General features: G+C 32.1%; 2 protein-coding genes across 2 annotated transcripts; both read right to left on the reverse strand.

The window, feature by feature from the left end:
- Positions 1 to 11,072: 11,072 nt before the first annotated feature.
- LOC139900539 (uncharacterized) lies at positions 11,073 to 39,128 on the reverse strand. The gene is made up of 3 exons (XM_071883305.1): positions 38,039 to 39,128; positions 37,483 to 37,843; positions 11,073 to 11,133 (listed from the first exon to the last, which is right to left on the reverse strand). The coding sequence occupies exons 1-3, from the start codon at positions 39,126 to 39,128 to the stop codon at positions 11,073 to 11,075; spliced, it is 1,512 nt and encodes a 503-aa protein (XP_071739406.1).
- A 7,614-nt stretch (positions 39,129 to 46,742) lies between these two features.
- On the reverse strand, positions 46,743 to 47,530 carry LOC139900540 (uncharacterized). Its single transcript, XM_071883306.1, has 2 exons — positions 47,269 to 47,530; positions 46,743 to 47,200 (listed from the first exon to the last, which is right to left on the reverse strand). The coding sequence occupies exons 1-2, from the start codon at positions 47,528 to 47,530 to the stop codon at positions 46,743 to 46,745; spliced, it is 720 nt and encodes a 239-aa protein (XP_071739407.1).
- Between the last annotated feature and the right edge of the window lie 24,559 nt (positions 47,531 to 72,089).

The raw sequence follows: 72,089 nt of genomic DNA on the forward strand, positions 1-72,089 counted from the left end.
TCTCTCGTACTCTTCACAAAAATCAATTTGATTTATCTATATTACTTGATGATAACAAAACTCTAAATTCCAACTCGTATACGTCATGAAAACATACTTATTGTCAGCCATGACCATCCCATTCAAATTTCGGGACGAAATTTCTTTAACGGGTAGGTACTGTGACAACCCGGAAATTTCCAACCAAATTTAAACTTTATCTTTATATTATTCCGACACGATAAGCAAAGTTTGTTAAGTTAAATCTCAAGAATTTTAAATTGTGTTCATACATTAATTATAACCTCGACCAAATTCCGAAGATTCACGAACCGTTATATATAAATAAATATGTATATATATGTATATATATATTATAACTTGAGAATATTAATAAAGTATTAAACGTATAATACTTTACATGAACGTATTTGTTTCAATATGTTTATCGATGGAATTAGAAGATAATATCAAATGATTGATTTATCAGATACATTATGATATGATTACAAGTCTATGTTATGAGGTCCACTGTGATTTAAGAAATCTATTCTTTTTGACAACATTCGAAAAATGGTAAAGTGATTTATAAGTAAGAAGTGTAAATAACTTAGATGTTGGATATCGACAAGTTATGTAACTCGACATTTTTCATTAAGATGATTTCATACGTTTATTTAACCTTTAAACTTTATCCCATGCTTCACCAACAAACTGTAATTTAAAAACTTGAAACCTATTTATGAATATATATGATTCTACTTTTCTAAAACATTTTATGATATAACGATTTCTATTATTTTAAACTTTAAACAAAATGATTCTTAAAAATATATTTGGTTTTGGAAAACAAAATTATCATATTTATTTGATTTAGTTTCAAACGTACAAAAACGTTTTCAGTTTAAAAAGAACTTTATTATTAAAACGTATATAACTTTTATAAATATCTAGAACCACTTTTGACAACTCATTACTTAACCAGTATGATAAAGATAACGATATTTATATTTTATTTTATTAAATATATATAACGATTTAAATTAATATTATATATATTTATATGTGTATTATACGTACATAGTTTTATACTTTTACTACACTTAAACTTTACCTTTACTTTATTTTTACTTTACTTTAACTTTAATAATTCACTTTAATAATTCACTTTAATAATTCATACTTTAATAATTCACTTTAATAATTCACTTTAATAATTCATACTTTAATAATTCACTTTAATAATTCATACTTTAATAATTCACTTTAATAATTCAAAAATCTATTATAAATAGAATTCAATAGGTTTCATTATTTCATAAGAAATTTGAAAATATTTTTCTCTAAACTCTCTCAATCGATTTACATATATATATTTACTCCGTATTATTTCAAGATATTATTAGTATACATAAATATTACGTCAGAGTGCTGTCCGAGTGATTTGGAAATTGTTTTTCGAGTGGGATTGGATTAAGGAAATTATGGGTTATAGCTATGAAGGTGATTGGGTATGGTTCATGGGTATGCTCGTGAGATCAATATAGTGTTTATCATCTCCGTTGCGTCTACGTACCTTTCCTGCAATATTGAATCTCAATATTGATACGTGAGTACTCATAATTTAACTTTTACATACTAATAGTGTATCCGTGACTAGTGCTCGAGTATATAGGATTATGCATATTTGTACTTTTGATATTGCCTTTAGTTAGGTTATGTTGAATCCTGAATTAGTTATATATGCAACTGAGATAAGGTATAAGATATGCATGTCGTTGGAAAGCTAGCGAAAAATTAAGAACTTTTCATTTAGATATCGAATGATTTCGATGAACGGATTTGAAGTTATAGTCTATCGAATTTTTGTATTATTATTAAAAATGATTATTATTATCGTCGTTATTATCGTCGTTCTAGTTTTATCTTATTATTATTATTATTATTTTCTTTATCAATAAAAGGATTTATCATTAAAAATTGTTATTTTTTTATTATTACTATCGTTATTATCGTTAAAGTTATAATTAGTATTATTATTATTATCCAATTATTATTATTATTATTATTATTGGTATTATTATTATTATCATTATTAATATATATATCATTATTTAAAAATGGTTATTGTTATTGTTATTATTATTATTACTATATTATCATTAAGATAATTATTAGTATTATCGTTAATAATGTTATAGTAACTATCATTATTAATATTAGTGTAATTAAAATAAATATTTGTAACACCTAATTATTTTGATTACTATTATTATCATTATTACGAACACGATATAAAAGACGATTAAAAGCTATTAAACGAAACGATTATGAAATAATGGGTAAGAGTATCATGATGAAATTAAAATATTATAAGATATTGATTTAGATAAAATTATCGTTCTTATTATTTTTATCATTACTATTATTATTAAAATTATCGTTAGTATTAAAACTATCATTTTAACAAAAATTATCATTTTAATAGAAATGTCATTGTTACTATAAAATATTATTATTATTATTATTATTATTTTAAATATAATTATTATTTTAAGGATAATATTAAAAATTATCGTAAATATTAAAGTTATCATAATTAGAATTATCGTTTTATCATAATGTCATCTTAGTAATTATAAATATTGATATTTTTATAATAATTATTATTATTACAAAATAATACAACTTTTACTTACTATCATTATAGATATTATTTTATCAAATAAATATTTGATACAAACATATTTTACTACGTGTAATAACTTACTTTAATAATACCTATCATATTATCTTTATAATATTAAATGAACCCTATAAATTTTATTACTTAATATATATAAAAGTATATTTTATTATATAAATATAATATAAAATTTTATTTATTAATAAATAAATTATATTATTTACTCTAATAAATCTTTTAAAAATATTTAAAAATATAAAACGACGATATTTAAACTATATATTAATCATGTATAGATTTTTGGAAATTATTTTGAGTCAAATTTACTTTTGTTGACTTTTGCATATTAGTCTCGAGCATTAGGATTGTGGTACACTATGACTTGACCTAATTTGTTAGACAAATATTGACCAACACATAAATATATATAATTAATTTAGGTTCGTGAATCCGAGGCCAACCTTGCACTTGTTCAATGACGTTATATGTATTTTTACTACAAAATACAGTATGGTGAGTTTCATTTGCCTTTTTACCCTTTATATTTTTGGGACTGAGAATACATGCGCTTTTATAAATGTTTGACGAAATAGACACAAGTAATTGAAACTACATTCTATGGTTGAATTATCAAAATCGAATATGCCCCTTTTTATTAAAGTCTGGTAATCTAAGAATTAGGGAACAGACACCCTAATTGACGCGAATCCTAAAGATAGATCTATTGGGCCTAACAAACCCCATCCAAAGTACCGTATGCTTTAGTACTTCGAAATTATATCATGTCCGAAGGAGGATCCCGGAATGATAGGGGATATTCTTATATGTATCTAGTTAATGTCGGTTACCAGGTGTTCACCATATGAATGATTATTTTTGTCTCTATGCATGGGACGTATATTTATGAGAACTGGAAATGAAATTCTTGTGGTCTATTAAAATGATGGAAATAAATGATTATGATAAACTAATGAACTCACCAACCTTTTGGTTGACACTTTAAAGCATGTTTATTCTCAGGTGTTAAAGAAATCTTCCGCTGTGCATTTGCTCATTTTAAAGATATTACTTGGAGTCTTTCATAGCATATTTTGAAGAACGTTGCATTCGAGTCATTGAGTTCATCAAAGATTATTATTAAATCAATTTATAGTTGGATAGTGGATATTATAAAATGGTATGCATGCCTGTCAATTTTTGATGTAAAGAAAGATTGTCTTTTAAAAACGAATGCAATGTTTGTAAAATGTATCATATAGAGGTCAAATACCTCGCAATGTAATCAACTATTACGAATCGTTTATAATGTATATGAACGGGTCCTTTCATTTGCAACAAGATCTGGAACCCTATCCGCCGCCTATGGGTATTGCAGAACCACTTCCACCTGAAACCTGCAATCGACGGTGGGAATGCAGTGGTGGAGGAAGATTCTGGAGTAATCGATTTTGATGAAGATCTACTCCGGGAGTTCGTGATCTGGTGGTGGAGGTCATTGACTTTCTCAAGATCTCATCTTCATATTTATGTGATATTTTTGTTGTTTATATTCTATGATTTTTCATCTTAAAAATTAACTACTGTTTCAAAGTGGGTTTTGAATTTTTTGATTTCAAATAGATTCTGGATTATGAGATGAAGGTGTGCTGAAATGGGTTGCGATGACGGAGGTGGTTGCGGGTTTAGATCTGAAATGGGTTGTGCTGACGACCTACAATCGCGACCAACACTGTAATCCACCACCATAATGCGAAATTGTTGCTTTTCGATTTGCTGCTGTTGCTTGAATGTGTTCTTGTTTCCCAAATGACACACACAAGTAGTATTTTTGGGTTTGATTTAATTGATTCGATTTGCTGTTGTTGCTTGTGTATGTATGTTTTGAGTAGAGATGAATTTGTATTGTTTTCAAGGAAGAAGAGCAAATAAAGATTATGTTTTTTAGTTTGATTTGTAGGAGGTCTCTGGGTGTATGTGGTTTTGGTAAAAATTCGTAAGTTAAAAAAATGGAATGCAGGTGGGTTTTGAGTTTGATTTGCAGGTGGGTTTGATTTAATTGTTGTTTGATATTATTAATTAATTTATTGATAATTTCAGAGAATAGATATATAGATATAAATAGATGGATATAAATGAAAATCCTTTTGGTTGGGTTTCTTCTTAAAGAAGATGAAGAAGAAAGGTTAAATACCGAAAATACACTCACATGATTGGCACATGATTCAATTTTAACGGAAAAGTTAACAGTGTTAGTGAACTGGGCTATCCTTGCTCCACTTTTAAGTCACAAGGACTATCCACACTCAAAACGGCAACTTTGTCTATCCATGCTGGCTGGTACAAACCACAGGGACTATCCGCGCAATTTTCTCTTTAAAAAAATAGATATAACAAATTAATTTTCTCAAAGGTTTTCATACAACCATGTACAACATACAACATCTATCTAATAAAAATATACTCCGTACTATGCATAACATATAATATATTATATATATAATTATATAATATAATATTATTATAAATTAACAATATAATATATAATTTAATATAATATATATATATTTTTTGGGTAAGTAAGAAAACCCTCCTATGAACGAGCACATTGACTCCCCCATAGAAGGTAAAACCTCGGGTAATCAAGCCCCCGAGCGCGAGGCCTGGTACCGGGTGAATTGCGCATTATTCGCACCCTCTTGTCACACTTTCTTTTTGAACAATTTGGCAGAGCCAATAATTGAACCCGGGTGGTGTGCTTCATTGGGCAACTCGGTATATATATATATATATATATATATATATATATATATATATATATATATATATATATATATATAGGTAACTTAGAAATATAAATATATAATAAATTATATATATATATATATATATAAATGTAATAATATTATAATATGTGGGCAACTGGGACATACTAGTACATACACTAATAATTTAACATACACGGAGATACAATTTAATATTCTAACTGCTCGTCTCCTTCGCTTTTAGATTCACATAAACACTTCATCTTCGTGAATCGATCTCGGACGGCGTACATCGCTCTGACGGCATAAATCGCTTATCAACTCCGACGGAATGAATTGCTTATCATCTCCGACGGCATAAATAGCCGGATTCTGGTAATTTCTCATTCGCTTCTTTTCTTTTGCCCTAATATTTTTCCGTTCACAATTAGGGCAAAAGTAAATCTCTGCTGTTACATAACAATTGTAATCATAAATAGCTGATTTAGTAGGTATTATGACTATTTTTCAGCTGTTGAAGCTTTCTCCGCCACTCAATCACCACGTTACTACCACAGCCTCTTGTGGAAGCTTACTCCGCCATTCTCTGTTTAAGCTGGTATATTCTATGGTGTCTCTGTATCAATTTCGTTTATATATATATATATATATATATATATATATATATATATATATATATATATATATATATATATATATATATATATATATATATATATATATATATATATATATATATATATATATATATATATTTTTTTTTTTTTTTCGTTTTTTGAAAAAACTTTGTTCACGAACATTATAGATTAGATGAAAATATGAACATTTAAAAAAGACACTTTGTGATTAATGTCATTATTTTGGCCGAAAAACGCTCGAATAAAAAAATTAAAACATTCAATGCATTGAATGTTTTGCTGCTGAGTTTATTTGCATCGTTTTGTTTTCATCTTGTGTGAAGTGTTTTTTTCGAATTTAGCCCGATTTAGGGTTTAGTGTTTAGGGTTTAGGGTTTTGGGTTTTCAGGTTTACTCCATAAACCCTCAACCCAAAACCTTAAACCCTAAACCCTAAACTCTAAACCGTTCGTGTTAAAATATTCAATCTAAATCCTAATTTCTAAATCCTAAACCCTAATTTCTAAATCTAAAACCCTAATTTCTAAACCCTAATAGCTAAACCCTAATTTATAACCCTCTAATTTCTAAACCCTAATTTCTAACCCCTTAAAAAAAACTCAGCAGCAAAACATTCAATGCATCGAATGTTTTTATTTTTTTCTTCGAGCGTTTTGCCGCCAAAATAATGACATTCATCACAAAGTGTCTTTTTTAAATGTTCATATTTTCATCTAATCTATAATATTCGTGAACAAAGTTTTTTCAAAAAACAAAAAAAATTACTTCCCCCCACTTCCCCCCGAAAAAGTGCTTCCCTCTCGATTAAATATCTCTCTCTCTCTCTCTCTCTCTCTCTCTCTATATATATATATATATATATATATATATATATATATATATATATATATATATATATATATATATATATATATATATATATATATATATATATATATATATAAAATAAGTTATTATGATTTTTTAGCTGTTCTTCTTCATTAGTGTTTTTGTAGTTTGTATTAATTTATCTGATTGTTTGACTACTTGATATATTTTCAATTAATTTCTACTTTAATCACTGAATATGGGATCTCCATTTTCATAAATACTTGTGTTTAATTGTTTGCATAGTGATTTTTCCAGGAAATTTTGTGTTAACTGATAGTATGGACAAGTCTTGGATGAACATAGTTCATAGGACAAAGTATCCACGATTTGAATCCGGTGTCAATGAATTTCTTAATTTTGCATATCGTGGAAAGAATAAGTCATCTAAAATTCCATGCCCATGCAAAATTTGCAATAATTTCCGCCATCGTAATAGGAGTAGTGTTTTTTCGCATTTGATGCAAAAAGGGATTACTCATGGTTATGATACATAGGTGTATCATGGTGAGTCTTGTGATGTATCTGACGATAGCGATAATGATATACCATTTGAGGAAGGTGATAGGGCTACTGATGATAGCGATAACGACCTTGATGAAATGTTAGAAAACATAGGTAACGGTATGTGGGGAAATAACTGCAAGAATAGTGATGGATCTTCATCCTCTGTTGAAAAAGATTTAGAAAATCTTCGTAAGTTATTCGATGAGTCACGTCAAGAACTCTATAGAGGTTGTAAAAATTATTCAAAATTTTCCTTCATTGTTGCTATTTTACATTTAAAGACAATGAGTGGTTGGTCTATTAAATCTGTTGATGCCTTGCTTGATATCTTTAGAAAAGTTTTGCCAACTCCATCATTAATTCCAAAGAATTTCTACGAAGCAAAAAAATATAGACGTGAGTTGGGATTTCATGGAGAAAAAATACGTGCATGTGTTAATGATTGCATTTTATATCGAAATGAGTATAAATATCATACTGTATGTCCTAATTCTGAGTGTAAAGAGCCTCGTTATAGTGGAAGTGATTCAAAGGTACCACGAAAAGTGCTCCGATACTTTCCACTTAAACCGAGGCTTCAAAGGTTGTTCATAGATAAAGAACTTGCTTGTGACACGAGATGGCATAAGGAGAAGAGAGTGAATGATAATAACATAGCTAGACATCCTGCAGATAGTGAGGTGTGGAAACACCTTGATAGAGTATATCCTTCATTTGCAGAAGATCCACGCAATATACGTCTAGGGTTGGCGACCGATGGATTCAGTCCATTTGGCAGCCTAAGTAATTCATATAGTATATGGCCTGTTTTTCTTGTTGTTTATAACCTGCCTCCATGGAAATGTATGAAAGAACCCTACATGTTGATGTCTATGTTGATTCCAGGTCCCAAATCACCTGGAATAAATATAGATGTTTACTTGCAACCTTTGATTGATGAACTAAATGAATTTTTGGGTTGGTGTCAATGCTTATGATGCATATAGAATGGAGAAGTTTTCATTACGTGCAGTCCTTTTGTGGACTATTAATGACTTTCTGGCATATGGTATGCTCTCTGGTTGGAGTGTTAAGGGCTACAAAGCTTGCCCAATATGCATGAGTGAGACCTCATCTCAATACTTGACTCATAGTAGAAAAGTAGTTTACATGGGTCATCGAAAGTGCTGTTGCATAACCATATAACATCAGGTTGACTCATAGTAGAATGGAGAAGTAGTTTACCTTATCATATAACATCAGGTTGCATAACCATTGAAGCTCAATTCAAGGTGCTGTTGGTGATTAATTGTAAATATTACTCATAGTCAATATGATGTCATAGTCTACTCCCTGATTGTATTATTTTCGATGTATGCTGTGTAGTTTTATGATGAATCAAACCCATATTTTTATCAGCTTTTTAATATTGTCTGCAGGGTACTAAACATAAGTGTGGGAAGCGTAGTAAAAGCTTAGCCAAGAAGAGATCTAGTGCAGCGTAGTCTTATATCTTTCTTCTTTATTATTGTCGATGGTTTTGTGATTTTGTAATTGAAGTTGAAAAACTATTCGATGTAGGGATTAGCAAGTACATGCTTAGTTTTATAACTAGTTGTATTAGTTGATAGTTTAAACTTGGTTATATAAATACTTATTAGTATAGAGTTTTATGTTTAAATGATTTATTATATATATTTGTTACCAGGCTGTAGAAAATAACTATCCTAGAGAGCAAATTTCAATTATTATGAGCATATTTGATCACAAATAGTGGTATGAGTGACCATTATTTAGTCAATTGATTAAAATCGGGGACCATGTTTTAGTCACAAACGGTCAAAAATGAGTGACCATTTTTTGGTCACAAACGTCCAATGTGAGTGACCACTTTTTGGTCATAAACGGTCAATATGAATGACAACTTTTTAGTCATAACGATCAAAATTAGTGACCACTTTTTAGTCACAAACGTTCAATGTGTGTGACCAATTTTTGGTCATAAATGTTCAATGTGAGTGACTATTTTTTGGTCACAAACCGTATGAGTGACCACTTTTTGGTCACAAACGGCCGAGGTGAGTGACCATATTTTAGTCACTAATAATAGTGACCATAAAAAGTGACCATGATATATTAGTCACTATAGTGACCAGTTTGAGATTTTGGTCTCTAATTAAATTTTGTGACGGACCTATAGTGACGAAGAGTGACCAAATAATTTTGGTCACTAATTTAACTTAATGACCATTTTTGTATGATTAGTGACCAAAAAGCCCTCGTCACTAAAACCCATTTTCTTGTAGTGTATTTTTAACTAATTTTGCCCGCCCCCCCCCCCAACCCCACATGAGATTTTCTTCTCATACGGCTTATTCCGTATGTTCATAATGATAAAATGCTAAAGAAGTTGAAAATCATCTCATTATGAACTGAGTAGGGCTAGTTTTTTTACAAAAAAATCTCTAGTCAACCTTCTTGCAAGAGATCTTGTCTTAACAGAATTTTCAGAATTAGAAGTTTTTGCTCAATTTGCTTCTGATCTCGATAAAGCTACTCAGAATCAATTGGCAAGAGGTCAACGATTACGTGAATTGTAGCGGAACCGAAAAAAGTATACAGAAAAGACAGTTCTTTTCTATTCTATTTTCTTAGTTCGTATTAAGTATTTGATTAGTCTTAGTTAGTGATCCCCGCTTAGTGAGTCCTTTATTCTCCATCATTTTCCTTTGGCTGAGTGGCATGTATTTCCACGGTGCTCGTTATGGCTAAGCGATTCCTTAATATAGGCGTGACAATCAGTTGGACCTTTGATTAATTCACATCTCTTTTTTATTGACCTCTTTCTTTCTTTAATATTCAGGAGGGATGAACCTTGTGAAGGTACCCTTAGGTTTTTGGCCCCAAACTTAGTGATATTAAACATAGATACTTCAAGGTAATGTTGCGAATCTATCAAACTGATACTCCTCTATCCCAAGTTTACTATCCAGTATTTTATTTTGGTATGTCCCAAATTAATTTTTCATTTTCATAAATAGAAGAGAATACGAAGATTAAGTTCTATTATGTTCTTAATGTATGTGGATATGATTAATGAAGAAAGAAAAAAGTAAGGGTAAAACTGGAAAGTAAAAACAGAAAATGCAGTCTTTTTATAATATTTTCTTAAACTGCGTGAATTTTGTCTGGGACAATTAATATGAGACGGAAGGAATATATATATGGTCATAATCAAGAGGGAAGCACTTTTTTTGTGGGGGGGAGGGGGAAGCAAATTTTTTTTTTTCATTTTTTGAAAAAACTTTGTTCACGAACATTATAGATTAGATGAAAATATGAATATTTAAAAAAGATACTTTGTGATGAATGTCATTATTTTTGCGGGAAAATGCTCGAATAAAAAAATTAAAACATTCAATGCATTGAATGTTTTGCTGCTGAGTTTATTTGCATCGTTTTGTTTTCATCTTGTGTGAAGTGTTTTTTTTTGAATTTAGCCCGATTTAGAGTTTAGGGTTTAGGGTTTTGGGTTTTCGGGTTTACTCCGTAAACCCTCAACCCTAAACTCTAAACCGTTCGTGTTAAAATATTCAATCTAAACCCTAATTTCTAAACCCTAAACCCTAATTTCTAAACCCAAAACCCTAATTTCTAAACCCTAATAGGAAGTGCCTCAATTGTTAAGGGGAGAGTTCCAGACGCTCGACGGTACCTAAAAAGAAGATTGCCAAAGAGGCTAAATTCCTTTTACCGATTGACTCTTCAATTCTGAACTCTGTACTTTTATATCCACTTCTTTACTAGAGAGAACTCGATTTGAAGCTTTCATTCCGGTTTGGTTTATCTTTATTTAGCTATTGAGCAAAAAGAGAAAGATGAAGGGCTTCGCTCCGGATCAAGAAATGAATGAAAGGTTGGAAGATCCTGCCCGGGATGCATTTGTAGAGAGATGCCGCTGCCCTAATTTATAACCCCCTAATTTCTAAACCCTAATTTCTAACCCCTTAAAAAAAACTTAGCAGCAAAACATTCAATGCATTGAATGTTTTTATTTTTTTCTTGGAGCGTTTTCCAGCCAAAATAATGACATTCATCACAAAGTGTCTTTTTTAAATGTTCATATTTTCATCTAATATATAATGTTCGTGAACAAAGTTTTTTCAAAAAATGAAAAAAATTACGTCCCCCCAAAAAAGTGCTTCCTTCTTGATTATATATATATATATATATATATATATATATATATATATATATATATATATATATATATATATATATATATATATATATATATATATATATATATATATATATATATATATATATATATAAACCATTCAGGCTTGCCTGAATGGTCACCGAGTTGCCCAATGAAGCACATCACCCGGATTCAATTCCTGGCTATGCCAAATTGTTCAAAAAGGGAGTGTGACTAGAGGGTGCGCATAATGCGCAATTCACCCGGTACCAGGTCTCGCGCTCGGGGGGCTTGATTACCCGAGGTTTTACCTTCTATGGAGGAGCCAATGTGCTCGTTCATAGGAGGGTTTCCTCGCTTACCCAATATATATATATATATATATATATATATAGGGGCAAGATCAATGGGGAAGTAACCAATCGGGGGGAAGCGGGGGGAAGCAAAAAAAAAAATTCGTTTTTTGAAAAAACTTTGTTCACGAACATTATAGATTGGATGAAAATATGAACATTTAGAAAAGACACTTCGTGATGAATGTTATTATTTTGGCGGGAAAACGATCGACAAAAATAACATTCAAGATAATATTGTTTGTGAAGAATGTTAACATTTTTTTTCTTCATGTTTTGTGAAGTAAAATTTAGCCCGATTTAGGGTTTAGGGTTTAGGGTTTGGTGTTTTGGGTTTATTCCATAAACCCAAAACACCAAAGCCTAAACCCTAAACCCTAAACTCTAAACCCGTTCGTGTTAAAAACTCAATCTAAATCCTAAATCTAAACCCTAAATCTAAACCCAAAACCCTAAATTTCTAAACCCTAATATCTAAACCCTATAAACCCTAATATCTAAACCCTAATATCCAAAGTCTCAAAATACGCTCGAAAAACACTATAATTGTTATATATTACTTCTTCGAGCGTTTTCCTGCCAAAATAAAATCATTTATCACAAAGTGTCTCTACTAAATGTTCATATTTTCATCCAATCTATAATGTTCGTGAACAAAGTTTTTTCAAAAAATGAAAAAAAAAAAAATTTGCTTCCCCCCGCTTTCCCCCGAATGGTTACTTCTCTCTTGATCCTACCACTATATATATATATATATATATATATATATATATATATATATATATATATATATATATATATCAAACATTGAGTTGTAGCTCAACTGGTAGTTGACTGCCTCTCTTAGCGAGAGGTTAAGAGTTCGACTTCGATGGACTGCAACATTGCACTCAATGTTATCCCTGACCCGAATCCACTCCACGCCTTTCGCTTAGTGCGGGGGCAGCGGGGAGGGAGGGTTGAAATGTCCCGTTCATATTGATTATAAACGTTCCATATTAATTGATTTCGTTGCGAGGTTTTGACCTCTATATGAGACGTTTTTCAAAGACTGCATTCATTTTTAAAACAACCATAACCTTTATTTTATCAATAAAGGTTTTAAAAACATTACGTAGATTATCAAATAATGATAATCTAAAATATACGGTTTACACACGACCATTATATAATGGTTTACAATAGAAATATATTACATCGACATATGTTTCTTGAATGCAGTTTTTACACAATATCATACAAACATGGACTCCAAATCTTGTCCTTATTTTAGTATGCAACAGCGGAAGCTCTTAGTATTCACCTGAGAATAAACATGCTTTAAACGTCAACAAAAATGTTGGTGAGTTATAGGTTTAACCTATATATATCAAATCGTAATAATAGACCACAAGATTTCATATTTCAGTACACATCCCATACATAGAGATAAAAATCATTCATATGGTGAACACCTGGTAACCGACATTAACAAGATGCATATATAAAAATATCCCCATCATTCCGGGACACCCTTCGGATATGATATAAATTTCGAAGTACTAAAGCATCCTGTACTTTGGATGGGGTTTGTTAGGCCCAATAGATCTATCTTTAGGATTCGCGTCAATTAGGGTGTCTGTTCCCTAATTCTTAGATTACCAGACTTAATAAAAAGGGGCATATTCGATTTCGATAATTCAACCATAGAATGTAGTTTCACGTACTTATGTCTATTTTGTAAATCATTTATAAAACCTGCATGAATTCTCATCCCAAAAATATTAGATTTTAAAAGTGGGACTATAACTCACTTTCACAGATATTTCATTCCTTGGAAATAAGACTTGGCCACGGATCGATTCACGAACCTATACAAATATGTACATATATATCAAAGTATGATCAAAATATAATTACAACCATTTTTATTATGTTTTAAAGATTTGAGTGTATTAAGTTAGCTGTCCTCGTTAGTAACCTACAACTAGTTGTCCACAGTTAGATGTACAGAAATAAATCGATATATATTATCTTGAATCAATCCACGACCCAGTGTATACACGTCTCAGGCTAGATCACAACTCAAAGTATATATATTTTTGGAATCAACCTCAACCCTGTATAGCTAACTCCAACATTACTGCATATAGAGTGTCTATGGTTGTTCCAAATAATATATATACATGGGTCGATATGATATGTCAAAACATTTGCATACGTGTCTATGGTATCCCAAGATTACATAATATATTAGAATACATGTATAATACAATATAAGTTAGCTAGGATATGATTTGTATAGATTTGTTAAACATTTCCCGTAGCTAAAAAGATCAAAAAATATCCAATCTTGTTTTACTCATAACTTCTTCATTTTAAATCCATTTTGAGTGAATCAAATTGCTATGGTTTCATATTGAACTCTAATTTAAGAATCCAAACAGAAAAAGTATAGGTTTATAGTCGGAAATTTAAGTTACATGTCAATTACTAAAGAGGTAGTCATTTTCGTCGAAAGAACGACATCTTGATGACCATTTTGAAAAACATACTTTCACTTTGAGTTTAACCAAGATTTTTGGATATAGTTTCATGTTCATATGAAAAATAATTTTCCCAGAAGAACAACTTTTAAATCAAAGTTTATCATTGTTTTTAATTATCCAAACCAAAACAGCCCCCGGTTTCACTACGACAGCGTATATCCGATTTTATGGTGTTCATCGTGTTTCCAGGTTTTAAATCATTAAGCATATCATATAGATATAGAACATGTGTTTAGTTGATTTTAAAAGTCAAGTTAGAAGGATTAACTTTTGTTTGCGAACAAGTTTAGAATTAACTAAACTATGTTCTAGTGATTACAAGTTTAAACCTTCGAATAAGATAGCTTTATATTTATGAATCGAATGATGTTATGAACATCATTAATACCTCAAGTTTTCTGGATAAAACCACTGGAAATGAGAAAAATGGATCTAGCTTCAAAGGATCCTTGGATGGCTTGAAAGTTCTTGAAACAGAATCATGACACGAAAATAGTTCAAGTAAAATTTTCACTCGAAATAAGATTGTTATAGTTGTAGAAATTGAATCAAAGTTTGAATATGAATATTACCTTGAATTAGAAAGATAACCTACTGTAAATAACAAAGGTTCCTTGATCTTAGATGATTACTTAGAATGGATTAGAAAGCTTGGAAGTAGACTTGCAAACTTGAAAGTATTCTTGATTTTTATGAAACTATACTTATGGAATCTATGAAGAACACTTAGAACTTGAAGATGGAACTTGAGAAAGATCAATTAGATGAAGAAAATTGAAGAATGAAAGTGTTTGTAGGTGTTTTTGGTCGTTGGTATATGGATTAGATATAAAGGATATGTAATTTTGTTTTCATGTAAATAAGTCATGAATGATTACTAATATTTTTGTAATTTTATGAGATATTTCATGCTAGTTGCCAAATGATGGTTCCCACATGTGTTAGGTGACTCACATGGGCTGCTAAGAGCTGATCATTGGAGTGTATATACCAATAGTACATACATCTAAAAGCTGTGTATTGTACGAGTACGAATACGGGTGCATACGAGTAGAATTGTTGATGAAACTGAACGAGGATGTATTTGTAAGCATTTTTGTTAAGTAGAAGTATTTTGATAAGTGTCTTGAAGTCTTTCAAAAGTGTATGAATACATATCAAAACACAACATGTATATACATTCTAATGGAGTCGTTAAGTCTTCGTTAGTCGTTACATGTAAGTGTTGTTTTGAAACCTTTAGGTTAACGATTTCAATTAATGTTGTTAACCCAATGTTTATTATATCAAATGAGATGTTAAATTATTATATTATCATGATATTATGATGTATGAATATCTCTTATTATGATATATACATTAAAATATCGTTACAACGATAATCGTTACATATAAGTCTCGTTTCGTAATTCTTGGGTTAGTAGTCTTGTTTTTACATATGTAGTTCATTGTTAACACACTTAGTGATATATTTAAATATCATTTTATCATGTTAAATATAGTGTATCAATATCTTAATATGATACATATGTATTTAGTAGACGTTATCATAATGATAATCGTTATATATATCATTTCGAGTTTCTTAACTTAGTAATCTCATTTCTTATGTATATCACACATTGTTAATATACTTAGTGCGATACTTACTCATCATAATCTCATGTCAACCATATATATATGTCTATATATACCACAACATGTAGTTTTTACAAATTTGTAACGTTCGTGAATCGCCGGTCAACTTGGGTGATCAATTGTCTATATGAAACTTATTTCATTTAATCAAGTCTTAACAAGTTTGATTGCTTAACACATTGGAAACATTTAGTCATGTAAATATCAATCTCAATTAATATATATATAAACATGGAAAAGTTCGGGTCAGTACAGTACCTACCCGTTAAATAAATTTTGTCCCGAAATTTTAAGCTGTTGAAGGTGTTGACGAATCTTCTGGAAATAGATGCTGGTATTTCTTATTCATCTGATCTTCACGCTCCTAGGTGAACTCGGGTCCTCTACGAGCATTCCATCGAACCTTAACAATCGGTATCTTGTTTTGCTTAAGTCTCTTAACCTCACGATCCATTATTTCGACGGGTTCTTCAATGAATTGAAGTTTTTTATTGATTTGAATTTCGTCCAACGGAATAGTGAGATCTTCTTTAGCAAAACATTTCTTCAAATTCAAGACGTGGAAAGTGTTATGTACAGCCGCGAGTTGTTGAGGTAGCTCCAGTTGGTAAGCTACTGGTCCGACACGATCGATAATCTTGAATGGTCCAATGTACCTTGGATTTAGTTTCCCTCGTTTACCAAATCGAACAACGCCTTTCCAAGGTGAAACCTTAAGCATGACCATTTCTCCAATTTCAAACTCTATATCTTTTCTTTTACTGTCCGCGTAGCTCTTTTGTCGACTCTGGGCGGTTTTCAATCGTTGTTGAATTTGGATGATTTTCTCGGTAGTTTCTTGTATTATCTCCGGACCCGTAATCTGTCTATCCCCCACTTCATTCCAACAAATCGGAGACCTGCACTTTCTACCATAAAGTGCCTCAAACGGCATCATCTCAATACTAGAATGATAACTTTGTTGTAGGAAAATTCTGCTAACGGTAGGTGTCGATCCCAACTGTTTCTGAAATCAATAACACATGCTCGTAGCATGTCTTCAAGCGTTTGTATCGTCCTTTCGCTCTGCCCATCAGTTTGTGGATGATATGCAGTACTCATGTCTAGACGAGTCCCCAATGCTTGTTGCAAAGTCTGCCAGAACCTTGAAATAAATCTACCATCCATATCAGAGATAAAAGAGACGGGTATTCCATGTCTGGAGACAACCTCCTTCAAATACAGTCACGCCAACTTCTCCATTTTGTCATCGTCTCTCATTGGCAGGAAGTGTGCTGATTTGGTGAGACGATCAACTATTACCCAAATAGTATCAAAACCACTTGCAGTCCTTGGCAATTTAGTGATGAAATCCATGGTAATGTTTTCCCATTTCCATTCCGGGATTTCGGGTTGTTGAAGTAGACCTGATGGTTTCTGATGTTCCACTTTGACCTTAGAACACGTCAAACATTCTCCTACGTATTTAGCAACATCGGCTTTCATACCTGGCCACCAAAAATATTTCTTTAGATCCTTGTACATCTTCCCCGTTCCAGGATGTATTGAGTATCTAGTTTTATGAGCTTCTCTAAGTACCATTTCTCTCATATCTCCAAATTTTGGTACCCAAATTCTTTCAGCCCTATGCCGGGTTCCGTCTTCCCGAATATTAAGATGTTTCTCCGATCCTTTGGGTATTTCATCCTTTAAGTTTTTCTCTTTTAAAACTCGTTGTTGCGCCTCCTTTATTTAAGTAGTAAGGTTAGTGTGAATCATTATATTCATAGATTTTACACGAATGGGTTCTCTGACCTTTCTGCTCAAGGCGTCGGCTACCACATTTGCCTTCCCCGGGTGGTAACGAATCTCAAAGTCATAATCATTCAATAATTCAATCCACCTACGCTGCCTCATATTCAGTTGTTTCTGATTAAATATGTGTTGAAGACTTTTGTGGTCGGTATATATAATACTTTTGACCCCATATAAGTAGTGCCTCCAAGTCTTTAATGTAAAAACAACCGCGCCTAATTCCAAATCATGCGTCGTATAATTCTGTTCGTGAATCTTCAATTGTCTAGACGCATAAGCAATTACTTTCGTTCGTTGCATTAATACACAACCGAGACCTTGCTTTGAGGCGTCACAATATATCACAAAATCATCATTCCCTTCAGGCAATGACAATATAGGTACCGTAGTTAGCTTTTTCTTTAATAACTGAAACGCCTTCTCTTGTTCATCCTTCCATTCAAATTTCTTCCCTTTATGCGTTAATGCAGTCAAGGGTTTTGCTATTTTGGAGAAATCTTGGATGAATCTTCTGTAGTAACCAGTCAATCCTAAAAATTAACGTATATGCTTCGGAGTTTTTGGGGTTTCCCACTTTTCAACGGTTTCGATCTTTGCCGGGTCCACCTGGATACCTTCTTTGTTCACTATGTGGCCGAGGAATTGAACTTCTTCCAACCAAAATGCACACTTTGAAAACTTAGCGTACAGTTTTTCTTTCCTCAATACTTCTAGCACTTTTCTCAAATGTTCTTCGTGCTCTTGATCATTCTTTGAGTAAATAAGTATGTCATCGATGAAAACAATGACAAACTTGTCAAGATATGGCCCACACACTCGGTTCATAAGGTCCATGAACACAGCTGGTGCGTTAGTCAATCCAAACGGCATAACCATAAACTCGTAATGACCATAACGCGTCCTAAAAGCAGTTTTTTGGAATATCATCCTCCTTTACTCGCATTTGATGATATCCAGAACGTAAATCGATTTTCGAATAAACCGACGAGCCTTGTAGTTGATCAAATTAGTCGTCAATTCTTGGCAGTGAATAACGGTTTTTGATGGTAAGTTTATTCAACTCTCTGTAGTCAATACACAACCTAAATGTACCATCCTTCTTCTTGACAAACAAAACAGGAGCTCCCCATGGTGATGTGCTTGGTCAAATGAAACCACATTCTAATAGTTCTTGCAGTTGGCTTTGTAGTTATTTCATCTCGCTGGGTGCGAGTCTGTAAGGAGCACGAGCTATTGGTGCAGCTCCTGGTACAAGATCTATTTGAAATTCAACAGATCGATGTGGAGGTAGTCCCGGTAATTCTTTCAGAAATACATCGGGAAATTCTTTTGCGACGGGAACATCATTGATGCTCTTTTTTTCAGTTTGTACTTTCTCGACGTGTGCTAGAACAGCATAGCAACCTTTTCTTATTAGTTTTTGTGCCTTCAAATTACTAATAAGATGTAGCTTCGTGTTGCCCTTTTCTCCGTACACCATTAAGGGTTCTCCTTCTTCTCGTACAATGCGAATTGTATTTTTGTAACATACGATCTCTGCTTTCATCTCCTTCAGCCAGTCCATGCCAACTATTACATCAAAACTCCCTAACTCTACTGGTATCAAATCAATCTCAAATATTTCGCTACCCAGTTTAATTTCTCGATTCCGGCATATATAATCTGCTGAAATTAATTTACCGTTTGCTAATTCGAGTAAAAATTTACTATCCAACGGCGTCAATGGACAACTTAATTTAGCACAAAAATCTCTACTCATATAGCTTCTATCCGTACCCGAATCAAATAAAACGTAAGTAGATTTATCGTCAATAAGAAACGTACCCGTAACAAGTTCCGGGTCTTCCTATGCCTCTGCCGCATTAATATTGAAAACCCTTCCGCGGCCTTATCCATTCGTGTTCTCCTGGTTCGGGCAATTTTTAATAATGTGACCCGGTTTTTCACATTTATAACAAACTACATTGGCATAACTTGTGATAGTGCACCAAATGAACATATATTTAGTATCAATATCCTTCTAATATGTAAAGTTTTTAGTTGTAATTATTCTATTTTTAAGTTGTAATCGTTTATATTAAATAAGTGCGAAGACAAAAGGCGAAAACGACGATTTGCAGACGCAAATGACCAAAAAGCTCAAAATGTACAAGATACAATCCAAGTGGTTCAAATTATTGATGAGAAACATCTAAAAATAACAAGAGTACAAGTTGCGGAACGCAAAGTACAAGATATTAAATTATACGAAAGGTCGTTCGAAAATTCGGAACCGGTACCCGAGCCAACTATCAACGCCCGACGCAATGGACCAAAAATTACAAGTCTACTATGCACAAGAATATAATATAATTATATAAATAATTATATTAATTATTTATATTTTATATTTATATATTTATTATGTCGACAAGCTAGGAGCCAAAAGTTTGTGAGCTGGATTTTCAAACTCCACGACTCGCGGAGTTTGAAGGCCAAAAACTCCACGACTCGCGGAGCTGTCAGAAATCAAAACGCCTATAAAAGGCCATGCATTCTGCCGAGTAAAAATATAAAAATAAATAATAAATAATAATAATACTCTGTAATAAATAAATAAATAAATATAATATATATATAGTATAGGGTAGTTTTATATTAGATTAGTTCGGGTTATGTAAAGGTTATTTTACGGGTTTTTGAAGTAGAAATTCTGTCCTTGTAACACTACGCGATAAATACTCAATGTAAGTTATGTTCTCCTTTTTAAATTAATGTCTCGTAGCTAAGTTATTATTATGCTTATTTGAGCCAAAGTAATCATGATGTTGGATTAAATATTAAAGACGAGGTAATTGGGCTTTGTACCATAATTGAGGTTTGGACAAAAGAACGACACTTGTGGAAATTAGACTATGGGCTATTAATGGTCTTTATATTTGTTTAACTAAATGATAGTTTGTTAATTTTAATATAAAGATTTACAATTGGACGTCCCTATAAATAACCATATACACTCGATCGGACACGATGGGCGGGGAATTTATATGTACGAATAATCGTTCATTTAACCGGACACGGGAATGGATTAATAGTCACTAGAATTATTAAAACAGGGGTGAAATTATGTACAAGGACACTTGGCATAATTGATAACAAAGTATTAAAACCTTGGGTTACACGCAGTCGACATCGTGGTGTAATTATTAAACAAAGTATTAAAACCTTGTTACAGTTTAAGTCCCCAATTAGTTGGAATATTTGACTTCGGGTATAAGGATAATTTGACGAGGACACTCGCATTTTAAATTTATGACAGATGGACTGTTATGGACAAAAACCAGACGGACATATTAAATAATCCAGGACAAAGGACAATTAACCCATGGGCATAAAACTAAAATCAACACGTCAAATAGCATGATTACGGAAGTTTAAATAAGCATAATATATTTTATTTCATATTTCCTCGTACTTTTATTTATTGTCATTTTAATTATTGTTATTTATTTTATCGTTATTTAAATATCGTCATTTACTATACGCTTCGCTTAAAATATAAAATCGACAAACCGTTCATTAAACGGTAAACCCCCCTTTTATATATTATTATATATATATATATATTTATATTTTTGTACAAATGTAATTATATAAAAATATAGTGTAACCGTCTCCCTGTGGAACGAACCGGACTTACTAAAAACTATACTACTCTACGATTAGGTACACTGTCTATAGTGTTGTAGCAAGGTTTAGGTATATCCATTTTGTAAACAAATAATTAAAACTTGTGTAATTTGTAACGCTTTTCGTATCAAAAATATATAGTATTTCACGTACCCCACGCTACGACATCAAGTTTTTGGCGCCGCTGCCGGGGACTCGGCAAAACGCTATATTTTTAATTTATTTTTGTATAAATATATTTATATATCATTTTAGAAAAACAATATAAAATTTAAAAAAAAAACACGTTTTTCAATCTCCGCGATTTGCGGAGGTTTTCTGGTACGGATCACCTCGACTCGCGGAGCCACCCTGACACGCCTGCAGAAACCCTAAATTTGCATTTATTACGGAGTTTTAATTATTATTATTAATTAATTAGTATTTAGGGTTAATTAATTTATTATTTAATTTAAGTTTTAATTAATTTGTAATAATTAATTTTAATTAGTTTTATTTAAATTGTAAAATTAATAGTTTTATAAAATAAAAATATAAAAATAATATTTTTATAAAAATTGTACTTTTTACAACTTTAAGTTTATTTTTATATTTTGTATTTTTTTAGTGTAATATTTGTATCTTTATTGTTCGTAGCTAGTTTTAAGTTCTAGTATTTTGCCGTAGCTTATTTTTATTTTTAGATTTTTAGGCTTTGCCGTTAAATCCCTTAAGTGCTATTTCTTTAGACTAAGATTTAGGTGCTTTAGAATTTTGCGACGATTTTAAAATTTTAGTGCCTGTTAAGTCACGAATCGCTACTTTCTTATTTTTATTTTTCGACGTTTTTCGACGCGCATTCTTTTTCTTTCTTATTTCTCGACGCTTTAGTTTTTAGGACTTAGAAATTTTCTCTATTTCTTATCTAATATCTCAAACGGAAAGAAAAATTATTTTAAGCGGTTAAATTGATAGACATCCAAATTTTCTGCTTCGTAGTAATAGTTGGATTTGTTAGTGGCTGAGTTGTGAGCTTCCGATTTAAAGGGTTCTGGCTCCCTGCTGCATCTTTTGGCTATTCGAAACGTGGGCAAAAGCAGAAAAGTCTATTAATTGAACAACTTATATAAGTTTTTCTATTTTTATAACTAATAGGATAATTAGTAAATGCACCACATTGTAGCTAAAATTTGGCCATTGCAATAAAATGGAAAATTTTGAAAACAAGGCTATGGAAACTCTTTTTGATATCCAAAATCAATTAAATCAATACTCTCAAACGGGTGTTGATGACAATTCGTTCGGTCAATCTTGGATCACGAATGACGAATCAATAACTGGTTGTGAAATCTGTGGAGATTATCACTCAACATGGGAATGTTATTATTACGTTCCTATGAAAAATTACGTACTCACGGAACCTGAATGGAATGATTATGAAGAATACAATTCAAATTGGGATTATTCCCAAGAATATTTCCAAACTCAACAACCAGTAGACGAGGAAAATTACGTGTCTGAAAATTTATTAGACAATATGAAAATCAAACTCGAAGAACTTGATGCTCAAAATGAACAAATGAGAGAGTTTGTAAATAGGCAAGCTGAAACTCTATCAGATTACACACCTGTTGATCTGAGGAGTCGTGTGCAAGAAAATCTCATATCATCGAATTTTGATGAATTCGAGAGCTCCGAAATCACCAACTATCCCGATGATACTTTTTATTCAGTTTTACCAATTTCACAACATATCGACACATTAGCCTCTACCGGAAAAAATCATCGATCCATCAATGAATGAAGAAGAAGTAAGGGTGACAAATTGGTACTCTTGGGAAAACGATAACGTTGAAAATTTTACCCCCGAGACCAAAATGGTGAGACCAATAAGTGCCATTAATGAAGAAGAATTTGCTTCGATCCCGAAATTCACCATTCCACAACCTTCCAACCCAATATTCTCAATAGACGAGTCATCCACCGGAAATGAACTACGAGCTGTAATAGATAATGACACCTCGAATTTCACCTAATTGGGTAATAGAGGTGAAACCTTTGATCCCGAGAATGAACGGAAGGAAATGTTAGGAATTGTCCGCCCTATAGTATGTATGTCGGTGTATATCGATCCATTTGACCAAGAACCAGAAAAGAGACATATCCATTTACTAAAAGCTACACTTAAAAAAGAATTAAGTAGTGACGATCGGGAGAGTCTAAACTTTAAACCCATTGATATATTATACACCACCCGAGATGTAAATAACTGGCTCACTATTCTAATTCGTGGAACTTATTCTACCGACTTCACATGTCGTCAGCTAAGTGTGGGGAAGTCTAACCCCACTTAACGTTAAATTAGGGGTTCGGGTTTGTGCATAACTCGTTAAATAAACATGCATAATAAGTAAGGGTAAAAGACGCATTTTCAAAAATTAGCAAACAGTCCAGAAAAGCAACCGTTTTTGAAGAAAAACACGTGTGATAAAACAAGAAGGAATGAACGATGAGGCACGCCATCTATCATTCGACGAGCTTTGAAATTACAAACTGGGTATTTTTAATCACTTTTCTACACTTATCACCCTCGTGAATTTATAATTATAGTCTGATTTCATGCAAATGAGGGCATTGCATGATCTCAAGTGTGGGGAAGGGTTATAAATTCTCTCGGGTTTGCACTTATTTTATTTGCCAAATTTTGTGAAAATTTTAAAAATTTTCAACTAAATGAATTCAAAATCATGTTTATACATATTTATGAACGATAAAACTAGGTGTTAATGCCGAAATTATCGTTACCTCGGAAAGGACATAAATTGAGAAACACCCTAAAACGATTGAATTCATTTAAAATGGAATAAAGGAGAATAAAAAGGCAAAGAAAGAAACTAAGTGTGGGGAGAATGTACCAAGTTATTCAATTAAAAACTATCTATCACATGTTTCTGTAAAGTTATTGCAGGTGCTTTTTGGACTAAATTAACTGTCTTGCCCGATTTACTATAAAGAGAGATGGATCTACACGATGAATCAATTCCATCATTAAAAGGAAGTAAAGTCTTCCGAAAAAGACACGCGCTTCTTGATTTAGGTCAAGAAGTTGTCGTCCAGACCAGCTGTAGGTTGACGAAAAATCTAGAAAAGTCATCACTAAAATCAGCAGGAAATCCACGGACCTCAGCATCAAACAGGGTCGCCAAGTGGTCAGACTTATCCTAACCATGAGAGGATCTGTCTTGTAAAATGGGGAGGACGCCGTGCAAATTAGCTTGATAAGACTAATGAACCAGATGCCCAGAAAGGATAATCTCCTTAAAGATTAAAAATCAGCTTTTAAGACTGATATTACTCAATCCTTGAGATTGACCTTAAAGATTGAGAATTCAAACTCATGGAATTCAATGATATCTAAACTCGAGCTTGAACGAGAAAATATTTTGATCAAATTATAAACCGATTTGTTTTCTGAAAACCCATTTTTAATGCGTTCATTACCATTGAACGTAAAATCCTAGGAATTCACCTGGAATTCATTAGGTCACCTGAACCAAATCGGGTGTCAACCGTAAGAACGGTGGTTGCATAGCATGGTCGGAGACAGGACCTTGTGCCAGATCGAAAAATCATAGGATGATCTTTACTATTGCTCATACAAAGGATAGTACTAGCATCTGACATGTTTATAGACCATAATCAAAAGCATGTCATTAGACATTGCCTTAACACTTGCTTGTTCATCGCTTCCTTTACAACCGGACGGTAGTTTACCGAAAGGTAATATACAGAGCAAGTATACTGGACGTGTTGCTTTCCTAATACAAGGTTAGCAAGTGGGTGACACAAAACCATAAGTTTTGAGCTAAAATTTTTAAATCTGAAACCCACAAAACCCACAAAAAAAATATTTTGCAACACCGGTGAAGGGTTATACAGGAAAACTTATCTAGGGTAAAAGCTAGATTGAATTTTCAAAGATCAAATATTTTCATAAAGATACAATTTCCTTAAGGATATACATTTTCATAGTCATGTGGGACTGTAAACCGCCTTTCAAATGTGCACTTTGCTTTGGAAACCGAAAGTAAATCGGCTATTTGATTGCAAGGGTCGTTGACCTAAACTCCAGGCAACTGTGGATGACACACCCACCTTTAACCAAGGTTCTATCGTTACTACCATTGTTTATACCGCCGTATCAAAATCACTGATGTACCAAGTGTGAAGAATAAAGAAGTGATTCGTGTGATATATTATTTCAAGTTCTGTATTGCTTGAGGACAAGCAACGTTCAAGTGTGGGGATATTTGATAGTGCACCAAATGAACATATATTTAGTATCAATATCCTTCTAATATGTAAAGTTTTTAGTTGTAATTATTCTATTTTCAAGTTGTAATCGTTTATATTAAATAAGTGCGAAGACAAAAGGCGAAAACGACAATTTGTAGACGCAAATGACCAAAAAGCTCAAATGTACAAGATACAATCCAAGTGGTTCAAATTATTGATGAGAAACATCTAAAAATAACAAGAGTACAAGTTGCGGAACGCAAAGTACAAGATATTAAATTATACGAAAGGACGTTCGAAAATTCGGAACCGGTACCCGAGCCAACTATCAACGCCCGACGCAATGGACCAAAAATTACAAGTCTACTATGCACAAGAATATAATATAATATATAAATAATTATATTAATTATTTATATTTTATATTTATATATTTATTATGTCGACAAGCTAGGAGCCAAAAGTTTGTGAGCTGGATTTTCAAACTCCACGACTCGCGGAGTTTGAAGGCCAAAAACTCCACGACTCGCGAAGCTGTCAGAAATCAAAATGCCTATAAAAGGCCATGCATTCTGCTGAGTAAAAATATAAAAATAAATAATAAATAATAATAATACTCTGTAATAAATAAATAAATAAATATAATATATATATATATATAGTATAGGGTAGTTTTATATTAGATTAGTTCGGGTTATGTAAAGGTTATTTTACGGGTTTTTGAAGTCGAAATTCTGTCCGTGTAACACTACGCGATAAATACTCAATGTAAGTTATGTTCTCCTTTTTAAATTAATGTCTCGTAGCTAAGTTATTATTATGCTTATTTGAGCCAAAGTAATCATGATGTTGGATTAAATATTAAAGACGGGGTAATTGGGCTTTGTACCATAATTGGGGTTTGGACAAAAGAACGACACTTGTGGAAATTAGACTATGGGCTATTAATGGGCTTTATATTTGTTTAACTAAATGATAGTTTGTTAATTTTAATATAAAGATTTACAATTGGACGTCCCTATAAATAACCATATACACTCGATCGGACACGATGGGCGGGGAATTTATATGTACGAATAATCGTTCATTTAACCGGACATGGGAATGGATTAATAGTCACTAGAATTATTAAAACAGGGGTGAAATTATGTACAAGGACACTTGGCATAATTGATAACAAAGTATTAAAACCTTGGGTTACACGCAGTCGACATCGTGGTGTAATTATTAAACAAAGTATTAAAACCTTGTTACAGTTTAAGTCCCCAATTAGTTGGAATATTTGACTTCGGGTATAAGGATAATTTGACGAGGACACTCGCATTTTAAATTTATGACCGATGGACTGTTATGGACAAAAACCAGACGGACATATTAAATAATCCAGGACAAAGGACAATTAACCCATGGGCATAAAACTAAAATCAACACGTCAAACATCATGATTACGGAAGTTTAAATAAGCATAATATATTTTATTTCATATTTCCTCGTACTTTTATTTATTGTCATTTTAATTATTGTTATTTATTTTATCGTTATTTAAATATCGTCATTTACTATACGCTTTGCTTAAAATATAAAATCGACAAACCGGTCATTAAACGGTAAACCCCCCCTTTTATATATTATTATATATATATATATATATATATATATATATATATATATATATATATATATATATATATATATATATATATATATATATATATATATATATATATATATATATATATATATATATATATATTTGTACAAATGTAATTATATAAAAATATAGTGTAACCGTCTCCCTGTGGAACGAACCGGACTTACTAAAAACTATACTACTCTACGATTAGGTACACTGCCTATAGTGTTGTAGCAAGGTTTAGGTATATCCATTTTGTAAACAAATAATTAAAACTTGTGTAATTTGTAACGCTTTTCATATCAAAAATATATAGTATTTCACGTACCCCACGCTACGACATCAACTTGCTCCGACACTACTTGCTCCACCACTACTCGTTCCAACACCATTTGTTCCTTTCGTTTTGTTAACCCCTGGTCCGTAGACCTCACACTTCGCCACGCTATGACCATTTATTTTACACTTGTTGCAAAATTTGGTGCAGAACCCTGAGTGATACTTTTCACACCTTTGGCATAGCTGCTTCTGATTGTTGTTGTTGCGGTTGTTATTGTTGTTGGGATGATTGTTGTAGTAGTAGTAGTAGTTGTTGTTGTTGTTGTTGTTGTTGTTGTTGTGCCGTTTGTTGTAGTTGCGATTGATGTTGCGATTGTTGGGATAGTTGTTGTTGTTTTGGTGACTCTTATCACCGTTTTCCTCCCACTTTCTTTTGACTAGCTTCACGTTGGCCTCTTCGGCCGCCTGTTCTTTAATTCTTCCCTCAATCTGGTTCACTAGTTTGTGAGCCATTCTACATGCCTTTTGTATGGAGGCAGGCTCGTGTGAACTTATATCTTCTTGGATTCTCTCCGGTAACCCTTTCACAAACGCGTCGATCTTCTCTTCCTCATCTTCGAACGCTCTCGATCACAATAGGCACAATTCTGTGAATCGTCTTTCGTACGAAGTAATATCGAATCCCTGTGTTCGTAACCCTCTAAGTTCTGACTTGAGCTTATTGACCTCGGTTCTGGGACGGTACTTCTAATTCATCAAGTGCTTGAATGCTGACCACGGTAGCGCGTAAGCAGCATCTTGTCCCACTTGCTCTAGATAGGTATTCCACCTTGTTAACGCAATACATGTGAAGGTATGCGTAGCGTACTTCACTTTGTCTCCTTCAGCACACTGACTTATGGCAAACACTGATTCAAATTTCTTGGTCCACCATTTTAATCCGATTGGTCCTTCGGTCCCATCAAATTCTGAAGGTTTGCAGGCAGTGAATTCCTTGTAGGAGCATCCTACACGATTTCTTGCGCCGTTAGCTGTATTGCTAGATTCAGAGTTATTGTTGGTATGTAGCGCGGCCTGTACTGCGGCTATGTTTGAAGCAAGAAAGGCACGAAATTCCTCTTCACTCATATTCAAGGTGTGTCGAGTAGTCGGTGCCATTTCCTTCAAAATAGTCAAATGAAACAATTTAATCATACAGAATATTAAGAGTAGTCAATAGTATCTCGTAGCATAATATGAACTCATTTATAAAAGCTTTTTCTTCATATTAGCATTTTATAATTTTAAATTCGGGTACTACCTACCCGTTAAGTTCATACTTAGTAACTAATATACAATTCAACTACTACAATTCCATATGAAAAACTGATTATAATAATATATCACATACAAATATTCTTCAAACTTACAACTTCGCTATATTACATATAACATGAAATATAGTATACTATGGCACATGATAGTTTTGAAGATAAATCTATTTAATACGCAAGTTGTTCAGCAAAGGAAATAAAGTCACGTAATTCATAAGTCCAGAAAAAAGTCATGTATTCTAGTTTTACTAAGACGACTTCCCATCCTTGGTCTTGTGAAAAATAACCGTTATGACCATTAGCTAGGCAGCATGTTGTAATGTCGTCAAAAGGACGAGGGTTTCGTAATGTCCAACAGCCTCGTAATAATCTAAAAACCTTGTTTCTCACCCCAACTACTGAATCCGTCACTTGTGGGAAAGTTTTATTTAAAAGCTGCAATCCGATGTTCTTTTTCTCACTTTGGTAAGAAGCGAACATCACTAACCCGTAAGCATAACATGCTTCTTTATGTTGCATGTTAGAAGCTCTTTCTAATTCACGAAATCCTATGTTGGGATATGTTGAGTCAAAATAGGTTCTTAACCCGTAGCGTAAAATTGCATTTGGGTTCCCCGCATTTAACGCTTTAAAGAAAACACAGCGTAACTTAAAGTCTCCCCAATGTGATATACCCACCTATCAAAGGAAAGCCTTTTATAAACTAAGGCATTTCTGGAAAGTCTTTCAAATGTTTGACAAGTTAATTTCGCCATAACTAAATGTGCTGATGAATTCTGACCGACTCTAGACAAGATTTCCTCAATCATATCCTCTGGTAGGTCTTCTAAAATATTCGGTTGTCTACCCTTAACGTCCATTTTGTTTTTATACTGTAAAATAGACAAGGATTAGATTCGTAATAACAAACAATACAAGCAATTTTTACATAGAACATAAAAGTACAAGCACACTACAATACATTTATTACACAACATGCTCACACCCCTCTAATCTGAATCACTGGTTTCTTCTTCTTCGGACTTGGTTCTTTTTCCTAATTTTCTAGGGATATATGATGTTCCTCTAATACGAGCCGTCGTTTTCCACATTGGTTTAGAAAAACCTGATGGTTTAGAGGTTCCCGGGTTATTGTCACGATGTTGAAAATACGGGTGTTGACGGTACATATAAAGTTCATCGGGGTCGGAATCAGATTTCTCTATTTTGATGCCTTTTCCCTTATTATTTTCTTTTGCCTCATTAAATTGGATCGGGGTAATTTCTATAATATCATCGGAATCCTCATCAGGATCCGATTCATCGAAAAATTGGTAATTTTCCCAATATTTTGCTTCCTTAGCGGAAACACCATTGACCATTATTAACTTTGGTCCATTGGTTGAGGATTTTATTTTATTTGACCGGTTTTCTGTGGTTCCTACTATTCCCCCCTCCGGAACCTCTTCTTCTTCCGGTTCCTCTTCTTCTGGTTCCTCTTCTTCCGGTTCCTCTTCTTCCGGTTCCGTTTCCTCTTCTTCCGGTTCTTCGGGAACTTGTGAATCTTGCCAATATATATTCGACTCTTCGTTATTATTAGGTGAGTCAATGAGATTTGTGCTAGAGGTAGACATCTATCACACAATATCAAACATGTTAAGAGATTAATATATCACATAATATTTACATGTTAATAATATATAGTTTCCAACAAAAATGTTAAGTAATCATTTTTAAAGAAAACACGGTCGAAGTCCAGACTCACTAATGCATCCTAACAAACTCGATAAGACACACTAATACAAATTTTTTGGTACTCTAAGACCAACGCTCGGATACCAACTGAAATGTCCCGTTCATATTGATTATAAACGTACCATATTAATTGATTTCATTGCGAGGTTTTGACCTCTATATGAGACATTTTTCAAAGACTGCATTCATTTTTAAAACAACCATAACCTTTATTTTATCAATAAAGGTTTTAAAAACATTACGTAGATTATCAAATAATGATAATCTAAAATATACTGTTTACACACGACCATTATATAATGGTTTACAATAGAAATATATTACATCGACATATGTTTCTTGAATGCAGTTTTTACACAATATCATATAAACATGGACTCCAAATCTTGTCCTTATTTTAGTATGCAACAGCGGAAGCTCTTATTATTCACCTGAGAATAAACATGCTTTAAACGTCAACAAAAATGTTGGTGAGTTATAGGTTTAACCTATATATATCAAATCGTAACAATAGACTACAAGATTTCATATTTCAATACACATCCCATACATAGAGATAAAAATCATTCATATGGTGAACACCTGGTAACCGACATTAACAAGATGCATATATAAGAATATCCCCATCATTCTGGGACACCCTTCGGATATGCTATAAATTTTAAAGTACTAAAGCATCCGGTACTTTGGATGGGGTTTGTTAGGCCTAATAGATCTATCTTTAGGATTCGCGTCAATTAGGGTGTCTGTTCCCTAATTCTTAGATTACCAGACTTAATAAAAAGGGGCATATTCGATTTCGATAATTCAACCATAGAATGTAGTTTCACGTACTTGTGTCTATTTTGTAAATCATTTATAAAACCTGCATGTATTCTCATCCCAAAAATATTAGATTTTAAAAGTGGGACTATAACTCACTTTCACAGATATTTCATTCCTTGGAAATAAGACTTGGCCACGGATCGATTCACGAACCTATACAAATATGTACATATATATCAAAGTATGATCAAAATATAATTACAACCATTTTTATTATGTTTTAAAGATTTGAGTGTATTAAGTCAGCTGTCCTCGTTAGTAACCTACAACTAGTTGTCCACAGTTAGATGTACAGAAATAAATCGATATATATTATCTTGAATCAATCCACGACCCAGTGTATACACGTCTCAGGCTAGATCACAACTCAAAGTATATATATTTTTGGAATCAACCTCAACCCTGTATAGCTAACTCCAACATTACTGCATATAGAGTGTCTATGGTTGTTCCAAATAATATATATACTTGGGTCGATATGATATGTCAAAACATTTGCATACGTGTCTATGGTATCCCAAGATTACATAATATATTAGAATACATGTATAATACAATATAAGTTAGCTAGGATATGATTTGTATAGATTTGTTAAACATTTCCCGTAGCTAAAAAGATCAAAAAATATCCAATCTTGTTTTACCCATAACTTCTTCATTTTAAATCCGTTTTGAGTGAATCAAATTGCTATGGTTTCATATTGAACTCTAATTTAAGAATCCAAACAGAAAAAGTATAGGTTTATATTTGGAAATTTAAGTTACATGTCAATTACTAAAGAGGTAGTCATTTCTGTCGAAAGAACGACATCTTGATGACCATTTTGAAAAACATACATTCACTTTGAGTTTAACCAAGATTTTTGGATATAGTTTCATGTTCATATGAAAAATAATTTTCCCAGTGTCGTGTCGTGGAATCATTATTATGTAACCAAAGACCAACGGTCGAATGGTTAGAGACGTTACTCTCAATAGGCCTACTCACAATAATTAAGTTTGCATTTAAACGTAGCAATTGACGATATTACGGTAGGGATTTAGCATGAATCAAAGCATGACAGCATAGTTAACAATTTAGTACTTGTGTCTAAGCGTAAAACAGTTATAAAGCAAGCATGTGTCTCACCCCAAAAGTTATAAAACAGTTATGAAACAGCAAAAAGTGGGGCTATGAAGTTCACCTTAGTAGCACAAAAGAGTATTCCACGAAAGAATTGAACGGAAGGACGTGACCGAGATTTCAACCTAGAGATAGAACGTATGATCAGACATTGCCTAACAGACAATAGTATATAGTACTATATTGATAGTAATGGTTCACTAAGGAATTTCTATTCTCAGAAGGTTACTATTTATGAAAAGTTTCCACTTATAGTAATTTTCCAATTTTAGAAAGTTCGGGTTAATCTTTAGCAAGACGTTGTACAACTTTACTCAAACTTCGTTGCTATAAAATAAGTCAGGAATGACCAGATGTAACCGGGGGCCCAGGACTCTTGACCAGAATCTAAGTCATGGCATTCGAGATCCACAAGCTTACCCATAAATGGCAACCTAGACATCATTCACTTACGACCGTGAGTAGCGATGAAGTTCACATGAATTATACATTATCTTTGATTAACCTTCACTTTAGGTGTATACACACAACGAATTATTAATGTACTTAATAATTATATATGTGATAATATAACCTAAGTATTATTTAATATTTAGTTATTATACCTTAGTATGTCTTATATATATATTAAATATAATTACCTTTAATTAAATACCTAAATTACTTCAAAAATAATAGTGTTTTATTAATCGAACATTATTCAAAAATGTTTAAATAATAAATTAAATATCTAAAAATTACATACATAATTTTTATAGTCTTAGTTAATCATATAGATTAGTAGAAAAATTTAAGAAAACGTTTTTATTATATTTTTGTATTTATTTTTGTTTTTACCCTTAATGTATTCACAAAAAAATTTTAATTCTACATAATTACTAAATAGACCCAAATAATTATTTTTATAATTTTTATAAGTTTCTATCAGTCTAATAACCTGTAGAAAAATATTTAAAAAAATATTTTTTATTATTTTATATTTATTCTTAATTTACCTTCGAATTACATAATAATAGAGTTTAATTATATAATAAATAACAATTCGACCCAAGTAATTATTTTTATAATTTTTTCAGATCTATATAAGTTTTAAAAACTCAGAAAAAATTATATATATTTTATTTTTAGTTAAAAGTATTTATTACGAATTTTACATTGTTTTTACGTTTAAACACTACATAATTCGTATTTAATTATAAATAATATTCCATAAATTATCAAAATTATTTTTATGCATCATAACACTTATAATACTAATTATAACATATAAACATAATTAATTTCGAATTTTACAAAGAATATACAATAAATATAAATATAAATGACAATATTGAAAAAATTTAATAAAAATAGAAAGTACCTCAAATTTTCTTCAAGGTTTTGAGAGAATAACTTAAGTTTTTGTGTTTGGCAAGAAAAAATGAATGAGAAGCCATGTATTTATAGGTAAAAAATGGTTGGTGAAAAGAAAAAAAATAATAAAATAAAGGTGCCAATTTTGACAAAATAATAAAAACATGTTAAAAATGTTTTTAATAAGTTTTTGTTTTTGAAAATATTTAGTCAAAATTCATGGGCTCATTATTTAATTTATAAAAAAAATCTTATTTCTTTTTATTTTTATTTTTTTTATAAGCTAAAAATATATATAATAATTAAAATAACTTATCATTTAATTAATAATTATGTTACATATAGTTTTAAATATAATACGCATTAATATTAACTAAAGTTATTTTATATAATTAGTGTAAACTTTAGTTAACAGAACGTGTCGACTAAAAATAAATATTTGATCAACGTCGAATTTAATTATATATTACGTATGGATAACAACCCTATAGGCAAATTAGTCAATTCAAGTATGAAAATGTGAGGGTTGTTATAGTACCTCCCCGTTAAAGAAAACTTCGTCCCGAAGTTTCAAGTAGACTTGTCTGATGCATCGGCGGTTGAGAAGAGGTGGGGATATTTCCGTTTCATTTGGTCTTCACGTTCCCAGGTATACTCGGGGCCACGTCGTGAATTCCAACGGATCTTAACAATGGGAATGTTGCTTTGTTTCAAGCGTTTAATCTCACGATCCATAACTTCAATAGGTTCTTCGATGAAGTGCATTTTATCATCAATGCGGAGATCATCCAAAGGAATAACAAGTGGGTCATCAGCAAGACACTTTTTCAGGTTCGAGATGTGGAATACGTCGTGTACTCTACTAAGCTCAGCAGGTAGTTCTAATCGATACGCCACGGGACCAATTCTCTCAGTAATCTTGAAAGGTCCAACAAAACGCGGACTTAGTTTGCTTCGTTTACCAAAACGAATGACGCCTTTCCAAGTGGATACTTTCAACATGACTTTATCACCAACTTGGAATTCCAAATCCTTTCGACGTTTATCAGCATAGCTCTTCTGTCGGCTGCGGGAAGTTTCCAATCGTTTCTTAATCTGTACGATCTTTTCGGTAGTTTCATGTATGATTTCAGGACCAGTCAATTGTCTCTCCTCTAGTTCATCCCAACATAGGGGTGATCTACATTTTCGTCCGTATAAGGCTTCAAAAGGTGCAACCTTAATACTTGAGTGGTAACTGTTGTTATAAGAAAATTCAGCCAAGGGCAGATGTCTGTCCCAACCTTTGCCGAAGTCGATAACACAAGCACGAAGCATATCTTCAAATGTTTGAATGGTTCGTTCAGTTTGGCCATCAGTTTACGGATGATAAGCGGTACTCATGTCGAGTTTAGTTCCAAGAGCAGATTGTAAAGTTTTCCAGAATCTAGAAGTGAATCGACTATCGCGATCAGAAATGATAGAAATAGGGATTCCATGTCGTGAGACAATCTCTTTGATGTAAAGTTGTGACAATTTCTCCATCTTATCAGTTTCCTTGATCGGTAAAAAGTGTGCAGATTTAGTAAGGCGATCCACTATGACCCAAATAGTATCATTGCCACTAGAAGTCTTGAGCAATTTAGTAATAAAGTCCATAGTGATACATTCCCACTTCCACTGCGGAATATCTGGCTGTTGAAGTAAACCAGACGGCTTTTGATGCTCGGCCTTAACTTTCAAACAAGTAAGACACTTGCTCACATACTCAGCAATATCAGATTTCAGATTAGGCCACCAATAAAACTCTTTCACATCATGATACATTTTACTAGAGCCTGGGTGAATAGAATACCTAGTCTTATGTGCTTCATCCAAGACTAGTTCTCGAAGATTTCCAAAGGTTGGGACCCAGATTCGGTTATTAAAATACCGTGTTCCATTTCCCTTGAGTTCAAGTTGCTTTTCAAGACCTTTTAGTCCCTCGAGTTGAACATTTTCTTCCTTCAATGCTTCAAGTTGTGCTTCACGGATTCGAGTTGTAAGATTAGTCTGAATAACCATGTTCAAAGCTCAGACTCGAATAGGTTTATTACGCTCCTTTCGACTGAGAGCATCGGCAACAACATTTCCCTTACCGGAATGGTACTTAATCTCACAATCATAGTCGTTTAGTAGTTCAACCCATCGTCATTGCCTCATGTTTAGTTGTTTCTGATCGAAGATATGTTGAAGACTTTTATGATCGGTAAACACCGTGAATTTAATTCCGTAAAGGTAATGTCTCCATATCTTCAAAGCGAATACCACAGCTCCTAACTCCAGGTCATGTGTGGTATAATTCTTCTCATGTTTCTTAAGTTGTCTAGATGCGTATGCAATAACTTTTTGACGTTGCATCAATACACAATCGAAACCTTGATTCGAGGCATCACAATAAACTATGAAATCCTCGTCTCCTTCAGGTAAAGATAGAATCGGGGCTGTGGTCAATTTCTCCTTTAAAATCTTAAACGCAGATTCTTGTTCTTCAGACTATTCAAACTTCTTCCCCTTATGAGTTAACTTAGTAAGAGGTTTCGCCAGAATAGAAAATCCTTCGATAAATCTTCGGTAATAACCAGCAAGTCCCAAAAATTGGCGAATATGCTTCGCATTCTTAGGCGCTTCCCAGTTCTGAATAGCAGTGATTTTTGCTGGATCGACATGTATTCCTTCACTATTAACCACATGTCCGAGAAATTGAACTGTTCGTAACCAAAATTCACATTTGGAGAACTTGGCATACAATTGTTCATTCTTTAGCAATTCTAAGATCAAACATAAATGTCGTTCATGCTCTTGCTTGTTCTTGGAATAGATTAAGATATCGTCGATGAAAACAATCATGAATTTGTCAAGATAAGGTTTGCATACACGGTTCATAAGATCCATGAATACAGCTGGTGCGTTTGTTAAACCAAAAGGCATAACAAGAAATTCGTAATGTCCTTAACGAGTTCGGAAGGCAGTCTTGGGAACATCCGTTTCCTTGACTCTCAACTGATGATACCCTGACCTAAGATCAATCTTCGAATAGATACTTGACCCTTGCAGTTGTTCAAATAGGTCATCAATACTTGGAAGTGGATAATGGTTCTTGATAGTTAACTTGTTGAGGTCTCGGTAATCAATACACATTCTCAACGTGCCATCTTTCTTCTTAACAAAAAGAACAGGTGCTCCCCATGGAGATGAGCTAGGACGAATGAATCCTTTTTCTAAGAGTTCTTGTAGTTGGATGGATAATTCTTTCATTTCGGATAGAGCTAGTCGATATGGTGCCTTTGCAATAGGTGCAGCACCGGGAGTTAGATCGATTTGAAACTTGACTTGTCTTTGAGGTGGGAGACCAGGGAGTTCTTCAGGAAAAACTTCAGGAAATTCTCTAACCACCGGAACATCTTCAATTCGTTTCTCTTCCGGTTCGACTTTCTTAACATTAGCTAAGATGGCTTGATACCCCTTCATCAGGTATTTACGGGTTTTTATACAAGAGATGATATCAAGTTTAGAACCACTCTTTTCTCCTTGTATGATTAGGGTTTCACTATTCTCAAGAGGAATATTAATGGTTTTATCATAACACATGATTTCAGCTCTCAACGGGGTTAGCCAATCCATCCCTACAACTACATCAAAGCTTCCTAATTCGACTGGCAGTAAGTTGATCTTAAAGTTTTTGTCAGCTAGAATCAGATCACAATTTTTATAAATATTGTCTACTTTCATAACCTTACCGTTTGCTACTTCTACAAGGCGCTTGATTTCTAAGGCTTGTGGGTTTTCAGTGAATAAGGCACAAAATTTCGTAGACACATAACTTCTATCAGCACCGGAATCGAATAAAACAGTAGCATAGCAATTGTTAACAAGGAACGTACCCGTTATAACTTCATCTTCTTCACGGGCCTCTTCGGTAGTCATGACAAATGCTCTACCCTTAGCATTACCCTCTGTTGCAGTCTTGTTCTTAGGGCACTGGTTTCTGAAATGCCCAACTTCCCCACAACCGTAACAAGTAGGCACGGTTGGATCAGTCTTTGCAGCTGGAGTGTTGGTTGCAGGCAACACAACCTTACAGTTCTTGGCTAAGTGGCCAATCTTCTTACACCTACTGCACTCAACAGTGCACCTCCCATGATGATGCTTATCACAGCGATTACATAATGGCTTTGTTCCAATATAACCACTTTTTGTAGCATCACTAAGCCTTTTGTTTGAACCCTGACCCGAACTCTGAGCAGGCTCAAACTTCCTTTTATTATCAGCAGCTTTTACTTGGGTTTGCTTATTAGTGGCGAGCTTCCTTCTTTTCGCCATTACCAAATTTTGAGCCATCAATATCACACCATCGACGGTCTCTTTACCAACAGCTATCACATTACCCTGAATCTCATCAGGCAGACCTTCTACATAACGTTCAATCTTCTTGTGTTCCGTAGGTACCATGTCAGGGCACAATGTAACCAACTCTAAGAAATGGTTGGTATAAGCCTCAATGTCAGTACCCTTTACCTTGAGTTCCCAGAACTCACTTTCCATTTTCTGGACCTGATTTCTTGGACAATACTTATCCGTCATCATTCTTTTTAGGACAGTCCATGGGATGGCATTTGCAGCATCAAGTCCCACAGTTTGAGAGTATGCGGTCCACCAAGTCAATGCACCGCCAGATAAAGATCCTGTAGCAAACTTAACGCGATCAACATCGGTACAATTGCACATCCTGAAAATAGACTCAAGTTTTTCGAACCACCGGGTTAGTTCAACCGGTCCCTCAGTTCCTTTATAGCTTGGAGGTTTGCAATTTGAGAAATCCTTGTATGAACAAGTTTTGGGGAGATTCTGTTGACCGTTGTTGCCATTGCTGTGGTTGCCCTGGGCGGCAGCTAAAAGTATCTGAAATTGCTCGGCAGAGAGAGTGATGTTGGGAATAGTGTTGTTGTCATTTGTTTGCGCACCACTAGTCATTTTCTTTAATACATAAATAAAGTATTAATTGAAGAGTTATGGTGCTATAAATATAAGTTTGCAATTATGATTCATAATAATCACACAACACACACATATAGATATGGTGAGATAAGACAAAATTTTTAAAAACAAACACTTGACTTTTATTAATAACGAATGGATAAATTATCCTTATTACACAGAAAACGATGAGTAGGCAAAGCCTTTTATATGAAAAACACTTGACTTTTTTTTTTTTAATAACTAAGTTAGTTGTGTTTAAGTCTCTTGGAGGGACTAGGGGTTTCAACAATAGGTGTCTCAGGTTCCTTCCTCTTCTGAGAGGGAGCTAAGACAACAGTGGGCTCAGACTCCTTCTCGGGTTCTGATTCTTCGTCTTCAATGATTTCCTCCATGATTTCTTCTTCATCATCATCCCCATCATAGTCAGCATCAATTTGGGATTCTCCAGCAGGTGGTGAATATGGTGGAGTAGCGAGCATATAGACTGGTGGTGCAGGCGGTGTAGTCGGAACATAAACTGGTGATGCAAGTGGAGTAGCAGGTGCGTAAGTTGGTGAGTTGCCTGATCCTTCAGTTTCAGAATCAGAGATGATGATCGGATTACGTTTGACTGATCCTTCAGTTTCGGTGTCAGAGATGATGATCGGATTATAGTTAGACATCCTAAAAGAAAGAAGGAAAGAGAACTAGAATGATTCTAAGGGTGACATAAAAGCACGAGGTAAGATATAAGGGAAAAGCACTTAAAACTAAGGCAGGAAAGGTTATAGTCCTAAAGATTGCTAAGGTACCCTAACTAGCACATAAGGCACACATAAAATGCAATCCTGGTTCTCTATAACAAACATGCTCTGATACCAATCTGTCACACCCCCAAAATGGACCAGGGGTAATTATGACCAATCATATCATAACACAGTTGTATAAGCGAGAACGACTCTAAATGAGACGTTTTATTTATTAAATAAACAGCGGAAGCATTATTCAAAGTTTTACATCATAAGAGTACAGTAAATGGAAAATGTCTTAAACAAAATGATAAATATGAATGATGGACTCCATGCAAGCAGCAAAGCATACATCAATCATCTAGTAGCAAGTAGTAGCTAGCTCAATCATCACCTGAGACAAAACACGCTTAAAGTGTCAACCAAAAAGATTGAGTGAAATTCATAGGTTTATAAATAATATCCAAAGTTTTAGACCGCAAGATTTAGTTTAAAGTTGATCAATATAGATATATCAATCTAAAAGTGTTGCTGCAGTTTGTAATATCGCTATATGACACCGTGTACTGTCAGTGTCGTGGAATCATTATTATGTAACCAAAGACCAACGGTCGAATGGTTAGAGACGTTACTCTCAATAGGCCTACTCACAATAATTAAGTTTGCATTTAAACGTAGCAATTGACGATATTACGGTAGGGATTTAACATGAATCAAAGCATGACAGCATAGTTAACAATTTAGTACTTGTGTCTAAGCGTAAAACAGTTATAAAGCAAGCATGTGTCTCACCCCAAAAGTTATAAAACAGTTATGAAACAGTAAAAAGTGAGGCTATGAAGTTCACCTTAGTAGCACAAAAGAGTATTCCACGAAAGAATTGAACGGAAGGACGTGACCGAGATCTCAACCTAGAGATAGAACGTATGATCAGACATTGCCTAACAGACAATAGTATATAGTACTATATTGATAGTAATGGTTCACTAAAGAATTTCCATTCTCGGAAGGTAACTATTTATGAAAAGTTTCCACTTATAGTAATTTTCCAATTTTAGAAAGTTCGGGTTAATCTTTAGCAAGACGTTGTACAACTTTACTCAAACTTCGTTGCTATAAAATAAGTCAGGAATGACCAGATGTAACCGGGGGCCCAGGACTCTTGACCAGAATCTAAGTCATGGCATTCGAGATCCACAAGCTTACCCATAAATGGCAACATAGACATCATTCACTTACGACCGTGAGTAGCGATGAAGTTCACATGAATTATACATTATCTTTGATTAACCTTCACTTTAGGTGTATACACACAACGAATTATTAATGTACTTAATAATTATATATGTGATAATATAACCTAAGTATTATTTAATATTTAGTTATTATACCTTAGTATGTCTTATATATATTAAATATAATTACCTTTAAATAAATACCTAAATTACTTCAAAAATAATAGTGTTTTATTAATCGAACATTATTCAAAAATGTCTAAATAATAAATTAAATATCTAAAAATTACATACATAATTTTTATAGTCTTAGTTAATCATATAGATTAGTAGAAAAATTTAAGAAAACGTTTTTATTATATTTTTGTATTTATTTTTGTTTTTACCCTTAATGTATTCACAAAAAAATTTTAATTCTACATAATTACTAAATAGACCCAAATAATTATTTTTATAATTTTTATAAGTTTCTATCAGTCTAATAACCTGTAGAAAAATATTTAAAAAAATATTTTTTATTATTTTATATTTATTCTTAATTTACCTTCGAATTACATAATAATAGAGTTTAATTATATAATAAATAACAATTCGACCCAAGTAATTATTTTTATAATTTTTTCAGATCTATATAAGTTTTAAAAACTCAGAAAAAATTATATATATTTTATTTTTAGTTAAAAGTATTTATTACGAATTTTACATTGTTTTTACGTTTAAACACTACATAATTCGTATTTAATTATAAATAATATTCCATAAATTATCAAAATTATTTTTATGCATCATAACACTTATAATACTAATTATAACATATAAACATAATTAATTTCGAATTTTACAAAGAATATACAATAAATATAAATATAAATGACAATATTGAAAAATTTTAATAAAAATAGAAAGTACCTCAAATTTTCTTCAAGGTTTTGAGAGAATAACTTAAGTTTTTGTGTTTGGCAAGAAAAAATGAATGAGAAGCCATGTATTTATAGGTAAAAAATGGTTGGTGAAAAGAAAAAAAATAATAAAATAAAGGTGCCAATTTTGACAAAATAATAAAAACATGTTAAAAATGTTTTTAATAAGTTTTTGTTTTTGAAAATATTTAGTCAAAATTCATGGGCTCATTATTTAATTTATAAAAAAAATCTTATTTCTTTTTATTTTTATTTTTTTTATAAGCTAAAAATATATATAATGATTAAAATAACTTATCATTTAATTAATAATTATGTTACATATAGTTTTAAATATAATACGCATTAATATTAACTAAAGTTATTTTATATAATTAGTGTAAACTTTAGTTAACAGAACGTGTCGACTAAAAATAAATATTTGATCAACGTCGAATTTAATTATATATTACGTATGGATAACAACCCTATAGGCAAATTAGTCAATTCAAGTATGAAAATGTGAGGGTTGTTATATTTGGTCGTTGGTATATGGATTAGATATAAAGGATATATAATTTTGTTTTCATGTAAATAAGTCTTGAATGATTACTAATATTTTTGTAATTTTATGAGATATTTTATGCTAGTTGCCAAATGATGGTTCCCACAAGTGTTAGGTGACTCACATGGGCTGCTAAGAGCTGATAATTGGAGTGTATATACCAATAGTACATACATCTAAAAGCTGTGTATTGTACGAGTACGAATACGGGTGCATACGAGTAGAATTGTTGATGAAACTGAACGAGGATGTAATTGTAAGCATTTTTGTTAAGTAGAAGTATTTTGATAAGTGTCTTGAAGTCTTTCAAAAGTGTATGAATACATATCAAAACACAACATGTATATACATTCTAATGGAGTCGTTAAGTCTTCGTTAGTCGTTACATGTAAGTGTTGTTTTGAAACCTTTAGGTTAACGATCTCAATTAATGTTGTTAACCCAATGTTTATTATATCAAATGAGATGTTAAATTATTATATTATCATGATATTATGATGTATGAATATCTCTTAATATGATATATACATTAAAATATCGTTACAACGATAATCGTTACATATAAGTCTCGTTTCGTAATTCTTGGGTTAGTAGTCTTGTTTTTACATATGTAGTTCATTGTTAACACACTTAGTGATATATTTAAATATCATTTTATCATGTTAAATATAGTGTATCAAGATCTTAATATGATACATATGTATTTAGTAGACGTTATCATAACGATAATCGTTATATATATCATTTCGAGTTTCTTAACTTAGTAATCTCATTTCTTATGTATATCACACATTGTTAATATACTTAGTGCGATACTTACTCATCATAATCTCATGTAAACAATATATATATATGTCTATATATACCACAACATGTAGTTTTTACAAATTTGTAACGTTCGTGAATCGCCGGTCAACTTGGGTGATCAATTGTCTATATGAAACTTATTTCATTTAATCAAGTCTTAACAAGTTTGATTGCTTAACACATTGGAAACATTTAGTCATGTAAATATCAATCTCAATTAATATATATAAACATGGAAAAGTTCGGGTCATTACAGTACCTACCCGTTAAAAAAATTTCGTCCCGAAATTTTAAGCTGTTGAAGGTGTTGACGAATCTTCTGGAAATAGATGCGGGTATTTCTTCTTCATCTGATCTTCACGCTCCCAGGTGAACTCGGGTCCTCTACGAGCATTCCATCGAACCTTAACAATCGGTATCTTGTTTTGCTTAAGTCTCTTAACCTCACGATCCATTATTTCGACGGGTTCTTCAATGAATTGAAGTTTTTCATTGATTTGGATTTCGTCCAACGGAATAGTGAGATCTTCTTTAGCAAAACATTTCTTCAAATTCGAGACGTGAAAAGTGTTATGTACATCCGCGAGTTGTTGAGGTAGCTCCAGTTGGTAAGCTACTGGTCCGACACGATCTATAATCTTGAATGGTCCAATGTACCTTGGATTTAGTTTCCCCCATTTACCAAATCGAACAACGCCTTTCCAAGGTGAAACCTTAAGCATGACCATTTTTCTCCAATTTCAAACTCGATATCTTTTCTTTTACTGTCCGCGTAGCTCTTTTGTCGACTCTGGGCGGTTTTCAATCGTTGTTGAATTTGGATGATTTTCTCGGTAGTTTCTTGTATTATCTCCGGACCCGTAATCTGTCTATCCCCCACTTCATTCCAACAAATCGAAGACCTGCACTTTCTACCATAAAGTGCCTCAAACGGCGCCATCTCAATACTAGAATGATAACTGTTGTTGTAGAAAAATTCTGCTAACGGTAGGTGTCGATCCCAACTGTTTCTGAAATCAATAACACATGCTCGTAGCATGTCTTCAAGCGTTTGTATCGTCCTTTCGCTCTGCCCATCAGTTTGTGGATGATATGCAGTACTCATGTCTAGACGAGTCCCCAATGCTTGTTGCAACGTCTGCCAGAACCTTGAAATAAATCTACCATCCCTATCAGAGATAATAGAGACGGGTATTCCATGTCTGGAGACAACCTCCTTCAAATACAATCGCGCCAACTTCTCCATCTTGTCATCTTCTCTCATTGGCAGGAAGTGTGCTGATTTGGTGAGACGATCAACTATTACCCAAATAGTATCAAAACCACTTGCAGTCCTTGGCAATTTAGTGATGAAATCCATGGTAATATTTTCCCATTTCCATTCCGGGATTTCGGGTTGTTGAAGTAGACCTGATGGTTTCTGATGTTCCGCTTTGACCTTAGAACACGTAAAACATTCTCCTACGTATTTAGCAACATCGGCTTTCATACCTGGCCACCAAAAATGTTTCTTTAGATCCTTGTACATCTTCCCCGTTCCAGGACGTATTGAGTATCTGGTTTTATGAGCTTCTCTAAGTACCATTTCTCTCATATCTCCAAATTTTGGTACCCAAATTCTTTCAGCCCTATACCGGGTTCATATCCCCAAATTTTGGTACATATTCATAATTTTGGGCTTTTCTAATTTTTTGAGCCCTAGGCGGTTGTCTATGTTGCCTATGCTCAAAGACACCTCTTATAAGAATAATTATACATAATGATATTAAACATAGATAAGTTAAGGGAGTTCATATCTTATCATTTAATTTAATACATCCATGATCCACCACATTAATCAAGTACTACTGGTGATCACGTATAAAATTAAAGCGTGTTTTGTTTTAAAACATGCAATTTGAGGTATTCAATGCCAATACTTCCAATAATTGTTTACTTAAAACACATGTCTATCTGTTAAATAGATGTTTTAGGCCTAAGTATATTACTGTATTGAATTACTACGTAATTAATAGTTTAAAAAGTTCCATTCCAGTCAAACATTCAAAGTTGTGTTGCAAAGTCAAACTACTTTCTCTCTCTAAAAATATACATAATCTCTCTCTAGATTTCGTTATTTTTTTTTTTTGAACGGCAATCCGTTGACATTCAAGAATTGATCAAAATTAGTCATTGGCGTGCCTCACACTTTTCCATTTCTGTTTCCTACCCTTTTACACACTTGTCTCAAACTTATATATATATATATATATATATATATATATATATATATATATATATATATATATATATATATAATATATCTCATTCCCTTTGTGTATCTTATTGACAACATTTTACCAAAAACATTCATCAAAGAGAAAAAAAAAAAAAAACATTACTTCGTATATCCTTATTATCATGGCACCACTATTTTCGTTCAAAGCTTCACACTTTGCATGCTGGAAGCTCTTCCTTGTTCTTTACGTAATGATCCTTCTCATCGGCCAAAGCACCGCAACTAGCCGCGGTTACACAACAATGCAACCGGAGCAACACAGGAGAAAGTACGATGCGGGTTTGAGTAACTTGGGCTTGTATTTCAGTATGCTACCTAAAGGAAAACCTGTCCCACCTTCTGGTCCATCAAAACGGCATAATTAAGTTATCAATTCTATACCAAATAATTGATTTGATTAATTCGTATAAAAAGTCATTTTCTTGCATTTTGTTGACTTTTTCCATGGTTAAGAGAAACTGATCAAGATTTTGTGATGAAGGGTTAGGTTCAAAGAGAATATCACAATTCATACATTAAGAGATGATCCTTTAAGGTTATATATGGATATGGATTGTTAGGATACACATAACACTTATATAGACTGATTATAATGTATAGAAAAATCATATATATTGTTTTTTTTGCAATTCAAGAAAGAAAATTTTTTGTTTAAATTCTACTGGCTTTGATTGTATTCAAGAACTATATATGTTTGTTTGTTTAATTTTTTGTGTATGTACGTAACTACAAATTTGTGTATATCCTAGACTGTTTGGCAAACACATTAAGAGCCTGTTTATCATTTATTTCATTAAGTCACGTATGGATAAAGATGGCAGAATGGATATAGAATGACTATATGGAGTAATCTGGAAATAAATAATCTTGTTTACTTATTGTGCTGAATAAATATGCTGAATAATAAAAATGACTATTATACCCTGAAGTTACAAAGTTAAAACTCAATTGACAATAAAACAATATTTACAGCAACTAGTTTAACAATGTTACAACAAATGGTAACGAGTAATGTTTACAACAAGTACTTAACCAAAAATTACTTGCATAGCTTGCATAATTGCGTCCAAAAATATAAGTCAAAAACCAAGACTAATCATATATTGCTTGCAATTTCATCACGCAAATTTGACATGTATTGCGCACTTTGAGCATCCCCTTGTGATTCGGGTTCGTCTTCCCCACCATCTACATGTTCTTCTACGTCTTCGTCTCCTTCATTCTCTTCATCATTCTCGTCGCATTCCATGAAAAGCTCATCATGGATATTCCACTTTCTAATAAAATTATGTATCGCAAAACACGCAATTACCACATTTCTTTGAACCGGGAATGAATAAGGAGCCATCTCTCTTAGAATTGGAAATCTTTCTTTCAAAACTCCGTAAGCACGTTCAATGACATTTCTAAGTTGTGCATGTCCATGAATAAATTTTTCTTCGCTAGTTAAAGCACGACGACGTCGAATATCAGCCAACCAATATCTTATGTTACGATATGGAGCTAAAAACCCACGAGTATTTGCATATGCAGCATCACATACATAATACTTATCTATAATGAAATGAGAGTGTCAAAACATTCAAATAATTAAAAATTATACATTTAAAAAAGATACATACTTGGTGGAGGAATTGGAAAACCGGAAGTGGGATTGTATAAAACTTCATTTAGTACTCTTGAATCATGAGCTATGCCTTCCCATCCAGCCCACACATATGTAAATACCATATTGAAGTCACATATCCCTAAAACATTTTGATAACATCGTCCACCACCTCGCCCTCTATAAGCACTTTGTTGCTTAGCAGGAACAATCGCATGTACAAGAGTCCCATCTAGTGCACCTATCGCTCCCTTAATTAAAGAAGAAAGAACATACATGTTAATATACTCTCAAAATTAAAGGAATAAAATTACAGTATATATCTTATGTTACAAATGCAAGCTGTATTTTCATTAAACTTTCAAAGAGACACGAACAGTTCATGTGTTACAACATACCCAGAACAGTTCATATATATATAAAATTTATTTCATAAAATGACAACTTAAACAAGAAGTTGTCCCTTGAAGGAAGATCGTGTGTACTTTTAAATCTGATAAATGCAGCGGATAGTTAAATAATAATATTTTATTATTTTATGAACATTCACATAATTAAATAATCATTTAATTAATAAACATTCACACGATTAAACCGTCCCATTAGATCCAGTTACACCACTAATAATTGTCAAAATAATAAATTCACAAAGTGAGTTAGTAATATACCTTTGCGAATTAATGTCCATGGAAGATAGAACCGAACCGCCTTTTTGAAAGAGAAACCTACGATCAAAAGTATAACCGTCTCTTTGGATAGTCCACTACACTTTCAGATAACGTCAATGGATGCTAGTCCAAACCCAAATAACAAATTAATCAACCTTTGATTAATTGTGTGAAACAATAAATAATATTACTCCGTACAGTGTTACTAAAAGAATCAAAACGAGATATTGATGTCTTTGTTTTGTGACTCTCTACAAGAACACAAAGGAAAACCATGATATTATAATACTCCGTATACTTGCTACCGTCGAATATAAAAAAGAATTGTGAGTTTGGTTTTTTGGTGCGGCAATGAAAAGAAACAAAGCATTTTTTTTTGTTCTATATCTTCACAAAACCAAAAGGAAAATATTATATAATATTTTGCAATGAGTCAACCGACTCCAAAGTGTATGTAAATAAATTTGTGGAGATCCTTGCCTCTATTAGTTTGAACTTAACCAACATACAAAGTAATTTCTTTTTAAAACAAAGATTACGGAGTATACAAATTTCAATTAATTCAACTTGTTAACCAAGTCATTAAAACTTTTATTTAATTATAATTAATTCATATTAATTAATTTATAATTAAATATTTAACTTGTTTCGTTACTTGAGTATAATATATATACATCATATATATATTTTCAACGTCTAGGTGTATATATGTGTGACCCCGAAGGCTCAAATGAATTTAGCCACATAGTTATATGTTGTACCTTGCACATTAATCCTACATACTCCCACTTGTGCATGACACAACACCAAGTAACTATACAAACAATGCATACCGTCTAGCAACAGGCCATTGTCCCTAAATTCATGTGAGGGTAGTTTCTCAGAACTGTTTATAGTAAGTGTTAAATGTCCTTCGTCCCTTTATTTCAGATACTTTAGTTAAACTTGAGATATGGATCATCGGTCATTCTCATTTGTTTAACAATTTTATTTCTCGATCTTAGAACTGAATTAGATCACCAAATTAATTAAGTATCATCTTAATTACATCTGGGTGCGGCCACACAAATATCTTATTCATTCATCGAGGAGCTCAAAAGTATCTAACTCCAAACATTTTGGAGGAACAAATACTATGTTGCATACACGTGTCTCTTACGAGCTTTACATTGCACCCAAAAATGGCCTTTATTACAACCTTATTCAGGACAGCGTTTTACCATATCAAAGTACAATATTCCACACATCAAAACTGGCGTGCATCTCAAGTCTAAGGACATAAAGACATAATCACTAAAAGATTCACTACTGACAACGATCCATGTAGTGACATCTCGGATGGGTCATTCCAATATTCATCATCAATGAATACATATGAATTTTGGTCTCTACAAGTTAACTATTTATCATCAATAAATATAACCAAAACTTCACATTAATCTTAATTCAAGTTATTCCCATAACATGACCGATTATGGAGATTTTGAATAATCAACAATTATTCATGGATTAAACATGCTAATATAAAACACAGTGATATAAATGAAAACGATCATACCAACTATATATCAATTCATTAAGATAAAACTGCTTAATGTTCCAAACATATCCAAATACTAGATTATAAATGAAAATATTAGTAGCATAACGAAGTTCAATACTACTAGCATGATCATCACGCTTGTTGTGCATCATGGACTTCATGAACGGGTCAGCCACATTATTATTTGTATGAACCTTAAGAATACTAATCTTATTCTTCTTAATGACTTCATGAATGTAGTCAAACTTTTAAAGAATGTGTCAGATCTATTTATGTACATGTGATTCTTTTGCAAGTATAATAGTAACACTCGAACTATCACAATACATTATTATAGGAGATTTATTGTTGGGTACTACTCCGATTTCACCAACGAAACTTCCTAATCCAAACAGCTTCCCGAGCAGCTTCTCAGGCAGCAATGTATTCTGCTTCTGTTGTAGATTGTTAAACCGTGATCGGCTTTGAACTCTTCCAATCAACTGTCTTGCCCATCATGACAAAGACACAACCTGACTGGGATCGAGAATCATCTCGTTCAGTTTGAAAACTAGCATTTGTATAATATTTAATACTCAACTCTTCTTTCAAACTACCGTAAATCAAGAACATATCTTTAGTTCTCCGCAAATACTTAAGAATGTTCTTAACAGCCATCCAATGTTCTTCACCTAGATTCTGTTGATAACGACTCGTCAAACTTAAAGATAACGAGACATCAGGTCTAGTACATAACATAGCATACATTATGGATCCTATAGCCGAAGCATATAGGATACCTTTCATTCATCTTATCTCATCAGGTGTGATAGGACTTTGAGACTTTCTCAAGATTACACCCTTTTGCACGGGAAATGCTCCGCGTTTAGAGTTCTGCATGCTAAATCTATGCAAGATTTTGTCAATGTATGTACTTTGAATCAAACCAATAAGCCTTTTAGATCTATTTCTATAGATCCTGATTCCAAGAATATAAGTAGCTTCTCCAAGATCCTTCATGGAAAAACATTTATCAAGCCAAGACTTGACATCTTGCAAAGTTGGAATGTCATTTCCAATAAGTAGTATGTCATCAACATACAAGATCAAGAAGACTACTTTGCTCCCACTAGCTCTAATGTAAACACAGGGCTCATCTCCGTTTTGAGAAAAACCAAACTCTTTAATTTTCTCATCAAACTTGAGATTTCAGCTCCTGGATGCTTGCTTTAATCCATAAATGGATTTTAAAAGCTTGAATACTTTATTAGGATGCTTAGGATTCACAAACCCTTCCGTCTGAACCATATATACGTCCTCGCTTAGGTCGCCATTTAAGAAAGCGGTTTTGACATCCATTTGCCATATTTCATAATCATGAAAAACAGCTATGGCAATGAGTATCCTAATTGATTTAATGCTCGCGACTGGTGAAAAAGTTTCCTCATAATCAATTCCTTGAGTCTGAGTATAACCTTTTGCCACAAATCGAGCCTTAAAAGTGTTTACATTACCCTCCATGTCAGCCTTCTTCTTGAAGACACATTTACACCCCACTGTCTTGCAATTGGGTGAAAGATCAATCAAGTCCCATACTTGATTATCTTTCATAGGCTGCATCTCCGCCTCCATAGAATCTCACCATTTGTCAGATTCTGGATCTGATATGGCCTCACCGTAGCTAGAGGGTTCATCATAATCCCCTAGATGAGGTTCATCTGAATTAATCAGAAGATTTAGCCTCTCAGGTCGATGAGGAGTTCTACTAGATCTACGAATTACAGGTGCAACACGTTCTGGCTCACCAACAGTGTGTTCAGTTTCAACGTGCGGTTGGCTAGTGCCTTCAGAAGGTGTGTTACTTTGTGATTCTTGAATTTCTTCAAGATCTACTTTACTCCCACTGACTTCTTATAAGAGAAGATCTCTTTCAAAGAATTCAGCAGACCGAGCAGTAAACACTTTGTTTCCAGCTTGGTAGTAAAAGTAGTAACCCATTGTTTCCTTTGGATATCCCACAAAGTGACATTTGATACCTCTGGGTTCTAACTTGTTTGAAGTGTCATGTTTCACATACGCTTCACAACCCCAGACTTTCTAATAAGATTTAACGCCCCGTCCTAATCCATCCGGACGAAGTCCATATCGATTATAAACGATTCATAATAGTTGATTACATCGCGAGCTACTTGACCTCTATATGATACATTTTACAAACATTGCATTCGTTTTTAAAAGACAAACTTTCATTTCATCGAAAGTTGACAGGTATGCATACCATTTCATAATATTCAAACTATAAATGACCTAATTCGTCATTTACTTAATAATAATCTCTAATGAACTTCAATGACTCGAATACAACGTCTTTTGAAATATGTCATGAATGACTCCAAGTAATATCCTTAAAATGAGCTAATGCACAACGGAAGATTTCTTTCAAACCTGAGAATAAACATGCTTTCAAGTGTCAACCAAAAGGTTGGTGAGTTCATTAGTTTATAGTAATCATTTCATTTTCATCATTTTAATAGACCACAAGATTTCATTTATTATAAAACATGCAGAAGTCCCATTCCAACTGCACAAAAAATATCTTTCATATGAAGAACACCTGGTGAGGATTCACAATATAATAGTAACCATCTGTGCCGATCTTTCACCCCACGGTTGAATACATGTGCCTTCAATATGTAGAACCTCTGTGCCGGTCTTTACACCCCACGGCTGAACACATGTTTATAAAATATAGGCCAACCGGTGCCAAAATGTCGTAAATAATAAACCATCCACCCGGCTCGGGAGCTCATACGCTCTAACGGAAACCGGGGGGCTAATGCGTGTCATAATAATCAACCCCAATCCCAGATAATTCTATCAAAGAATGCAGTTAAGGTACTTGTGTCTATTCCGTAAAACAGTTATAAAAGTTGCGCATGTATTCTCAGCCCAAAAATGTAAAGGGTAAAAAGGCAAATGAAACTCACCGTATTGTATTTTGTAGTAAAAATACATAGAACGACAATGAACAAGTGTAGGGTTGACCTTGGATTCACGAACCTATATCATTTGTGTATTCATTAATACATATATAATCGTAATCGAATATATGTATTATTATTAGTGAAATTAATTGTTATTTTAACTATGTTTTTAATTAATAAACTAATTAATTATTAATATTTATTATAAAAATAATAATATAGTTATGTTATATGTAGTATATATATATATATATATATATATATATATATATATATATATATATATATATATATATATCGTTTGTTTGTTAAAATTATAATAATACTAAAATAATATTAGAAATGATAAAAATCATAATAATGATAATAATAAATAAAAAAAATGATTCTTTTAATATAGATGATAAAATGATAACTTTAATTATATGATACTTCTTAATAAGAAAATGTTAATTTTCATAATAATAAGTACTAATAATAATACTAATACTTTTGATAATGATAATAATCATCATTTTAATATTTAGGGTTAGTTTAATAATAATAATAATAATAATAATAATAATAATAATAATAATAATAATAATAATAATAATAATAATAATAATAATAATAATAATAATGAGAATATTACCTTAGAGTAACAAGGTTTAAAAATAAATAAACACCACCGCCAGGCCTCGAACCCAAGACCTCTCGAATACCCGACACCCACACTAACCATTCATCTACCCTTGTCTTTCTGATTACAACTATAACTTAATTTATTTAACCTCTTTTCTGTTTCTCTTTTCTTATTCATAATATTAATCGACCCCAACTAATCATCATCATCGTATTCATTTTTGTCCCAACAGAAATATAATTGGAATTGTGAACAAACAACGAATACAATCTCGGCCCAACATCTATTTACGGCCCAACAGAAGTTTCATAAGCCTAATTATATAAATCGGCCCAACCACCACAACAGCTTCTATAGTAAAAAAAAAACAATTTAAACTGCAGTCGCCTATAATCGAACTCAGGACCTCTTGTTTACACACAAAGACCCAAACCATTCCTCTAATTCTCCTTTTTTGTTCTATTACTTAAACTAATTCTTTTAACCCAACTATCTGTTTTCTTTTCATTCTTTTCTTCATCTTCTTAAATTCATCTAATCATCATCTAATTAACTTTCATAAAATCATGCGTATATTCTTAATCCCCATTAACATTTTTGTGACTTATCATCATCATCTTAATCATATTATTGTTATCATAATCACTTTATCATCACATAAAATCATATCTTAATCGTCATTATCATTAACTAGTTAACATCACAATCATCAAAATTCACGTTACTCATATTCGTCTAACCTTATCATCATGGTCGTGAGATCATCAATATCATTATACATTGATTACTTATCTTCGAGTCATCATCGTATTCAGTAATGGCTCATCATCTCATTAACACAGCAACATCATCATCATCGATTATCATTTATCTAATTTTGGATTTCGGCTCAAATAGCACACCGACCCACTAGGCCCAAAATAAGCAGTCCGTAATATTAGTTTTCTTGAAAAGGATATGGTTGGCCCAGCAAGTAAAAGAGAACACGGTTGAAGGATTTAAAAGGCCCGCTGCTTTGTTTTAAAAATTAAACTCGCCGACAATTGGTTGATATATGGATGATGTTTAAAATAAAAAAAATGAAAAGGCAAGTGGAGGTATTTGTTTATTGTTGGTCGGCCATAAAGAGTTGTCAAGTTCCACTAGTAATTGATAATGTGTTGTTCATTTACTTTATAACCAAGTTGCAACTTTATATGGTGGACATTATTCTTCTCCTTTATGTTATATAAGAGAAATATATGTAGCAGCGGTGTTGAGTTCGTGAAAAGAAACAGCAAAAACAGCAATGATAATCGAGTAGTAGAAGCATTTTACAATGGTTTTCATGGTGGTGGTAGTGTAAAGGTGGTTTCGTGAAAGAGGTGAGCCAAGGTGGTGAGGTTTCGGTTTATAAAAGTAGAAACAAAGAGAAAAGTGATTGTGGGTCAAAACAGAAGCAATTACATGTTGGTTTGATATGGTGGTTTGTTTGAGTTGTCTTACGGTAGTTGAAGATATGTAGGTGGTGGAGTATGGTGGCCGAGGTGGTGGAATATGATGGTGATATAAATCGATCAAGGTGGTGTTTTAAATGGTTTTAATAGTTGTTAAGGTTAGGATGGATGTGATGATGCACGATTCGTGGTGCCAAGGTGGTTTTTGGGTGTTGTTAATCGAAGGCACGAAACAGAAACGAAACATAAGTGGGTTTAGTGGAAGGTGATATTAATGTGACGAGGGTTCGAGGTTCACGATGGTGGTGAGTGGGTTGTAGTCGTCGGATATCTAAATAAATGTGCTTAGTTGATGGTTTTTTTTTTTTAATAAAAGTGTAAGAGTGTTAGTATTTTGTGAGGTTGAAGATGGATATGTGAATAGATTCATCAATATCCTCGTGTAACTTATTCGATTAAAAGTCAAGTGTCGAAAGAAGGTTTATTCTCCCGTACAGAAGAAATAAATAAAAAATTAAAAGTTGATTAAGATTTCTAACAGATTTTGGAGTGGTATGTGATTCTGATTCGATCCTTAAAGACAAGAAACAAAATTAAACTACAGAGTGATGTTTACATGAAATAGATTTTGGATTACTTGCTTGGATAACAATCTGATTAGTACGAAGTGTATCAATTATCTACAGAATCGAAAGTGATGTGGAACTGATTTCTAATCTTGCATCCAGTTAATCGATTATATATATATTTGTATTTATATTTAAATATATATATCTGTATATATATATTTAAATATATATATACATATATATATATACATATATATATATATATATATATATATATATATATATATATATATATATATATATATATATATATATATATATATATATATATATATATATATATATATATATATATATATATATATATATATAACTTGTATTTATTTATTCGCTTACATATATATATATATATCAAATTCAAAAATTTGGGAATCGGAGAGTATAATTGCATTAATACTATAAGTAATACAATATTAATATTATTATTAACATTAATATTATTGATAAAATAATTAGTAATAATAAATGATAATATAATAATATTAATTATTAATAAAAATAATATTTTTAATAATAATGATAATAATATTCATTCAATAATAATTCCTTATATTAATGATAATATTACTAGATAGTAATACTAATATTAGTCTTATTAGTTAAAAGTTATAACTTTACTATTAATTATATTTATAATGATATTAACAATTATAATTAATCAAATTGTATCAATTATCTGTATTATAATTTTAATAAAATTAATAGTATTACTTTTGCCATTAATATTGATAATAATAGTAAATGTAATGATAATATTACTATATCTACTATACTTAATATTTTATTGTCATAATTTATTTCCTAATTAATGTTTACTTAATTATATAATATATAATTTAATATTTATATACTATCTATATTACAAAATACATTTAATATTAATTATACATGGAAATCATATTTATTTATATTTACAATATAAATATTTTGTATTTTGTTTTACATTTTCATTATATTTTATTATTTTCAATAATCATATATCTTTATGAAATATATACATATCTATTTACAATTTGATGTTCATGAATCGTCGGGATTAGTCAAAGGTCAATTAAATATATACATAATTCCAAGGTTTTCGAGACTCAACCTTACAGATTTTGCTTATCGTATCGGGAACATATAAAGATTAAAGTTTAAATTTGATCAGAAATTTTCGGGTCATCACAGTACCTACCCGTTAAAGAAATTTCGTCCCGAAATTTGATAGAGGTCGTCATGGATAACAATAAGAATGTTTTTATGACAATTATGAGTTGATAGATAGAGTTTTATCATTATTGATTAATATGGATAAATCAATTCGATTACTCGATGAGTATGAAAGAAGCTATCGTAATAGAGCGAAATGTTAAAATTAAGGTTCGTCTTAACTTTTGACGTAGTCACGGTTGATTTCCGAAATTAATGGAATTTAAAGAAAAATCTTCGTAATAAGATTTGGTTCTTCGGCGATTAAGAAAATCAGGATCTTCTTTGATTAAATGCAATAATCTGTTCCGATTGCTCTGTCGAATATTTCACTATAAATCTACCTTCCTTCGTTTCCTTATTTTCCACAACTCACACCTTTTATTCTTTCTCCTTTGATTCATACTTTAAAGCATTCATTAATATGCTCCCTCCCGTTCTGATCATTGATATACCTCTAACCTTCATATCTGTCATTCTTCTCTTTTATCTACCACTAGAGGATTTTATTTACTTCTACTATTATCTTGGGGTTATAGTGTTATTAATTTTTCCTGTGCCTTTACGTGGCAATACGTATTGATATGCACGGTTTGTAATTTATGCGTTGTTGTCGAGCTTTATATTTTCTTTTATTACTCGGAGCTCTTTGCCTTTTTATTATCTTCTCGACTCTAAGTACTGCAAGTAATGGTCCAGAATTCGTAGGTATGTATTTCGGGATGAACATTGATAATGTTCTAAGAAGGAAATCGTAATGGCGCGATCTTGATTTATCAAATTACCAGAATATCCCGAAAAAGACCGAATCATCAAGAAAAATATTTTCTTGATATATTTAGAGATTAGATAGAATGTAAGAGTCGTGTAAATGGCACATGATAATGGTACTGTGAATCATCACGTTTCATTAGAAACTCAGCATGAATTACTGTAATATAATCACGTTGATCAAGTGTCATTATATTATACTAACTCATGCATCAGTTCCCAACACTACTTCAAAACATTCATATTTTAAATTCGAAGGTTTACAGAATATAGAAACCGAAACAGTTTCCTTTTATGAGATAGCACAGATAGCGCGGAGAGATAATTAATATCGAACGAGAATATTTATGAAGATATCTTTAGAAATATTGAGGATATTTACAATGAAAGATACGATAATATCTTGGAATGTTAGAACCAAATTGTGATGAAGAAATTCATTCACGATGATTTGGAGCGGTTAAGGAGTAAGGTATTCGCTAACAATTTCATAAGAAACAGAATCCTCTGGATTCTTTAGGTACAAGTTTAGTCCTTGTAATTTGTTCAGAGTCTCCTTCATGGTTTGCTCAATCCGGTTTCCAGTTATAACTTTTCTGAGCTTTGCCAATATACTATTCTTTATCTTTATACCTTCGACGGTTAAGGTCGTGTACAGTTTTTGCTGCTGTATTCAGCTTGTACAGTTTTTGGAGTATTGATTTGTAGATTGGATGCTTTTCAAAATTTCAGAATGGAAGATCATAGTTCTAAAAGATAAATGTTATATGTGTACATATAACTGTTGATGTAGAAACGCTGCGAGATTCAAAATACTGATTGCTAATTCCCGGTAATTGGTATGACAATTCTCGTTTTAAGATATGGATGAGTATATGGTAAGGTTTTAATGAACAACCATACTAGTTCTTCGGAGAGACTTAAGTTAATGAGTAATGAAGTTGCTGCTAAGTTTTCTGATAATGTGATGGGATATAAACGGTTCTTCGGTAACGATGATGAAGGGGTAATCTTTATAATAGGGTTTATTCGAATGAAAAACTTAAAGTTGATTTGCTGGAGCTGTCACTAAATTGGCTAATTTGGAAAGGAATTGTAAAGTTAATTTCGATAATAATAACTCTAAAGGATTTAGCACAACTATGTGTTAAACGTTTACTCAGTTTCTGATAGTTTTCAGGTGCATAACTATGTGCATCAATCTTTTCTTTCGTAGATGAAGTGCGGTTGGTTCATCCTCTCGATTGAGGTGTTTTCAAGAATTACGAAAGGTTTGAACGCAGATTGTAATCGTCAATATACAATTGAGGTTTAAGATGAAATCAAGTGACAAACTTGAAGTATTGTTTAGTTTCATATGTTATAATCAATATTTTAATTCATTTTAATTGTCCAATGTTGGCAGTCCTCAGTTGATTAGTCCACAGTTAGCTAGGAACAGTTAGCTAGGATTTTGTTAGCGTGGATTCTTAACAAAATTTCTCATAATTAATTTGTTTGTTTCTAACAAATTTTATTCCGTCAAATGTTTTCTTCATTATGCCACTTGTTAAATCTTGACTTGGATTCTGATCGGTCAAAATCCGAATATGGAATTGAACTTGGATGAAAATAGTTGTTCTTTGGTGAACGGATACGTATATGTGTGGATGTAAGTAAAATAGGAAATGATCGTTGAATCAGATTCGAAGAATGTACAGTATAACTTATAAATGTGAAATCTTAAATATTCCTCGGGTATTACCTACCCGTTAAAATATTTTCATCATTAACAGTTTGTATGAAATAATTTTTAATCACAATCTTTATGAAAATATATATACATATATATTTTCTTCAGATGTAATTATGGATTTAACGAGTCAATATAATATTAGACTCATTTGATTTTCGATTTGAGCTAGAATAAGTAATCTCTAAAGCTATTAGGATCCACATATTCTTCGTAGAATATTAATGAAGTTATGGATCAATACTTCATTGTTAATTGCTGTTGGTACTCCTTGGTATCCATGGTGCGTATGATGTTGATGTTCGTGGGACAGATTGTAAAATTGAGGCTTGGGATGTGGATGTTGTTGTTGGTGGTACTGTTGATGCTGGTAATGTTGCTGAAGCTGGTACATTTTGCACCATACTTTTTACGGCTACAACTCGGGTGCGAAGCTCGTTGACTTATTACTCCGGGATGATTGTCGGTAGAAACTAGCGAGTGAATAAGGTTTTGATTTTGAGATAGTATATATTCATGGCGAGATATTCGGAAAATGAGGGTGAAAATGGTGTTTCGAACAGGTTCGTCGGTAAGTGATTCAGGTTCTTCGCCAAAAGGTGAATTCGGTTGATGGAAGGGATCGCCTTCTTCTCGTCTCCATTGATTAAATCGACTACGAACTCATCAGATGAATTGGGGATGGCTGATTGATTGATTCATTCTGGTGACGCTGCTTTCGGAGCTAGAGTGGGACTCCATATCGGAATCCGAGGGACTTGAATTAGTTGTGAGTTCCATTGCGTACGATTGAATAAAGAATTTTTCGATATGAAATGATTTTCGGATATCGGATGATATTCTAATTACATAGAATACCTATACATAGTACAGAAGATCCCGTAGATTACGAAGGGAATTAAGGAAACGTGTCAGATAAAGTCTACAGTAACAGATATGCTAAGATATGAATTAGCAGATACGCTGTGATATGAATTTTGTCTATACACTATTCATGCAATCAATGCAGTAAGATGTGTTTAGACTAAGGATGATAAGCAGGTAATTTTCGACAAGAAATGATAAGCAAAACTTTTGACATGCAGACCAGGTTCAAGTCCTGACTTACTAATATAACCTAACAACTACTAGGTCGATGTCCAGACTTCACTAATGCATCCTAACAACTCCTAGTTAGACACACTAATGTCGACCTGGTTCGATACGACCACCGCTCTGATACCAACTTTAACGCCCCGTCCTAATCCATCCGGACGAAGTCCATATCGATTATAAACGATTCATAATAGTTGATTACATCGCGAGGTACTTGACCTCTATATGATACATTTTACAAACATTGCATTCATTTTTAAAAGACAAACTTTCATTTCATCGAAAGTTGACAGGTATGCATACCATTTCTTAATATTCAAACTATAAATGACCTAATCCGTCATTTACTTAATAATAATCTCTAATGAACTTCAACGACTCGAATGCAACGTCTTTTGAAATATGTCATGAATGACTCCAAGTAATATCCTTAAAATGAGCTAATACACAACGGAAGATTTCTTTCAAACCTGAGAATAAACATGCTTTCAAGTGTCAACCAAAAGGTTGGTGAGTTCATTAGTGTATAGTAATCATTTCATTTTCATTATTTTAATAGACCACAAGATTTCATTTATTATAAAACGTGCAGAAGTCCCATTCCAACTGCACAAAAATATCTTTCATATGAAGAACACCTGGTGAGGATTCACAATATAATAGTAACCATCTGTGCCGGTCTTTCACCCCACAGCTGAATACATGTGCCTTCAAAATATAGAAACTCTGTGCCGGTCTTTACACCCCACGGCTGAACACATGTTTATAAAATATAGGCCAACCGGTGCCAAAATGTCGTAAATAATAAACCATCCACCCGGCTCGGGAGCTCATACGCTCTAACGGAAATCGGGGGCTAATGCGTGTCATAATAATCAACCCCAATCCCAGATAATTCTATCATAGAATGCAGTTAAGGTACTTGTGTCTATTCCGTAAAACAGTTATAAAAGTTGCGCATGTATTCTCAGCCCAAAAATGTAAAGGGTAAAAAGGCAAATGAAACTCACCGTATTGTATTTTGTAGTAAAAATACATAGAACGACAATGAACAAGTGTAGGGTTGACCTTGGATTCACGAACCTATATCATTTGTGTATTCATTAATACATATATAATCGTAATCGAATATATGTATTATTATTAGTGAAATTAATTGTTATTTTAACTATGTTTTTCATTAATAAACTAATTAATTAATATTTATTATAAAAATAATAATATAGTTATGTTATATGTAGTATATATATATATATATATATATATATATATATATATATATATATATATATATATATATATATATATATATATATATATCGTTTGTGTGTTAAAATTATAATAATACTAAAATAATATTAGAAATGATAAAAATCATAATAATGATAATAATAAATAAATAAAATGATTCTTTTAATATAGATGATAAAATGATAACTTTAATTATATGATACTTCTTAATAAGAAAATGTTAATTTTCATAATAATAAGTACTAATAATAATATTAATACTTTTGATAATGATAATAATCATCATTTTAATATTTAGGGTTAGTTTAATAATAATAATAATAATAATAATAATAATAATAATAATAATAATAATAATAATAATAATAATAATAATAATAATAATAATGATAATGAGAATACTACCTTAGAGTAACAAGGTTTAAAAAAAAATAAACGCCACCGCCAGGCCTCGAACCCAAGACCTCTCGAATACCCGACACCCACACTAACCATTCATCTACCCTTGTCTTTCTGATTACAACTATAACTTAATTTATTTAACCTCTTTTCTGTTTCTCTTTTCTTATTCATAATATTAATCGACCCCAACTAATCATCATCATCGTATTCATTTTTGTCCCAACAGAAATATAATTGGACTTGTGACCCAACAATGAATACAATCTCGGCCCAACATCTATTTACGGCCCAACAGAAGTTTCATAAGCCTAATTATATAAATCGGCCCAACCACCACAACAGCTTCTATAGTAAAAAAAAACAATTTAAACTGCAGTCGCCTAGAATCGAACTCAGGACCTCTTGTTTACACACAAAGACCCAAACCATTCCTCTAATTCTCCTTTTCTGTTCTATTACTTAAACTAATTCTTTTAACCCAACTATCTGTTTTCTTTTCATTCTTTTCTTCATCTTCTTAAATTCATCTAATCATCATCTAATTAACTTTCATAAAATCATGCGTATATTCTTAGTCCCCATTAACATTTTCGTGACTTATCATCATCATCTTAATCATATTATTGTTATCATAATCACTTTATCATCACATAAAATCATATCTTAATCGTCATTATCATTAACTAGTTAACATCACAATCATCAAAATTCACGTTACTCATATTCGTCTAACCTTATCATCATGGTCGTGAGATCATCAATATCATTATACATTGATTACTTATCTTCGAGTCATCATCGTATTCAGTAACGGCTCATCATCTCGTTAACACAGCAACATCATCATCATCGATTATCATTTATCTAATTTTGGATTTCGGCTCAAATAGCACACCGACCCACTAGGCCCAAAATAAGCAGTCCGTAATATTAGTTTTCTTGAAAAGGATATGGTTGGCCCAGCAAGTAAAAGAGAACACGGTTGAAGGATTTAAAAGGCCCGCTGCTTTGTTTTAAAAATTAAACTCGCCGACAATTGGTTGATATATGGATGATGTTTAAAATAAAAAAAATGAAAAGGCAAGTGGAGGTATTTGTTTATTGTTGGTCGGCCATAAAGAGTTGTCAAGTTCCACTAGTAATTGATAATGTGTTGTTCATTTACTTTATAACCAAGTTGCAACTTTATATGGTGGACATTATTCTTCTCCTTTATGTTATATAAGAGAAATATATGTAGTAGCGGTGTTGAGTTCGTGAAAATAAACAGCAAAAACAGCAATGATAATCGAGTAGTAGAAGCATTTTACAATGGTTTTCATGGTGGTGGTAGTGTAATGGTGGTTTCGTGAAAGAGGTGAGCCAAGGTGGTGAGGTTTCGGTTTATAAAAGTAGAAACAAAGAGAAAAGTGGTTGTGGGTCGAAAAGTGGTTCGTGAAAATTACATGTTGGTTTGATATGGTGGTTTGTTTGAGTTGTCTTACGGTAGTTGAAGATATGTAGGTGGTGGAGTATGGTGGCCGAGGTGGTGGAATATGGTGGTGATATAAATCGATCAAGGTGGTGTTTTAAATGGTTTTAATAGTTGTTAAGGTTAGGATGGATGTGATGATGCACGATTCGTGGTACCAAGGTGGTTTTTGGGTGTTGTTAATCGAAGGCACGAAACAGAAACGAAACATAAGTGGGTTTAGTGGAAGGTGATATTAATGTGACGAGGGTTCGAGGTTCACGATGGTGGTGAGTGGGTTGTAGTCGTCGGATATCTAAATAAGTGTGCTTAGTCGATGGTTTTTTTTTTTTTTTAATAAAAGTGTAAGAGTGTTAGTATTTTGTGAGGTTGAAGATGGATATGTGAATGGATTCATCAATATCCTCGTGTAACTTATTCAATTAAAAGTCAATAGTGTCGACAGAAGGTTTATTCTCCCGTACAGAAGAAATAAATAAAAAATTAAAGGTTGATTAAGATTTCTAACAGATTTTGGAGTGGTATGTGATTCTAATTCGATCCTTAAAGACAAGAAACAAAATTGAACTGCAGAGTGATATTTACATGAAACAGATTTTGGATTACTTGCTTGGATAACAATCTGATTAGTACGAAGTGTATCAATTATCTACAGAATGGAAAGTGATGTGGAACTGATTTCTAATCCTGCATCCAGTTAATCGATTATATATATATTTGTATTTATATTTAAATATATATCTGTATATATATATTTAAATATATATAGATATATATATATATATATATATATATATATATATATATATATATATATTTATAACTTGTATTTAATTATTCGCTTACATATATCTATATCAAATTCAAAAATTTGGGAATCAAAGAGTATAATTGCATTAATACTATAAGTAATACAATATTAATATTATTATTAACATTAATATTATTGATAAAAGAATTAGTAATAATAAATGATAATATAATAATATTAATTATTAATAAAAATAATATTTTTATAATAATGATAATAATATTCATTCAATAATAATTCCTTATGTTAATGATAATATTACTAGATAGTAATACTAATATTAGTCATATTAGGTAAAAGTTATAACTTTACTATTAATTATATTTATAATGATATTATCAATTATAATTAATCAAATTTTATCAATTATCTGTATTATAATTTTAATAAAATTAATAGTATTGCTTTTGCCATTAATATTGATAATAATAGTAAATGTAATGATAATATTACTATATCTACTCTACTTAATATTTTATTGTCATAATTTATTTCCTAATTAATGTTTACTTAATTATATAATATATAATTTAATATTTATATACTATCTATATTACAAAATACATTTAATATTAATTATACATGGAAATCATATTTATTTATATTTACAATATAAATATTTTGTATTTTGTTTTACATTTTCATTATATTTTATTATTTTCAATAATCATATATCTTTATGAAATATATACATATCTATTTACAATTTGATGTTCGTGAATCGTCGGGATTAGTCAAAGGTCAATTGAATATATACATAATTCCAAGGTTTTCGAGACTCAACCTTACAGATTTTGCTTATCGTATCGGGAACATATAAAAATTAAAGTTTAAATTTGATCGGAAATTTCCGGGTCATCACATAAGACAACTTGGGACTTTTCCCATGCCATAGCTCATATGGTGTCTTTTCTACCTTCTTGGTTGGAACCATAATGAGTATGCCTGCAGCAGACTCTAGTGCATATCCCAAAAAGACTGTGGTAGAGTAGTCAGACTCATCATAGAACGAACCATATCAAGTAGTGTTCGATTCCTCCACCCAAACACACCATTGTGTGATGGTGTGTAAGATGGAGTGGATTGTGAGACAATCCCACAATTCATGTGGTCCAATAACTCTTGACTCATATACTCACTTCCTCCATCAGAGCGAAGTGCTTTAATGGTCTTTCCAAGCTGATTATCTACTTCCTTTTGGAAGACTTTTGAACGTTTCAAAAACTTCATGTTTATGTTTCAGCAAGTAAACATAACCATATGTTCTATAACCACCAGTTAATGTAATGAAGTAAGATTCACTATTCTAGACATTATTCTAAAAGGGCCACATACATCAGTATGTATTAGTCCTAAAATATCTTTAGCTCTTTCACCTAAATCAGAGAAAGGAGCCTTTGTCATCTTTTCATATAAATGTGACTCACATACATCAAATGACTCATAGCCAGTTGATTCCAAAAGTCCATAAGATTGGAGTTTTGAAATGCGCTGTTTGTTTATATGATCAAGACGACAATGTCATTGATAGATCTTATTCAAGTCTTGCTTGAATCGTTTGGCAGTACAAGTATACACAAAATTCTCATTTGAAATCACACCACGCATATCAATTTCAAAAATACCATCACGTGGACTGGTATTAAAATAAAAATATTATCCTTAGAAACTGAAACACAAAAGTGCGTAAATGAAAGTTCAAAACCAACATCTTTCAAATTATGTAGCTTTTAATACTATGAGCGTAATGCCATTTTTCAACAAAACAATGAGATCACTTGAAAAAGTAAGCTTATAGGAATCAATATCTTCAGCAGAAGCTCAATCCCCATTGCCAACTCACAAATCCAGTGTGTCTTTTTTCAGTTTAATACTTCTTCTCATTCCCTTCATATTGTTATAGATGTGAAGGCCACAACCGGTAACATAAGTCCAAAAATCACTAGAAGAAAATATATAACTGTATATGAATATACTTGTTTGCTAGTCTCACCAACTTTGCCATTTTTGAGCTTAGATTGGTAGATAGGATAATTCCTTCTCTAATGGCCAACTTTTCCACAATGGAAACATTTGGTGTCTTTTGATGGGTTTTCCTTCTTGGAAGGTGGAATTTTCTTTCTAGCAAATGATTTGCCATTTTTCTTCCACAAAGTATTTGGCTTATTCTTTGTCACCCTACCACCCTTCTTCCTCTGCTCATCGAACAACATCCGATAAGCACTTTGCTAAATAGCAACAATTTTCTCACTAAGAGGATTGAGTAAGGCTTCTTTAATTTTGTTCAACTTCCCTTCATATTTGAGAACAATTCTCTATTTGCAGTGCTAGTCTAGGAAGTTAAAACAATTAAGTTTATCCTTCTCCAACAAAGAAGGAAGTGTGTTTTGATTTACGTTTTGATTGTTTGACATCTACAACATATATAAGATTCAATTTAGTATTTTCGATATTGAGCTTTAATAAATTAACTACCCAAGTTTTTATACATTTTTAAAAACAATTAATTTACGAAAGCCTAAGATCCACATAGAGGTTCCATAGCCACATCTGTTGATCAGCTAGCAGTTATGAAGTCTATTGGTAGGTAGCGGGTACCAATTGCATTACAAGTGCAACTCTTAGATCTTTATGGGACCTAAAGATATATGTAGTCCAACAAACCACTATTATCTACCGGCATGTTTGTCCCATCCTTGCCTCGAACTCAGGTCTCACCGTGAATACGATTAAGTCGTCCAATTTAGAAACAGTGGAAATTCACGCTAGTCTCACTAGATCGAAAAATCCACCTCGTGGCTATAATTCAGCCTAGTCTCACTAGATCAAAAAAATAACGAGGAGTGTTTGCAAGCTCATTGGATGTCATGACTTAAATTTGACGGGTATTTTTATAAAAAGTTTGTGTCAACGAATAATGCATGCACACAAAATTCGTGACGCTATTTGTTAAAAATCATTTTAACCAATTATATATGTCGGCCGTGTTTATGTGTCTAGTTTGTTATTTAATTTCCAGCATAAAAAAATAACAAATACACAGACGTGTATTGTTTTAAAATAATTTTAAAAGAATTTGGTCATATATAATTTGAGTTTCAAAATCATTTAACTTTAAACTCGTTAGAGTTTAACTTTTTAAAATCATCAATTTTAATCTTTGAAACTCGTTACCGATTTTATTTGATGTTTTTATCAAAAACATTTAGCATATATTATAATCAACAATTAAATATAAATGCATAAAATAAAACACAACCATGCATCACACACATACATAGCCTAGTCCAAAAATCCTATGCTTGATCCCATGAGCTGACATGGGATCAAAAGGTCAAACTAAGGACAATCAAAGCTCCCACTTGATTCAAGAACCAAGTGAAAACGTGTCGAACACCATCGTTGTTAACTTGATCCAATCGCCATCTACTAAGCCAACTCCGTGTTGAATCTTTATCTTCAATCTTTATCTTGTTACATTTATCTAAAATTGAAAAAATACAATTAATCTAGTACTTTTACAAATTAAAATAAGCATAAATACAATACTATGAAATTGAAATTAAACAAAATACAACTTTGGCTTCTATGGCCTCCAATTAAATCCAAAAACAACATGGCATAAAATTGCCGTAACCAACAATCACACATTGGTCGGGGCATTATGGGCTATGTATGCAATCACAATTTAATAACAACATTATTAAACCTATATATGACTTGTCCATGGTTACAATGCATGTGTATAACCATGAAACAAAATAAATATTAAATAACCAACAATTATCCAAACCATAACTATTAAATTCAAAATTGAAACAGTGAATCTCTTCAGATCTTATTTGTGCGTCATGAGGTAATCAACAAAGTTGACTTTCAAAACCATAAGGGTTTTGACTTTTACCAATTCACCACAAAGCTAAATCTAAGAAAATCACACGACAATTAAGACGGTGTAAAAGCGGCTCTTGATACCACTGAAGGAAGATCGTGTGTACTTTTAAATCTGAAAAACGCAGCGGATAGTTAAATAATAATATTTTATTATTTTATGAACATTCACATAATTAAATAATCATTTAATTAATAAACATTCACACGATTAAACCGTCCCATTAGATCCAGTTACACCACTAATAATTGTCAAAATAATAAATTCACAAAGTGAGTTAGTAATATACCTTTGCGAATTAATGTCCATGGAAGATAGAACCGAACCGCCTTTTTGAAAGAGAAACCTACGATCAAAAGTATAACCGTCTCTTTGGATAGTCCACTACACTTTCAGATAACGTCAATGGATGCTAGTCCAAACCCAAGTAACAAATTAATCAACCTTTGATTAATTGTGTGAAACAATAAATAATATTACTCCGTACAGTGTTACTAAAAGAATCAAAACGAGATATTGATGTCTTTGTTTTGTGACTCTCTACAAGAACACAAAGAAAAACCATGATATTATAATACTCCGTATACTTGCTACCGTCGAATATAAAAAAGAATTGTGAGTTTGGTTTTTTGGTGAGGCAATGAAAAGAAACAAAGCATTTTTTTTTGTTCTATATCTTCACAAAACCAAAAGGAAAATATTATATAATATTTTGCAATGAGTCAACCGACTCCAAAGTGTATATAAATAAATTTGTGGAGATCCTTGCCTCTATTAGTTTGAACTTAACCAACATACAAAGTAATTTCTTTTTAAAACAAAGATTACGGAGTATACAAATTTAAATTAATTCAACTTGTTAACCAAGTCATTAAAACTTTTATTTAATTATAATTAATTCATATTAATTAATTTATAATTAAATATTTAACTTGTTTCGTTACTTGAGTAATATATATATATATATATATATATATATATATATATATATATATATATATATATATATATATATATATATATATATATATATATATATATATATATATATATATATATATATATATAACGTCTAGGTGTATATATGTGTGACCCCGAAGGCTCAAATGAATTTAGCTACATAGTTATATGTTGTACCTTGCACATTAATCCTACATCCCTGCCATCAGAAAGATATGTAACCAAAATTCCCAAATGGGTCATCAAGATATATCATTCACAATCCATATTATTTCCAACAGATAGTTACAGCATGCCAGTTAGCAAAAGACCTCTATATTGTAAACGACTAAATGAGATACGACACGAAAAAACATACCGAAAATACTTCTCTCAAATATCTATGTCGATCGGACGCGGTCAGGCTAACATTAAGTGATGAAGGCCCTATAGCTTCTCTCGCAAACTGCATCATTCCTTGTAAAACTTCATGAAAACATATATGAATAGTTCGTAACGAGTGTTGAAATCTATATTTAATTTCTCTAAATCCATCATTTTGTCCAAGAATGGTTAGAAATATTGCCATCTTCTCCTCAACACTTACATACCTACTATCCTGCAACCAATTTCTTTCTTTAAAAATGTTGCATAAAAGAACATATGCACCACGTGAGAGACGCATCAGTTGGTGACATTGTGTGTTTGATCCACTTAATAACTCTTGTGTGTATGCATGTCCAGTTAACGCAGAGTTGGTGTCTGATAATCTTTCAATTCTTGATGAGTTTCTTTGTCTCACATACCAATATAGAATGATTAAGAGTATAAATTCATGTTCAACGTCCATATCTAAGTATACAAGTCAATGAAATACCACATGTGATCAAGTGAAAAAAAAGATAATAATAATTTATAATCAACTAAACAAGTGCTCAAATATATTAGCAACAAGTGCACAAATCATGAAACTTTCAATATAGTTAAAAGGTATAACCACATAGGTTTTTGCTACAGAAAGTGCAAATAACAATTATAAAACAATAACTACACAAACAACAATATGTGCAAATCATTAAAGCAACAAGTGAACATAACAATTATAATATTTTTCCCTAATCAAATCGCTACAGCAAGTGCAATCAAATTGCTACATAATTGATAATTAATAATTATATTTGTTTTGGCAAAAAAATTCAATTTCAATTTCGAAAATCACGATACACTAAAACCCTATTTTATAGAAAAATTACCTGAGATTGAGATTCGTCGGAGATATATAGGCCGTCGTTCGAAATTCGTCTAAGCTATTTGGGTCGTCATTGTTCGAAATTCGTCGGAGCAAACATTTTAATAAACCTGTTGGAGTTTTTTCATCGTGAAAATTGAGGAGTGGCAGGGTAGGGTTGGAAAAAGGTCGACTGTATGTGGAGTAGAGATGTTATTAGGGTGACCGAAACAGGCATTAGTTCAGTTGGGCTCAATCAAAAAGGCCCAAGTAAACACCTCTAATGGATGACCGAATAAGCAATATAGTCCATTAAGTCCATTAAGTTGTTAGTAAACAGGCCCTAATTCTACCCTCCTGATATTTGCGTGTTCACTCTCAAGTTCAATCATCATAAACAACATTTTAGACGTTGTCTTTTAAAAGAAAAAAAACGCAATGATATATTTCTGAATTACACTGATTATTCTAATAAATAAATATATATAAGATAATAAATAAAGAGTTCAAAATATTTTTATTATATTCCCTCACGTAGATGATGATGTCAATATGTCATGAGTCAATATTTTAATTCCCTCAACAAATTATTTAATTATAACAATTTTACGTTTTATTACTAAAACGACCGCATATAAGTATGTCGTTAAGAAAGGAAACCAAAGGCAAGGAAAGTCTACAGAGAGGAGCTAAGAAATTTTTTTAATCATGTGAAGGTATAACGTTTTTCTCCTTCGTTTCTTTGTTTAGAGTTTTAATGTTGTGTCTTGTTCCGTTGTTTATCATCTTTGTTTCATTTGGTTTTTGTGTCGTTCCGTTAGTTTTGGGTTGTTTGTAGTGTTTTGTTTCGTCTTTGTGGGCTATGTTGCCTTTGTATTTGTGTTCGAGCTTTCATCTTTTTTATTAAGGTCTCGCTTTTTATGACGTTTATATCTTATGGCAAAAAAATATGTATTTACTCTAATTTTATCTCGCATCTCAACTTTATTTAAAATATTACTTTTTAACTAACCATTAACTTTAGACATAACCATTGTAAAACTTATACTATTTTCATTTCAAAATGAATATTAACCTTATTATTTATGCATATCTCAAAATAATTGTTAACTTGTAAAAAAAATATTAAATATTATTAAACTCACAATTTTACCCATATTTATTACTATTAATAATTAGTTTTTTAAATAAATTCAGTCAAACTTACTCCGAATATAAGGTCAAAACTGACATCTATTCTATTTTTAAGTTTTAAAAAAGAAACTTTTATGACATTTAAATGGGCCGAAGGAAGTATTATATTTATTCGGAAATTTTGATTTTATAAGTTAAATTTCTGGTTATTATTCCACAAGGTAATTACATATATCCATCCCTTGCCACATTTTCATTCAATCCCTAATTCTAGACTAATGCTTCGTCATTTCATTTAAACGCATAGCTCTCACACTTGGTTTTGGAACACACATTGAAATCGCAATTGATTTTTTTGTTCATCAATTGAAAAATCGAATCGAAATATTTAAGTATAAACTTACACGTACATGAAAAAACACAGCACAATATAAGGTTATGTTTCATACTTTCTTACAGCCAGAATTTTTGATCGATTGTGTCATAACGTAATATCAAACGTATCAAGTCCCGCTAGAAGTGTTTATCTTTCTCTTGTACCAAGAAGACATCCGTTTGAAAATTTTCATTCATTCGATTAATACTAGACAAAATTCCACCGGGGGTCCCTGTGGTATGTTCGAAATAACAAGTGGAGTCCAAAAGATTTTTTTCACCTTGGGGGATCATTGTGGTTTGCAATAGTTTCACGAGGGGTCCAACGGCCTAACGTCTGTCAACATTTAACGTTTTTGGGCCTCACATGACTTGCATATGAGGGTAGTTTCGTCTTTTTAAAATTTACTAAGTTCATAGCTTATCATTTTAACTCTCTTTCTTCCACTCTAAACTTTCATCCACCCAAAATTATTAACCTTAAATTGAAACCCAGCAAAATCATAAACTTAATTTAAAACTCAGCATCCATAGTCAATCACGAATCAAAATCTAATTAATAAATATCATTTTGGCTTTTTTTTAGTCATTTCAAGAAATATCACATATCTTTCATTAATTAGTAGAACCCAATGGTTCATCAAATCAGATGAAAATACATATGCTCAAGTGCTCAATTAA

This window comes from Rutidosis leptorrhynchoides, chromosome 3, assembly GCF_046630445.1.
Source record: "Rutidosis leptorrhynchoides isolate AG116_Rl617_1_P2 chromosome 3, CSIRO_AGI_Rlap_v1, whole genome shotgun sequence".
In the NCBI taxonomy this organism is placed as follows: Eukaryota; Viridiplantae; Streptophyta; class Magnoliopsida; order Asterales; family Asteraceae; genus Rutidosis; species Rutidosis leptorrhynchoides.

What these genes read in the sequence shown, in the direction of transcription:
- LOC139900539 (XM_071883305.1), bottom strand. Translation starts at nt 39,128, where the DNA reads ATGACTAGTGGTGCGCAAACAAATGACAACAACACTATTCCCAACATC. An exon ending in AGAAGATGAAGTTATAACGG is followed by an intron (nt 37,844 to 38,038) that starts GTACGTTCCTTG and finishes ATCTGATTCTAG; the next exon opens with CTGACAAAAACTTTAAGATC. An exon ending in CCACCTCAAAGACAAGTCAA is followed by an intron (nt 11,134 to 37,482) that starts GTTTCAAATCGA and finishes TCTTCTTTTTAG; the next exon opens with GTACCGTCGAGCGTCTGGAA.
- LOC139900540 (XM_071883306.1), bottom strand. Translation starts at nt 47,530, where the DNA reads ATGTATGTTCTTTCTTCTTTAATTAAGGGAGCGATAGGTGCACTAGAT. An exon ending in TTTTCCAATTCCTCCACCAA is followed by an intron (nt 47,201 to 47,268) that starts GTATGTATCTTT and finishes ATTTCATTATAG; the next exon opens with ATAAGTATTATGTATGTGAT.